We start from the raw sequence: 72,089 nt of genomic DNA, 5'->3' as shown, positions 1-72,089 counted from the left end.
CCAACAATAGATTATAGTCGAGCTTTCTATCTATGACTTCTATGTCCATCGTTAACGTTTTCCCACTCAAAGTGATAGGGTAGCTAGCTAGGTAACCTTTTGGGATGAAAGTGTGGCCATCGAAAGCTTTAAGGGAATTCAACGGCGGGAATAATCATTTCTTGACTACAGGGATGGCACCGGAAGGGTATACTAGTCAACAAAGGATGGAACTAGTATTGCGTGTGACATATTTTTCAGTTATTGCAGGACATTTGTATAAGATGGGTGCTGATGAAATATTGCGAAGATATGTGCCAGATTTTGAGAGGGATAGCATTCTCACTAAAGCTCATGGAGGGGCTGCAACAGGTCATTATGCAATAAAAGCGACTACACAAAAGATTTTGTGCACAGGTTTATGGTGGCCAACGATGCACAAGGATTCCAAGTCATATTGAAAGGCGTGCGATGCATGTCAGAGAACATGTAGACCATTGCGAAGGGATGAATTTCTATTACATCCTCAAGTATCTTTGCAACCATTTGAGAAATGGGTGATTGATTTCGTTTGGCCAATTCATCCCCCAAGAAAGAAAACTGGTGCACGCTATATCATCACCACGACGGACTATCTAATGAGATGGGTAGAAGCATAGTCAATTAAGGATTGCACAAAGGCTACCGCAATTTTTTTTTTGTTCGAATATGTCTTAACTAGGTTCGGCTGCACGAAAGTATTGATGAGTGACAAGGGTACGCATTTTCTAAATGAGATGATCAACACCTTAACTAAAGAATTCCATGTCTACCATCAGAAGAGTACACCGTATCACCCATAGGCCAATGGAACTATTCAAGCCTTCAACAAGATTTCGGAGAATGCGATGAAAAAGATCTGCAACGCGCAGAGAAGTGACTAGGATGTGTGCGTACCTGCTGTACTATGGGCTTATAGGACTACTTGCAAGAAGCGGATAGGGAAAATGCCATTCAGATTGGTATGTCAAAGCTGTAATGTCAATGGAGTATATTGTGCCTATTCTATGCTTAGTAGCTCTCATAGGTATCGTAGATCGCGATTTCAAAATCAGCCTCTTCGAGGGGGCAACCTCCTTTACATTATACAAATGAATAATTCATGGATGATACAAATGACAAAACCTCCTTTCTATATATAGGAGTCTAAGGGGTCATAATATAATCAAATCCGACATAACAATAATAATATAAGGGCACCAAAATAACAATAGTGGGCTTCTATGGGGCATAATAATAAAAATATGGGGACAATAGGGGCACAACAATAACAATAAGGGCTACAATGACAATAATAATGAGGGTATCACTAGTATTATAGGGACCTAACATGCCACTTTCCTTCAAAAAAGTGTTGTCCTCAATGCTTGAGTAGTTATGGATGCTTCTGTATAAAATTCTCACCCTCCCATGTGGAATCTTTAGCGGGTAAGTTCTTCCACTTGATGAGATACTCTGAAATTGATCGATTTCGTAGCTATCGAGTTCTTGTTTCTATGACTGCTTCAGGTTCCAATATGATTTTCCTTCCTCGTCAAGTTCTGGCAATATTGTTTGAACTAGGAGTTTGTCACCTATAACCTTCTTTTAGCATGAAACATGGAAAACTGGGTGCACTCGGGAAGTTGCAAGAAGCTCCAATTTGTATGCCATAGTACCAATCCTTTGCAAAACCTTGTGCGAACCATAATAATTTGGTGATAATTTATTATCCTTCTGAGCTTGCTTGAAGGACAATTGTTTATTTGGTTGTAGCCGTAGGAATACCCAATCACCTACATCAAAACTTCTTTGGTTGTGATGTTGATCTGCCTCTTGTTTCATTCTATTATGCGCCAATGTGAGCTTGTCCTTTAAGAGTTGGAGAACTTGTTGTTGATGCTCAATGTGATCTTCCACTGCTTGAACGTTAGAATTTTCTCTTAAATATGATGTGATGGACGGTGGATTATATCCATAAAGTGCCATAAATGGGTTCATTTTTGCTGCAGTATGGAAGGAAGTGTTATACCACCATTCAGCTAGAGGCAACCATTTAACCCATTGTGTCTATTTATCAGATACAAAGCAATGAAGATATCCTTCCAAACATTTTTTTACTATCTCTGTTTTCCCATCAGATTGAGGATGATAAGATGAGCTATGAGCTAATTGAGTACCAAGACAAGGAAATAATTCTATCCAAAAATTTTGACTGAAAATGGGATCTCTGTCACTTACAATAATATTTGGGTTTCCGTGTAGCTTTTGAATTGTTTCCATAAATTCAATAGAAACTGTATTGGATTTAAATGGATGTAATAATGCACAAAAGTGTGTGTGCTTGGTAAGTTTGTCAATTACCACCATAATGACACTCTTTCCTTCGGACTTGGGTAAGCCTGTGATAAATCCATTGAAACCTCCTGTCAATGTTGGCTTGGAATGGATAAAGGTCATAATAGACCCAGGGTCTTAATTGTTTCAACTTTATTTTGTTGGAAAACCAAACATTCTACCAAAAACTTTTGAATATCTGATTTAAGGCCATCCCAAAAAAATTACTTCTTAACCCTGTGGTAATTTTTTTAAAATCCCGACTACCCTCCTAAGGGAGAGATGTGCAATTCCATAAGAATATTTTGTTTGAGTTCGGAATTCTTACATAGGTATAAGCAATCTTTGTACCATAATGAATAATTTTTCTAGCTAAATGTATCATATGTAATGGGATCTTGTTGTAACTTTTGAATGAGTGCCCACACTTCTTCATCATTCTTCCATTCATCCCTTGCTTCATTTATCCAATCTGGTTGGATAATAGAAATGCTACAAAACAATTCTTCCACATACTCATCCTTTCTTGAGAGTACATCTACCACAACATTTTGGTAAAGAGGCACTCAAAAACCATGAAAAACAAAACAGGTCAACCATAAAAAGGAAAGCAAAGCAAACCAATCCGAAGGTTGGGTTATAAATAAAACTGTAAACAATTTCTTGTTCCACAAAGTCAGAACAACCAAGAACTTCTACAAGAAGCCTTGAACCCAAACCCCTAACTGAAACTCTACTAAAAAATAAAGCCCTAGGTTGACTAGGTTTTTCAAGAGGGAGAATATTAGAAACTGAAAACTTGCATGATAGCAGAGCTTTACTGACAGTGAATGACCATAAAATAGAAAAAAACACCCGAAAACAATCTTAACTGGCTCCAATATTTTGAAAAAATTATTCAAAATAAGGTATACGTGACTGTGCAAAGACAAAGCAGCATGTATATATGACTGAAGCAAAGGAAAATCACGTATACGAGTTTCTTTGAAGAAACTGGCGTGTATACGCTACTGTATCCTCTGAAATGCATGTATATAAAGCTCAATAAAAAAAATCGAAAAATCCAGGCCTGATCCAAAAGATCAGACTTGATGCCCAGGAATCAAACCGGTCATAGACACTGTAAAAGAAAGAAATCAATCAAACAGGCCTTGATCAAGAAGAAGCAACCCAATCTAGGAAAAACAAGAATGCTTTCCCTAGGAAAGTCGCTAATTGTGTTTCGGGTAGAATCACCCTAGGGTCTTGGGTTGAGAACACCAACATAGTGGAGGGCATACAACATAAAGAGACACACAAACAAGTAGTCCTAATACTTAAACAGTTAAGGTTGGTACAAAAGGTCTTACCCATAGGTCCTATGTTTGAGGTCATTCCTGTAGGGTTCAAACCCTCTGCTTCTTCCTTGCGCTTTAAGCCCTACAATTCATATCAAGGTTAGATCATATAAGCATGTAAGAAAATAAGCATTAACATGAGATTTTATAAGCAAATCATGACATAAAGTAATGCATAAAGACCATAATCATCACGGACAGGACAACGCCTCTTTATTAATGTAAGCTAAAGAAAATATGGAATAACTGCAACCTGAGTTGTCCGCTGGCTCCAAGAGAAACCATCCTTCAGATTTGTCCTGCCCAGGCCTCAGCAATCCTCCTCAATAAGTATACACAAGGATGTCATGAAGGGATGATGAACATCTCAAGAAGGAAACAGGGGTTTCCTATGACTTGGGAGTGCAGAAGGCACAGGGATATATTCAAACTTGATCAAGGATGTAATCAACTATAATATCAATATCTAATCCTTTCTCTTCCTTTAGGCCTTCCCATGGAGATGTATTTATACTTCTCCAAATTAGTTTTTTCAGTTGGGAAACAATTGGCCCACGGGATATAGTAGGTGGGTATTCGGTCAAATCCGTAAACCCCACCTAAATTAAGGGAGATTATATATAATTTTAATGTTTTAATACATATACATGGGTTGGGTATAGGCTAACCCATGTGTACACGTGCTTTTGATAGGGCATAATCGCGTATGGAATTTAAAACATTGTTTTTAGAAAATGGACCAAGTCTGGTAGGGAAGGGTTGCCCTAGGCCATATCATAGAGCATCAAATCTACCAAGGGTGGTAAATGGTGCTACAAAACTAGTTGGCACATCTTACCAGGGAGATCCCCTGACATGTTGGCAGGTCCAGCACTGTCAATATAGTGATAAACCCTGACTCAATAAACCAATCTGACCCATACATGAGAAATCCAAAACTTTGGCAGCATCTAAACATCGGTAGCAACATATGAACATTACATGGATTTATGAAACCATTACGTCTCAACAACACCTCATCCTCTCTCACTCTCAACAATACATTGCTTTAGAATCATAACAGATACAAGAAATCATGTGCACATGATAATCACATATCATCACACTCTTGACCCTCGCAACAACCCAACAAGACAATATTATCAAGCTCTCACACCAAGAAAGTCACCACACAGAAGCATATTATTCTCATTCATGCAACACATACTCTCCTTATGACAGCAACAACATACATACTCTCAATACAAAACTGCCTGCTTTACTTTTCCTATGTACTTTTGATGCCATTATATGAATTCGACTTAATATTCGTAGAGGCCATTGCTAGAGATGATACAAAACCCTACAAAAATGTTCATGAAAAAGAAACAAACATGAACCTTCCCTGAGTATGTTAGGATTTCCCGTGTGGAAGATATGTCAAGTAAACAACATGCTTTGCTACTTTACCCTAACAAAACTTCAGAGATTTATTACAACTCTAATACAATCACTAGCCCATGTTGATATATGCAGAACCCGAGACTCATTAATTAGAAGGCTTTTCTACTTGTGTATACAATAAGAGTGTTGGCTTTGACGACGTAGACATATCCAGTGACTAATCTAGGCCAACATAATTCTTTGTCATGTGCGCTCTAACCTCTACCATACACTCTCCAAACACACTTTACATGCGCTTAACCTCTAGCAATGATCTCACTGCCATCACACCATCTTTAATCACTCATTCTACAACATCAAAAAACACATTCTCTATCCATGTGCATTCTACAGGTAATTTTTTAAATTTCCAACCCTCTAATTGATACATAACACCATTATTTAAAATTGATTTTCCCAAAGGATCAATTTGGACCCCATCAACGATTAATTAACAGACCAGATCCACCATTACCAAATAGTTAATGCATGCATGCCATCCATAATGATTTGGTGACCAGATCTAGTCAATGCGTGACTAAATCAACATAACCAAATCGATCCACTATATGAAGGACTAAATCAAACATTGAACATGTTTCCCTCTTTAACTAGATCCATGCACATCCAACAACCAACACTCTCATGAATAGTTCGATATTAAGGCAATCCACTCTCTTTTGGTGAAAACTCAACCATAACACCCAGATTAAACCAAATATTCATGGCATAACAACTAGATAATTAACATGTTCACATTCTAACTAGATTAGATAGATAATGCACTCCACTACATTGTTGCACCAACTTGAAACCAGATCTAGTCAAGCTAACAAGAACTAATTGCCATTTTGAACAAGATCAAGTGCCAAAAATACCAAATCAAACTTTTATTATTTTTCATCATGCCCTTAAGGATCAAATTGATTCATTGAAGGATTTTCAAAACATGAAAATAATATATGAAACATGAATCCCTCCCAATTTCCTTTGATCACTCTAGTTCAGATAAGAAATGAAAGACATCACAAATGTAAAGTTAAATGCCCATCACATCTTCCTCTTTCTTGTATGACTAGATTGTTCCTCAATAGAAATCAACCCATAGGTGGATTCTTTATGCGCTGAAAAAATGTTCGTTGGATATGAATAAAACAAACTATGTACATATTTGAACTAATTCAATGCATTCAAGCACCAACCTGAATGCCCACTCCCTCCAAACCTTGGCATAGTAAATTTTTAAACCAATTTCTCAACAATAACATTCAAAACCAATCCATGGACTTGTTCAATCCATATACATTCTATGTTCTTTTTGTCTTCAAATCTCTAACCATTCCTTACATTGATTGCATTGCAGGTACAACATACTAGCATGGCACTATACCTATATTTTATCCCACAAGTGCTCAAAACACACAGAATAAATCAACAACTTATTAATCTAGTTTCATTACACCTAATTGGAGGATTTGGACCATATCCATTTATTGAAACACTTTTAAATTAGATCATGGCTTTGCACACTTGCTCACAAGGTCATAAAGGAGCATTCAAATAGAGATTGGGGCTTCACTTCAAGTATCAATTTAAGCCACATAAAAAATAATGATTACATCAATAATAGAGCCATCAGAGCACCTTTTGAGGACATGATAAAATGACATTAAAACCAAGACAAAAAATTTACATTGAGACAATAAAATGATAAGAAAAACTTCCTTTTCTTTGAGGATCCCCTTGAACTCATGCACTTTATTTTACATGATCCCCCTAAGACCTAATTGGCTTCAAATATTCATTAAGGTCTCTTGGTGCTCCTTCCTCTCTCAAACCCTAATATGTTGTTTTTTGTTCTAAGGACTACTCTCCTAGACTTTCTTTTTAATCTTCTTTGATTAAGCTTCTCTTTTTTACTGGTTCACACAGCGAAATTAGGCATATTGCAATCTTTGGTTAGATGGCCAAGATTGTCTCATGCAAAACATTTTATGTGACCAAGGAATGGTGGAAAAGTTTCAGATCTTTAGTTGATATACATTTTATTCTTTTTCTTCTTTGCATTAGTCCCGTGTTCAACAACCTTGTGCCTAAAAAAAATTCATAAGTAATAAGTGACCATAAGAGGAATTTTTATACTTGGTGGTTGATGATGATCTTCCTTAATTTCTAGGTTGAGAAGGTTTCCTTTTCTACTCCAACTTCAACTGCCTATTCGACTGATATAAATTGATCATTCTTTGTTTATGATCAACTACTATATGTCAAAAACTATGGCAACTGAGGCACTTTATATCCTCCGATGATGAAGTGAAAGATCTTCTAATTGATAATTATTTTCTTAACTCTCTTCTTGGATATTGATGTAATTGTTACCCCCCTTTCTTGCTAGAGTCATTTTATTTGAAAGTCCTTTTGGATGTCGCCTTATATCTAGATTCTACTTCCATCTGATTGTTCTTCTTCTCTAAATTGTTTCTCATAGAAACAACCTCAACTTCTAATCTTTCACATTTCTTTAAACTACTTTCTCATTCCTTCTTCAATCCTCCTTCCTTGTTCTATCCGAGTTTTCAAACTAATAATTTCTTCTTTAAAAGCTTACTCTCTTTCTTCAAGTATTTGAAGAAGCTTTTTTAGATCTCTATTTTTGCAGAGAGCTTTTCTATTTCAGTTAATGCAAAGCTAAGTTGAGCTTGATATCTAGCCTATCTCTCTTCTTGAAAATCTACCACTTTGATGCTGGGAGAGAAAATGTCATTTGGATTATCACTTTCCTTTTAAGGGGCCTTTTTCTTCTTCTTCCTTATCTCCACCATTAGTAATGGTTTCTCCTTCATGCAGGGCCTGCAACCTTACCCAATTCGCCTTTGCAGACTTGAGATCCACGACTTTCTCAAGATCCGGATTATGAAGATTGTCATAAATTGTAAACTTAGCTTGGGCATTCCATTGTTGGACTTGTTTTGTAGGGGGTTCTTCGTCATAACCATTCATCACTGCATTCCATACTTTAGATCCAGGTGTAGGTAATTGGGATTTCACCTTCTCTCTCCATTCTTGAAAATTTGCTAGACTAAGCAACAGAGTACTTTGATAACCCATGATTTTCCCATATCCACCTTCCAGCGATTAAGCCGCAATAGAAGGCACCTGCTATGACATTGATTGTTAGAATCAAATCACTACTGATAGTGGGGGTTGGGGGTGGGGGGGGGGGGGGGGGGGGGGGTGGGGGGGCGGCGCGGGGGGCTGAGGCGGTGAATCGGTAGTGATAACAAATATAATAAATTAAAATATTTTTGTCAAATAATTAGTCAAACATTACACAAAATATCATCAATAATTTTTATCATGTAAACCACACTAAACAATCAACATAGACATCATATCAAGCATACACATAAGACACAAAGATTTATGGTGGAAACCCTCAAGGGGGAAAAAACCACCTTGTTATTGTTGTGCTACCTCTCTTTCTTTTATTATCAATTAATTTGTTTTACAAATGCTAGCCCCAACTAGCTAAGAGCCACTACTCCTCTACAATAGTTTGTTTTACAAATCTTTCTAGAAGTTAATTGAAATTTTGTCTAAAAAATGAAGAATATAAATGAATTTTAGGAAAAGTGAGAATGGCGGTGTCTTGACTTGATTGGGAGCAACCTCGTAAATTGGAATTTTGTGGCATTTATACATTAAAAAATATCCGTAAATTTTACGGATTTGGAAAAAGGAAGGAAGAGGGGGGACCTCACGACTTGACCCGAGGAAAGAGGAAACGTTAAACTAGAAAATCTTTCGGAACTTCACTAGTAATTCAATCCCCACTCCTATGGAAAAACGAGTGACTGACAGTAAAACCTGGCATTCGATTTCGATTGTACTGGTTTTATATCTTTTTCAAAGTTTTCGTATGTAAATTTTTATTTTTTTTAATTACAGCACAAACAGGAAAATCCAGATATTATTGAAATTTTGTTTAGTTCATAGATATTCAATCCCCATTCTTACGGTAAAAACAGTGAAAGCAGTACGGCAAAAACAGTGAAAGCAGTAAAATCTAGGGATATTCTTAATATTTTAATTGTACTATTTTCTTTATTATTAGATAAAATGTTCTCAAATTTTGGGGTTTGAAATTTTTTAAAGTTTTGGTATGTATTTTTGTTTTTAATAACTAAAGAGTATTTGTATTGTATATGATTTGCAACAAATATATCTGATATTATAAAATTAATTTATTAAAAAAATTTAAGTGTTTTTTTTCAATAGAAATATATGATTTTTTTAGGAAGATATAACTAAGCAACAAAAAGAGGGGTTTTGTATGTGAATACCTCACAAAATTGCTCCACCAAAATATAAATTTTACAATATTTTACCCTACTAATTGATTTTTTTTTTTACTAAGAAAAAATCATGATGATATATTAATAGATAAATTATATGACAGTAAAGTCAACCTTCTACAGATTGATTATGATCATCCCAAATCACTTGATAAGGAGGATATGGTGTGTTCTGTTCACCACCCGAAGCCCAGGATAAAAAAAGATCAATATAGTTAAGAGACATTTTCAACATATCTTATACATCTAAAGAAGCTATATCATCAAAACATATATAGTCATGACTGTATGCCACATTCTCTCAATGTGCAGCAGGAAATAGATTATAGACATATATACCAAAATTACAAAAAAAAGTGTGAACACGAAGATAGTCTTTTAACCCGGAAATGGAAAGTCGTCCATATCAAAAATGTATTGTTCCCAAGTGATCTCCAAATACCATTTGCCAATCGTTCCCAGTAAGTTTTTGTTTTTAATAACTAAAGAGTATTTGTATTGTATATGGTTTGCAATAAATATATCTTTGTTTTTAATAACTAAAGAGTATTTGTATTGTATATGGTTTGTAATAAATATATTTGGTAAAATTAAATTAATTTATTAAAAAATCGTAAATCTCTCCGCTCAGTGATAGGTCGCTCAGTGAAGGACCCTATCGACCCTATGGACATGAAGGGTGTCTATATCATTCCTTGTTCATGTGGGACCCCCTACATTGGTGAGACTGGATGCTCTATTAATCAAAGGATTAATGAGCACGCAGCGGACCTAAAACACAGGAGAACCAAATTTTCCACATTAGCAGAGCATGTGGAGAAGACCAAACATCATGTTTGTATTGAGGAGGCCAATGTTATTGCTAGAGTTGCGCAGTTCCATCACCGGAAATTTAGGGAAGCTTTTGAGATTGAAAGAAGGCCTAGCAATCTCAATAGAGACGATAGATGGAAGATCAGTAGTTGCTGGATTCCTGCCCTCTCTTCCTAATCGTTTCTTCCCTTCCCCTCCCCCGTCTCTATTAATAATTTGTTCTTGAAAATTTTTCCCTTGTTACCCTTAGCCTGCTTTCTTGAGCCTTCCTTTTATCCTCTTAAAAATATCTTCCTTGAATTTTTATTTTTTTTAGTCCTTTTCATAACTATCTAAATAGATTAAATTATCTAACATTTAATATTTATACAACTTTACCAATAGATTCATGTTAATGAGTTACCCTCCCTTTAATAATAATACTATTATAATAATAATACATTAAATCCTTACTATCACTAATTTTCCTAGAACTATTAGTTACCCTAACCATTAATAATTAGAATAATACTATAACTAGAATATAATAATAACTAATATTATTATTGGTTAATATTACTAATAATATATATTAAATATTAATATTAATATTACCTTTTCTTAACTAATCCAAATGATCTAGTATATATAATATAACAATAATTAATATTATATTAGTTATTACTAAATCCTTACTATTTACTAATATCCCTAGAACTGGTAATACTTATTCCCATTAAATGACCTCAATATTAAATTTATACTAATTAGTTACACATGCCATCATTAATAAGATTAATAATATAACATCATTATAAGAATAATATAACATTAATTATTATTAGTTAATATCTAATATTTTCGATTAATAACTATGGTTAACTAATTAATGAAATATCTTAAAATAATTCTTACAATTACTAATATCCTTAGATCTATTAATATTGGAATAATAATTTAACTAATAATATATTAATAATCAATATTATTCTAATTAATATTAAATCCTTACACACTAATCTATTAGTGTTTTACTAATTAATTTATATTAAATAGTTGCCCTAGCCATTAAGAGTAAGAATAATTCTACTATGTTAATATAATATTAAGATTATTCTAATAATACAAGTTAACAATTTTATCACATTCCCTGGATTTTTGACTCATAATTGGTTAATTTTTAACTTAAAATAAAAATTAAAATAAGATTTTTTTTAACATAATAATATTATTTTAATTAAATAGTCAAATATAGCCATTTCTGGGTCAATTATAGCCGTTTGCCCTGTCCAGACTAATATAGCCGTTTTTCAGTCAAACCTAGCCGTTGGAAAGTCTGCTCTCCCTATTTAAGATGTAGCCATGATTTGATTCTTCAACTTGTCCTGATGATGAACCACACTCGTTGTCGAAACGCGTCGACAAATGTACTATCATGTGATTTACGCCAAAATATTTTTTCTCATAAACTTGATATGGATCACAGAAGCCTCAATTCAATTATTAAAAAATTTCATGTGTTTTCTCTTTTTCCAATAGAAATATTATGATATTTTTGAAGAAGATATAACTAAGCAACAAAAAGAGGGGTTTTGTATGTGAATACCTCACAAAATTGCTGCACCAAAATACAAATTTTACGACACTTTACCCTACTAATTGATTATGAAAGCTTTCATGACACCTTGATTGCATGCATATGTTCCCTCAATGTTGCCACGAAGCCACTTAGGCACCCCAATTTCCCATTTTTATATTTTATTGTATCAACCAATTTAACTCATTTTTTTTAATAGACTTCATCCACCATTAGTAAATTATAGCATGCCTCATTTAGTCATTGGCCTTTAATTCACTTATCTTCAATTTACACCCCTCATTAGCGTACTTGTTTGCTTTGTTGAAGTCTCTTAGGACATGAAACTGTTGTTGAAGTCTCTTAGCACATGGGAATATGCTTTGGATGGGATATTTTTGCAATTTTCCTGATTCTTTTCATGATGTTTTCCATAGATTTCTCTTTTGGGAGGAATCATTTTGACTAGATGATGTAGGATTTGGAGAGAATCTCCCATAACCATAAGTGTGTCCACCCAATTCTCTTTACCTAACAAAATTCCATGGTAAAGACCATATATCTTTGATTAATTATTTGTTTATGACTACCTAAACACTTTATCCTCCTTGGGGTCATAGAGTACTCATACCCCTCTTGCAACCCTTGGGTTCCGTTTGGATGCCCCATAAAAATAGAGAACCCATCCTTGTTGCAAGCTCTTCCATGATCTTAATTCTACCTCTATCAATCTTAACTTCCCTATTTTATCTATTTCAAGCTTGCTCCATCCTATGTTTTGGGAAAAGTTCTCCAAAACTATAAACTTTCTAAGCCAATCCCATTCCATTTGGTCTAAGGTTTGTTGAGAAGAGTTCTAGCCTATCTTTTGAGCTCCAAACTCAACACACAATGTGATTGCTTTCATCAATGTGCTATGAGGAGGAGTATTCATGTTATTAAAGATTGCATTATTCGTTGTTAACCATACTTTCCAACATATAAATGTTGAGAGAGCTACCCAATAATTTTTGAAGATATGTTTCTTCAAAAAGCTTCTAGAATAAGTTTTGGTCTACAAAAAGAATAATTCTTGAAAATTAGAGTGTCATTCCACTCTACTAAAGGGTGGGGCAATTGCTTCCATCCAAAGCCCTCTAGGCCTAAATCTTGAAAAAAAGTAGGGCTTAATTATTTTGGAATCAACAAAGGAAGAGTTAATTTCAGGCCCTATGCAATTATTCTAAAAGTGTAAACCACCATTCTGAAAAAAATTAAGTCTTATTACCTCCGAAAACTAATGTTTGAAGTGGGTGAAAAAACTCTATGGCCTTGGAGCTTTGTTTGAGTTGAAAGGAGAATACTTGTTGATAGATTTCCTCTTCAGTGGGACCTTTTATCAAAGCAAGGTTATCCTCCTAAGATAAAGATTCCAAAATTTGTTCCAACATTGATAATTATGCTTCAAAGCTACATAACGCTTTGGTGTTGTACAAATCACTAAAGTGATGGACCTCCTCCTCCTTGAGTTGATCAAAGTCTAAGATTTTAGTTTCTCTTTTTGTTATCTCTTTGATGTTATTTTTCCAAACAAAGTTATTTACTTGGTTATGAAAATATTTTGTATTTATATATCCTTCCTTTAACTAAATACTCTGGGACTTACCGTTTTATGTTAATTAGCAAATTCTTCCCTTTCTTCCTTAGGAAGTTCATTTGTCATAGGCCCATCGTCTATATTGGATTGTATAATTTCCATTCTCTTTTCATGTGCTTGTATCTCTCATTCTCTCTCTATCTATTGTTCTTGAGCTTGATTTTTTAATGTGATTTTTAATCACTCCATCTTTTGTTCCCAAGTCATCACTCAGTTTCCCATGATCCATTCACTCCAGAGTTTCTTTACCAGATCGCTGAAACCTATTTTGTGTTCCCATATTAGGTGATAACATGAGGGAAGGGGCCCAAAATCAATATTTTCATTGATTTCAAGAAAAAATGATATGTGATCTGAAATATTTCAAGGAAGGATTAAAAAACAGACCAATATATTTTGAGACAAGAGTGAGTGTGCTATTAAGAATCTATATAAATGAGTAGCAATATAACACAATCCATATTTTTTTTTCTCTAAGTAAATTTGTTGGAGGAAGGTTTTATGTCCAAAAAATTTAATTTTTGGATGAGATCTTCCAAATTTCTTGAAGCTAATCTCTAACTTGAGATCCCCTTTTATTTTCCCACCGATGTAAAGTTGTATTAAAATCTCCTCCAAATATGTAATCAAAGAAAAAAATGGAATCTCCAAGAGCCAACAAAGCATCCCAACTTTCTTGTTTTTCTTGAAAATGTATTGACATATAGATATTAACAAAAGAGCATACCTTATTTGAGGGGATATGAAATTGAAAAAGATGGCCCCATCATGGTGTTTTTAGTGGGGAAGAATTCTTCCTCCTCTATAGAAGACTCCACGATCTGTTGTGCTGACATCAAATCTTCTTCTAATGATGTTATATTTTCATCAATTCTTTTTGTATCTAGATCTGATACCGATTGTTAATTTTTCTCTTACAAGGAGGGGTTATTTTGTGGAATTTTCTCTTCATTCACCATATTTAATGCCTCATACCTGCTAGTATTCTTGTTCTTCTCGCCACCCCTATTTTAAATTGGTGGGTGTGGCAGCCCGCCACCCCTATTTTAATATAATTTTTGGTTTTTATAACTCATTTTTTTTTTTCAATTTTGTCAAAAATAAGGGTAATTAGAAAAATTAAATATCCTACAAATTCACCTGTCCCAGTGGCCAGATTTCATGCATCAGATCTCGGTGAATTTGTCACCTCGTTAAACTTGGCCATTTGGCTAAGTTTGACCAAAACTTTGACCAGCAATAACTTGACCATATGAACTCGGATTCGAGTGTCGTTCACACTGTTGGAATCAGAACGACAAGCACTACCATCTGGTCCTAGTTTGGGAGCATTCTGGACACTTTTATTTTTGATCTATTATGAGCATTCTGAGTGTTTTTGGAGCCACCTGGATCAAATATCAAAGCACCCATTTCATAGCTCACCAATGTTCTTCTCCTGGATTTTCCATGAACCTACTGACAACTCCAACTGCATGTGAAATGTCAGGCCTTGTAAATACTATCGCATACATTAAGTTTCCTACCAGGTTTGCATATGGTACATGAGACATATATTTCTTTTCTTCATCAGTTCTAGGACTCAAAACCGAATAAAGCTTAAAATGGGAAGCTAATGGAATATTAACAGGTTTCACATTATTCATACCAAACTTTTCAAGTACTCTCTCCACATACTTCTACTATGATAACCAGAGCTTTCCATTTTTTTGTCTCTATGTATCTCCATGCCCAAGATATGTTTTGTCGCTCCAAGATCCTTCATATCAAACGTCCTAGAGAGCTGAGCCTTTAACACATTGATCTATTTCATTCTTTTTCTTGCAATAAGCAAATCATCAACATACAAGATCAAGATATCGAGTATGTCATTGAAACTTTTGAAGTATACACAATGATTATACTCACTTCTAGTAAAGTTCTAGCTCACCATGAAGGAGTCAAACTTCTTGTACCACTGACTAGGAGACTGCCTCAAGCCATACAATGATTTTCTGAGCTCAAAAACTAATCTTCTGCTATGACCTTGTACAAAACCTTCTGGTTGTTCCATATAAATCTCTTCATCCAAATCACCATGTAGAAAAGTTGTTTTAACATCTAACTATTCTAACTCAAGGTCAAGTAATGCAGTTAGTACCAAGACAATGCTTAATAGAAACAAGTTTTACGACTAGTGAAAAAATCTCATGAAAATCAATACCTTCAACCTGAGAATACCCTTTTGCAACCAGTGTCGCCTTATACCTTTTGGTACTTCCATCACATTTCGCTTCGATTTGAAGACCCATTTACATCTGACACCACTTCTCCCTTTAGGAAGTTCTACAATATCCCAGGTTTTGTTCTTGGCTAAGGAATCCATTTCTTCGTCCTTAACCTTTTTCCATTTTTCACTATTTGCATCATCCACTGCTTCCTGATAACAAGAAGGTTCCCCATCTTCAGTAATCAATGCAATAGATGAAGCATAATCTTCATACCTTTTTGGTGTTCTTATTTCCCTTGTAGACCTTCTTAGAGTGACTGGTTGTTGAACTAGTTCTTGAAATTCTACAATTTCCTTTGCATCTTCTTCACCTTTCTCTTCAAAAGTCTCTACTTCCTTTTGACTTTCTGGAAAGGGTTTATCCTCCAAATGAATTTTTTGATTCAGTGATACCTATTCCTATTCAACTTTTTCAACATCTAATTTTATAAGAGAAGATTCAACAAATGTTACATCTCTACTAATAACTATGTTCCACGAAGAAGGATCCCACAACCTGTATCCTTTCACCGCATAGTCATACCCAACAAAGACATAACATTTTTATTTTGGATCTAACTTTAAACGTTGATTCTTTGGAACAAGAGCATAGGCATCACAACCAAAAATCCTTAAATTTGAATAATCACAAGACTGACCCGACCATACTTCTTCAGGAATTTTACAATTAACAGCAACTGAAGGTGATATGTTTACTAATAACAAGCAATAAATACTGCTTCTGGCCACAACTCCTTTTGTAGGTTAACATTACTGATCATGCTTTTGGATCTTTCCATAAGATTCTAATTCATACATTCAGCAACGCCATTTTGTTTAGTATAAATAATAGTTTTATGTCTAACAATCCCTTCATCTTTACAGTATTGTTCAAATTCTAAGGAAGTAAATTCATCGCCATTGTCAGTTCTTAAACATTTAATTGATTTTCCTATCTTCTTTTCCACCATAGCTTTAAATTGTTTAAAACATTAAATAAATCAACTTTTATTTTCAACATATAGACCCAAACTTTCTGGGAGAAATCATCGCTAAATGTTAAGAATTATAATGCACCTCCATAAGATACAGTAGGAGATGGTTCCCAAAGATCAAAATGAATATAGTCCAAAATTTCTTTACTATTATGACTTCCAGTTTCAAATTTATTTACATTGTTTACCATATACACAATGTTTACAAAAATCCAACCTCAAGGATTTCAAATCAGGAAGAAAGTTGTGATTCATCAGTACCTGAAGACCCTTCTCACTCATGTGACCCAGTCGTTGATGCCATAGGCGAGTACCTTCTTATGTCTTCTTAGATACAGTCGTTTCCTCATTGACCTGAGTACTTCCTTTGAGTCTGTAAGGTTTCTGATCTTCTTTTCCTTCATAACAACCAGAGTGCCTTTTGAAACTTTTAGCACTCCATTTTGACTTGTAAACTTATTACCTTCCGAGTCCAACACTCCCAAAGAAATCAAAATTTTCCTCAACTCAGTACATTTCTAACATTAGTTAATGTTCTAATTGTATCATCATACATTTTAATTTTGATATTTCCCATCCCAACAGCCTTACAAGATACAATATTACCCATAAACACATAACTACCATTCACAACTTCATATGAAGTGAACCAATTTCTGTGCGGACTCATGTGATGAGAAGCACCAGAATCTAACAACCAATTTTCATAATTCTGAGAGACATTGCAAACAGGTAAAGCTTCAACTGTCATACCCAATTCAGCAGATAAAACTTCATCAATCATACTTGACTCAACTTGATTTGCTTCTTTCTTTGAGTTTTTAGAGTTCTTTTGTTTCCAACAGACTTTCTTGAGGTGTCCTACTTTGTTGCAGTACCAGCATTTAGCTTTACACTTTTTGCCCTTTGATTTTGATTTGGAAGAACTCTTTTCTTTCTCCCCTCTTTTCTTTGACCGACCTCTGGCTACCATGGCTTCTGGTGTAGAAGTTTCAATGTTGGAATTTCTCTGTACTTCTTCAAATAATAGAGCTCACACAACTGAATCAAATTCCAAGAATTTGGTTGTTCTTAAACTGATAGAAGTTACAAAGTGATACCAAGACTCGGGCAAGGAACAAAATTAGGTAATAGAGTTGTCTTTTTCCTTAAATTTAACTTCCATATTTGATAACTGGAAAATAAGTGTATTAACAACATTTAAGTGTTCAACAATTTTAGTACCCTCCTTCATCTGAAGGCTATACAATTTCCTCTTCAAATAAATTAAGTTGGTTAATGATTTGGTCATATACAATGTTTCCAGTTTCCCCATAAACCTGTTGTTGAGGTTTCTTCAACAATGTTGAAGAGAACTTCATCTGCCAGGTACAACCTGATGATGCTGAGAGCTCGGGCATCCAAGTCCTCCCAATCCAAAGTTGTCATGCCAACAAGTTTCTTTTTAACCCCATCTAATGCTTTGTGCAACCCTTGTTGCACCAGCAAATCCCTAACTTTCAGTTTCCATAATGAAAAATTGTTTTTTCCAGTGAACTTCTCCACCTCAAACTTAGCATTCGTCATTTTTTCCATTTCTTCCTACAAATCCTCCTACTAGGGTTTCCTTCTTTCAAAAAAAAATTTCTTTCCTTCTTTCATCTAGGGTTTAAAAAAAAAAATTGGTTTCTAGTCAAAGCAGGGTCAGACCCCATCAACATCAAGCCGTATCGATATCCACATCACCAAAAGATGGAAATTGAGAGACTAATCCAAGACCTTTTAAAGTGTGGGATCATCTCGAAAAGTAAAAGTATGTATGTTGCTCCATTGGTATTGGTAAGGAAGGAGGATGGTTCATTCAGGTTATGCATTGACTATAGAGGATTAAACAAAATAATAATTAAAAACAAATTCCCAATTCCCTTTATCAATGAAATGTTGGATGAAGTACATGGCACAAAATACTTCTTAAAATTGGACTTAAGGTCAGGCTATTACCAAATCAGAATCAAGTTGGAAGACATACCAAAAATGACATTCTGAAAACACGAAGGTCACTATGAATTTAAAGTAATGCCATTTGGGTTAACCAATGCACCAGCAACGTTCCAAGCCACTATGAACTAATTGTTTCGTCCATATCTTAGGAAGTTTGTATTAGTATTCTTTGATGATATTTTAATTTACAGTAAAACTTGGAAGGAGCACTTACAACATTTGGATAAAGTTCTTACACTATTGAAAGAGCATCAGTTCTGTTATCACACTAAAATTTCCCTAGGGTTGTCATGAAATAAATAATAGAGGTAACCACAAACCTACTTTTGAGATCAGGATCTAGCCTTCTTAATGCTCAAAAAGGGCTCTCTCTTTATGATTTAACATTGTTGAGTCAATTGATTTTAGGCTAGTTATTTAAGGCTTGGTTGGTTTTTGATTTGATTTGGTGGTGGAATCACTGATTCAGATGGATAGATAAGTGTCTTTTTACCATTGGGCCATGGAGTCCAAATGTCAAGAAAACAGGATTGAATCAAAGTTCTAAAGATAGTGTTCACAGGGCAAGGTAGCTGAGTAAATTCAAATCTTTTAGGCTAGATGGTGAAGTGGTTTTTCAATCGGGGTTAAGGGGCAATCAAGGATTCCTCAAACCAGATAATGAAGGAAATGAAAGAGTTCAATTGAAACTAGGGAGAAATGAAGAATTCCCTACTCTGGATATCAGAAGAAAACATAAAAATGAATAACTGTTCAAGGCAGAGTGTACTTAAACAAATTCTGAAGTAAAATTCCAGTTATTTCATTCAAATTTGAAAAAACATGTATGTTTGTGAAATACTTAAGAAAACAACAATTTGACAAATGAAAGATACTTCATTGAAGTGGCCCAACACATGAATCCTGTAATGCAATGCCTTTATTACTCAGTCTAGTCTGATGACTTGAAATTTTTTACAATAAACCCTCAAGTTTTCAGATCAATGTAACTATAGAAATGTTCAACAATCCACACCTCTATACTTCGAATTATGAAGTATTTATACAAAAAATAGTTAGAAAATATCCTAAACTATTTTAGGAATTATTCAAGGAAAATAAATATCTTCATGCAAGAAGATAGAGACACCTAGGAAATTAAAAGGCTAGTTGTCCCTTCTTTTACTGATTTGTTGTTTGTTGTTTTGATCTTTTGTTGCTTTCTCTCTTTGGCTATTGCTCTATGGTGACTATCCTTTTACTCTTGGCTTTTGACTGATACTCTTTCATCTGATACTCTTTGACTTAGCTGATCTGTTGTTTTACTTTGACTGCTTTGTATTCACTGTTTACCTTGATTTTTACAGTAAATCGTTTAACTTTTCCCAAGTCTCTATATCTGGTAACTTAATATTTACCATTCTTCTGTAGACTTCATCAGCTTCTGTGTATTTTGCAAAGGTGGGCTTGTTTACAAAAAGATGTTTTACCTCATGCTGGAGGTAAAAGAGGTTCTCAAAAGCCTGGTAAAGGAATTTTCCTGTAGGCATCCCTTTCATGGAGGAACTGTTGGCTTGTTCCTTTGCCACTTCTCTGATTCTCTTATCATAGTCTTCATGTGGCATTAACCTGTCATTAATTACCAGTGGATTAGGTAGACCTTTCTACCTCAAAGCATCAAATTTCACCATGAACCTTCCTATTGCCAGCTCCATTGTTTGGCACTTGTCCTCAAGTTGTGTCATCAGGTTCCTCTTGGTGATTACCTTTTTAACCTCTAGTATGGTCCCAGTTCTGTCAGCTATTCCAAGTTCCTGCAATTCATATTTATTCTTTGAGTTAAGGAACTGGATTATTCTTGAGGCTTCTTCTGGCATATTTCCAAGTTCGGCCCTAAATATTTGAATTGCCTCACCAGCCTCTTTGACCAAGTCATTTTGTTCAAATATTACCTGTAAAGATGGCCAAATATCATTGACTGAGTCAATGATATTGGCCCATAAAAGATGTTTTGCTTGGGCTAGTGGCTCTTTTAGTGTTAATTCTTTCTCCAGCTTCCTATCTTTTCATTCAACCTGTTTGTCTTCGGAACTTCATTCTTATGCATAACTTGAGCCAATTTCTTCTCATCCTCTAGACTTTTCATTTGTTCCTTAAGTCTATTTATTTCAGTGGTCTGGATGGACATATCCTCCATGGCTTTGACCAGTTTAGCTGCTTCATCACTAGGATGAGCTGCTGTTGTTGTTGAACCTGTTGCTGATGTAGTTGCTGATGTAGTTGGAAGTGTTGTAGCTAGTGGAGCTGTTGGGGCCAATGAAGCTTCCAAAGTGGAAGGAACTGTTGTAGTAACTGTAGGAATAATAGTAGTAGTAGCTGTCTCAATGTTGGCCTATTTCAGTTGTATTAAATTGTCCAATTCATTCTCCATTTCTTTCAATTGAGAATTCAGTTGAAGAATGAGGTCCATCATTTCATCTTTCTGGCTTTGGCTTTCTAGAACCTCCTTGGTCTGTGGATGTTCAGAAGGAGGCAACTTCAGTTGCTTCTTCAGTGCAACAATGTCTTCATTTTTCTTCTTGTACACTCACTTGAAGGAACATAAAGGTGACCCAGGTAGCATAATAATGGATCTTGGAGGTGGAAATTTGGAACTTTTTTTCCATCCACTAGCATCTAGTAAAAGGTGGAAAACTTTGGATCGTTCTTGTACAGTTGTGGCCATCGAGACATCTCATGGAGAGAAATAGTTAGTTCCGCAACTGGGGGCCAAATTAGGCAATATACAACATGATTGGTGTTTCCCTTATTTACTTAATGTTCAAGTGGAATTTTTGCAGATATCTTGACCACTTTTGATGGAAATCATTCTACAACTTTCCTTGTGTTTGTATAAACTGAAAAGTTCGATGATCTGTGTCGATGATCGTATCCTTCCCTAGAATTTAATGTTTCCATTGTTGGCAAGCCTGCATGATAGAATACATATCTTTATCATAGGTGGGGTACTTCTAAATTGTATCGAAAAGTGTCTCACTCTGATAGGCCATCAAATTTCCTTATTGGGTGAGAACTTCACCAATAACATAGTCAGTGGCGTCTGTCTCGATTTCAAATGGTTGTTGCAGGTTTCGCAATGTGAGTATAGGTGTAGAGCATAGGCAATGCTTTAGCTCAAAAAACGCCTTATGTTGGGACTTAGACGAGGAAAATTTTTCTTTTTCTCCACCCTTAGTAACCTGACTCAAAGGCCTAGTGAGATGGGAGAATCCCAACATGAACCTCCGATAAAAATTGGCAATGCCCAAAAAGATGCAAAGCATTATTAGAGTGCCCAGGGTTGGCCAATCTTGAATGACTTGGATCTTAGCCAGATCCACATGCATGCCTTTCTCATCTATGATTTAACCTAGATATTGAACCTAGCTCATGGAAAAGGTGCATTTCTCTAGGTTGGCACATAGTTTGTGTTGTCACAGGGTTTGAAGGACATGTCGAATGTGTTACAAATGCTCTTCGCAACTCTATTTGAAGATAAGAATGTCATCTAGATATACAACCACAAACGAGTTGGTGAAGGCCCGTAATATGTCATCCATCAGCCTCATAAAATTTGCAGGAGCATTTGTCAATCCGAAAGGCATGACCAACCATTCAAAAAGGCCCTCCTTGAATTTGAAGGTGGTATTCCATACATTTGTGGGCTTTATTAGAAATTGGTGATAGCCAAACTTCTTATTGATCTTGCTGAAATACTTGGCCCGCTTGAGCTAGTCAAGAAGGTCATTAATCTGTGGGATTGGATACATGTTCCTAGTAGTGATTTTGTTCAGTGCTTGATAATCAATGCAGAGCCTCTAGGTACCATCCTTCTTCTATATAAGTAAAATCAAGCTCCTACAAGTTAAAGAACTTGGTCGGATGTTCCCTTTTAGTAGCAACTCTTGGATATACAGCTTGATCTCTTCATTTTATAGAATGGAGCGGTGGTATATTTTCCCATTGGGTAGAGGTGATCAAGGGATCTGATCGATTGAATGCTTGACCTGACATAGTAAGGGCACCCCTCTGGGTAAGGAGAAGATGTCCCTGTATTCTTCCATGAACTTATCCACTTTCTTCTACTGCATGGATAAACTTTTCCCGGGGCCATGGATGTGGCCACGATTTTCTCAGTCTCGGAGATGATTTTACTACATTTCTTAGCAAAGATCAAAGAGATGGCAATAGGTAGGTTTTCCTCTGGTATCCTGTATAACGTATTTCCCAAACTAATAGTAATAGTGCAAGGCCTAGACTCATACACAACATGACACTTCCACAAGTATGGTTGGCCTACTAATACATCACAAACTTCAAGAGGAGCAACATCACAAAGTATCTCATTTGTGAAGGGCTTGATGTTGTAGGGAACGCGACATTGTTGGCTGACACGAAGATCTCGTCCTTGGTGAAGCCACCCGTTGGTGTACGGTTGTGGGTGTGGTGTGGTCGGTAGGCCCAACAGCTTCACGAACTCAGTCGAAATGAGGATATTTTGGATGCTGCTATCGACAATGAACTATAGTGGAGAACCCTTCACCCACATTTGTGAGTGGAAGAGACGCTCCCTCTCCTCTAGATATTCAAGCTCAATCTTTTGGATCTTGGTGGTGGCAATGGTGGCACTAGGTTCTACATCAATAATCTTCTTCCCCTTGTCACTCCCCTTGTTAGGTTCTATATCATAATCAAAACATGCATCAGACTTTGAAGCTTTTAGCTTGACCACCAAGAATTGTTTGGCGCGACACTCATTTGCATTGTGAGTGGGGTTCTTGTGGAACTCAAACCACTTTCATGTGTCCTTTTTTGTCTTTGTAGTACCAATATTTGTTTGCATCTTTGATGGGTTGTCCTGGGTCGCTCCACCTTGGATTTTTCCTTTGTTCTATGGTTTGGGGGCCTCTTGTCCTACTTCTGATTCAGAGATCCAAAGTCGCGCTTCTTTTGTTTAAATTTTTGTTTAATATTAGCAGCATATTGGTATGTTACACCAAGCGAGAAGATTTCCAAGAACTCCATTTATTCTTGAATGTATTTATGCAAACAACCACAGTACTTGAGCACCAAATGTCGCTCAGATTCTTTGATACCCAAATTTTTGCATAGAGTATGGAAAACATTTGTGGGCTCATGCACATCTTGGTCCCTTTGCTATCGTAGTGTGGTCCATTGTATGTACTTGTCCTCATAGCTCCCCATAGGGTAATATTGCTCCTTGGAAGCGTCTCAGAAAGAGTTCTAAGAGGGGGGGGCTATAAACAGAAAGGGTTCATTGGCCCTTTTCTCATAGTAAGTTTCCCACCAATCCTTGACATAGGGGGTAGCCTTAAGAAATGCAAAATTAATCTTCTCCCCATTGGAGAAACTATGGACTGAAAAATAACCTTCTAACAGATTCAACTATTTATCTACAACATTTGCATCTATTTGACCTTTGAATATAGGGATATCAAATTTCACTTGTACCTTGAAGGGGGTGGCACCTACGAAGTGACTGTTGGATGAAGATGCGTCGTCAGTGGGCATCCACCGAAGAATCTGGGCAAAATTGTCCATCATCTTGTTCCATTGCCGCCTAAGGGATTCTTCGAGTAGAAGTTTGATAGGATCTCCTACTCCCTTGTCCTTATTTTCTTCCACCATGGGAGGTCATCCATGTTAGTGGGGATGAGCTTTTAAAGGCTCAACCAATTCAAGTCCCAACTCCTTATACCCTGGCCTCGTTGGGGACATGCATAGAAAAACAAAGAAAGAGAAAACTACTCTGATACCACTGATCCAAATTTTTGAAGGAACGAAATGAAATATAGATATAAACAGAAACACAGAGATACAACAAAAATAGAACTTCAATTCCTTAATAACAAATTACTAAAAATTGTTTACATGAAAAATGGAAATAAACTAGCTCAGACGATGGTAATTTATCTCTGAGAAGATATGTGGTGATTACATGCCTTCTTAACATTTTTACAATGAGTCTGAAAGGCCTATTTATTATTGAGAAATAATGAAAAACCCTAAACATCCAAAAACTTAATGCCAGGAGATGAATCGCCAAAAGTCTGTGGGCCTCGTTGGGGTAAATTGGTACATCAACTTCCTAGGGTCGTAACTTTGGCATATGATCTCTGTTTTATGTGTACGATACCTTGTTAGAAATAATTATCTGAGGAATACAAATTTCGACTACAAACCCCTATAACAGGCTACAGGTTTTCCCATTTTAAAAAAAAATGTTGTTTAGGACCTCAAAATGGCTTTGGAAGTTCAGAGCCTAAAAAACTGCCAATAATAGTAAATTGTGCTACAATTAAGGAAACTGAAAGAAATAATGGTGGGGGTCCAAGTGGAATAGGTGGGTGGCCACCACCATCCACTTAGATTAAAACTCCAACACTGGCATATCATATTTATCTAAATTTCTCCCTCATCAAGATAAACTAAATCAAATCATTAATTACACACTATTTCCCTTGATGACCACATCAAATAAGCCCTCACACCAAATACCATGGGAAAAACCCTTTGTAATTTCCCGTGGTTTTATTTTCTCAATAATTTTCACCCAAATCTATAACATATCCTCAATACAACATTATCACACTAGAATATAGAGTCCTAGTCATCCACAACAATAGAAACACACCTGCAATCATGATACACCCCAAAAAATATATGAATATTGACATCAATGGCAACTAAACAACTTTGTTATCAACAAAAAAAATTAGTAACATCACTTTATTTATTTATTAAATATTTTAATCATTTTTAAATGAATAATAAAAAATAATTTATTATTAAAAGAAAATTTTAAAAGCCATTAAAAAAATAATTTATTAAAATTTATATCAAAACATATCTGATGCATTTCACTTAATCTTTTTAAAAATTGGTGAGATTCTTTATATAAGAAAAGTAACAATTAAAATATCAGCTTCTTGCTTAATCTCTCACATGTTATATAAACCATAACTTACAGAAGAATAAAATGAATGATAATTTAGATGTTTTTTTTCTGCGCGAAAATCCATGCAGATCAACCTAAAGGGATATACCCGTCAGCCAAACTAGCAAGGCCTAACCCCAAGGTTGTCGAGGAGATTAATGATAATTCACATGTCATACATAACTTGCATAAATATAAAATGAATGAGAAATTTGGTTAAACAAATGTAAGTTTCGTCGTTACATGTTTATGTTGTGAACGTGGTCAATGTTATACCTCTATATATATATATATATATATATATATATATATATATAGAGATATATAGATATAGATATATATATATATATATATATATATATATATATATATATATATATATATATATATATATATATATATATATATATATATATATATATATATAATGTGTTACATAAAATATTATGGTTCTTTTTTAATTCTTTAATTTAATCGTATTTATGTTAGAAGCATTTTAATGTATTTAATAATTTTAATGGTAAAAGATGAACTTGAATTTATGTTAATTAAATAAGAGAATTCTTCGATTACTAATTTTACTAATTAAAAATAAATAAATATTTTTTAATATAATAGTTAAATATTATTATTATTATTATGAGATACATGGTAAACTTTTACCATATATCTCAATACACTTATCTGACCCGGGAAATCCAAAACTTTGGTGCCATCTAAACTTTGATAGCAACATATGAACATTACATGGCTTTATGATACCATTAATCCTTAGCAACACATCTAGTCTCTCACTCTCAACAATACATGGCTTTAGCATCATAGTGGATATAAGACATCATGTGCACGTGATAATCACATCTCCTTGCACTCTTGATCCTTGCAACAACTCAAAATGGAAATACTATCAAACTCTCACACCAAACAACTCAGCACACAACAACATACTATTCTAATTCATGCAACATATACTCTCCTTGTGACAATAGAAACATACATACTCTCAATACAAAATTGCATGCTTTACGTTTCCTATGTATTGTTGATGCCAATCTATGAAACTAGCTTGATCTTTGTAGAGGTCATTGCAGGAGGTGATGAAAACCCCTACAAAAATGGTTGTGAAAAAAAAGACGAACACAAAACCTACCCTAAGTATGTTGGGACTTTTTGTGTGGAATCTATGTTGAGTAAAGACCATTATCTGCTAATTTAACCTAAAAAAAATTAGAGAGTTCTTACAACTCCAATACAATCACCATCCTGTGTTGATATATGTAGAACCCGAGGCTAATTAATTAGAAGGGTTTTCTACTTGTGTATATAGTGACAATGTTGGCTTCGACGATGTATAGCTATCGAGTGGCTGATCCAGGCCAACAAAACTCTTTGTCATGTGCACTCTAACCTCTTTCATATACTCTCCAAACACACTTTACATGTGCACAACCTCTAGCAATGATCTCACTACCATTGCACCATATTTAGTCACACATTATGCAACATCAAAAAGCACATTCTCTGTCCATGTGCATTCTATAGGTAATACTTTTAGTTTCCAACCCTCTAACCGATACATAACACCATTGTTTAAAATTGATTTTCTCAAAGGATCAATTTAAACCCCATCAACGACTAATTATCACACTCGGTCAACCATTACTAAAAATTTAATGTGTTCATGACATTCATAATGATTTGGTGATCAAATCCAATGAATGTGTGACTAAATCAACAAGGCCTAATCGATCCACTATATGAAGGACCAAATCAAACATTGAAAGTTTTTCACTCCTTGACTAGATCAAGACTAGATCCATGTGCATCCAACAACCAACACTATCATGACCATATCGATATTAAGGTGTTCCACTCTCTTTTGGTGACAACTCAACCATAACATCTAGATCAAAACAAATATTCATGGAATAACAACTAGATAATTAACATGTTCAATTCTGATAAGATTAAATAGATAATACACTCCACTACATTGTTGCACCAACTTGAAATTGGATCTAGTCAAGATAACATAAACTAATCACCATTTTGAACAAGATCGAGTGTCGAAAATACCAATTCAAACTTTTATTATTTTCCACTATGCCCTTGAAGACCAGATCGATTCGTTGGATGATTTTCACAACATGACAATACTATATCAAACATGAATCCCTCGCAATTACCTTTGATCTCTCTAGGTTAGATAAGAAATGAAATACATAACAAATGTCAAGTTAACTTCCCATCACATCTTCCTTATTTCTATATGACCAAATTTCTCCTCAATAGAAATTGGCCAATAGGTGAAATCTTTTAGAGTTGAAAAAATGTTTGTTGGATCTAGATAAGAAAAACTATGTACATCTTTGAACCAATTCAATGAATTTAAGAATCCAACATCAATGCACACTCCCTATAAACCTTGGCATAGTAAATTTTGAAATGAATTGCTCAACAATAACATTCAAAACCAATCCATGGACTTGTTAAATGCATACACATTCCGTGTCATTTTTTTCTTCAAATAGCTAATCATTGCTTACTCTAATTGTAATGTAGGTACAACACACTAGCATGGAACTCTACCTCTCTGTCATCACACAATTTCTCAAAATTCACATATTAAATCAACAACATATTAATCTAGCTCCATTACACCTAGCTGGAGGATTTGGACTAGATCCATTTATTGAAACGCTTTTAAATCAGATCATGTCTCTGCACACTTTCTCACAGGGTCAGAAAGGAGCATTGAAACAATGATTGAGGCTTCACTTCAAGTATCAAGGAGCCCCCCTTGAACTCATGCACTTTCTGTACCAAATTGGCTTAAATTATTTATTGAGGTCTCTTGGTGCTCCTTCCTCTTCCAAACCCTAATATTTTACTTTCTTGTATGAGAATCTCTTCTAGAGTTTCTTTTTTATCTTCTTTCATTAAGCTTCTCTTTTTTATTAGATCACAGAAATAAATTGGGAAACTTGCAATATTTGGCCATATGGCCAAGATTGTCACATGTAAAACATCTTATGTGACCAAGAAATGGTGGAAAAGGCTTAGATATTTTTTTGATCTTCATTCTATTCTTTTTCTTATTTGCATAGGTCATGCATTCAACAACCTTGTGCCAAAAAACACTGCATAAGTAATAATAACCATTAAAGGAATTTTTATACCTAATGACTAATGATGATATTCCTTGATTGCTAGGTTGAGAAATCTTTTTTTTTACTCCAACTTCGACTTTCTATTCTGCTGATAAAAATTGATTATTCTATTTTTATGATCAGCTACTATATGTCCAAAAATTTAGCAAGTGAGGAACTTGATATCCTCCGATGATGAAGTGAAAGATCTTCTAGTTGAGAATTATTTTCTTGACTCTCTTCTTGGTTGTTGATTCAATTTTTGGCCTCATTTCTTGTTGGAGTCGTTTTCCTTGGAAGTCCTTTTGAATGTTTCCTTAGAACTAGATTCTCCTTCCCTATGATTGTCTTCTTCTGTAAATCGTTTCTCATTGAAAACACCTCAGTTTCTAATCTTTCACATTCATTTTCCTTTTATTTAAATTGTGTGCTCATTCCTTCTTCAATCCTCCTTCCTTCTTTTATTTAGGTTTTCAAACTAATAATTCATTCCTTAAAATATTTCTACATTTCTTCAAGTATTTATAGAATATTTTTCAAATCTCTATTTTTCGCTAAGAGTTTTTCTATTTCAGCTAATACATAGCTAAGTTTAGCTTTATCTCTAACTAATCTCTCGTCTTAAAAATCTACCACTTTGATGTTCGGAGAGCATATCTCATATTGATGATAAATTTCCTTGTGAGGGGCCTTTTTCTTCTTCTTCCTTTTCTTTTTCTTTTCTCCACCATTGCTATTGGTGTCTCCTTCATACAAGGCTTACAACCTTTCCCAAATCTCCTTTACAGACTTGAGATCCATGACTTTCTCAAGATCCAAATTATGAAGATTGTTATAAATTGCAAACTTGGCTCGGGAAATCCATTGTTGAACTTGTTTTGTAGGGGTTTCTCCTTCATATCCATTCATCACTGCATTCCCGACTTTAGATCCAAGTGCAGATAACTGGAATTTCACCTTCTCTCTCCATTCTTGAATTTTTTTGGACTAAGCATCAAAGCACTTTGATAACCCATGATTCACCAAGATCCACCTTTCAGCAATTAAGTTGCAACAGAAAACACCAACTCTAATACCAATTGTTAGAATCAGATCACTACTGAGAGGAGGGGGTGAATGGGCAGTGATATAAAATATACAAATCTAAAATATTTTCGCAAATTATTAATCAAACATTACACAACATATTGTCAGTAGATTTGATCATATAAACCACATTAAACAATCAACATAGACATCATATCAGGCATACACATAGGAAAAAACGATATCTAGTGGAATGTTGGAAACTAGATCACTACTAAGTTAGGGTGGGGGGGGGGGGGATTGGGCGGGGGTGGGGGTGGGGGTGAATCAGTAGTGTGGCACTTTTAAAAATTTTCACCAATTATTAATATTTTTACCATTCATGTACTGAAATAAAAAACCATAGATCAGGTCATCGATTTAAAAATGAAACCATAAAAATAATCAACACATAGGACACATGTGTTTCTGGTGGAAAACCCTTCCCTAGGAAAAAAGCCACCTTGTTTCTGCTACGTTGCTTAATTCTTTTCTTAAGTGTTGAAAAAATTATGCATGGATAAGCTCACTCCTATCAGCCGGAAGACTCAACTTCTTTCACAGTATGCTAGCACTATCAAATAGGAAATTGTTTCTCTCTCGGATATTTAGACTACCATACGCTGAAGGCTCCCACGATCAGTTGATCCTCACTTGGTTACTCCTGAACTACCAAAACGACTCTACAGACTTTGATATGTTGGTTACCACCATGACCAATGAGCCTCGCCTAGCTTCAGCCGAACTATCCAACCACCATTGGATGGATAAATCTCTTCCATATATAGAATCCTCCAATCATTGTATACTTAAAGCCTCCATGCCTTCATTTCCTTCACGAGAGCCTCGTTTCATATATTTTCAAACTAGAGTATGAAAACTTGCTCAACATGAGCACTGCAGAAACCGAGCATCAAAGCTCAATCAAATATCAAATTTGTAGCTCTAGTTTCCATCAAAAACTCCACACAAGCTGGAAAAAATCCTTCTCAAACTCTACCCAAATCCTCACTGCATCTTCTCACTCAATCCACAAAATCATGGCTGAAACATACTTCATCTCACTACTACTACAACTGCAAACTGCTTAATAAATTTTGCACTAGACAATAAATGGAGCTTGTAGGCTCTTCTCCAATCTCTCACTCACTCCACACAACAACTAGACAATCAACCATACTAACAATAAGCTATCTTCAATAATAAGATGAACCCAAGTGCTCAACTCAATAATTACTCAGAACAACTGGGCTTCACAACTCTGTTCATAAGCTATATTAGATCCAAATTCATCTCATTGACTCAATCAACCACTAACTCGACTATACTTTTTTATCTTTTCAATTTTAATCAACTTCTGGAGGTCCCATGAACGTTTCCAACCATAAACCAAAAAGTTCTGATCAAGGATGTCGCCAAAACACAAAAATTAGCTCAATAATGCGAGGAATGTGGAGAAATTCTTGTGCAAATCCCTGGTCACTCCCTTAGCGTTGTCCTCTAAGCGACTGGAGCTATAAATGCTCCCTTGAGCCTATCCTGCAAGTGATTGGAGCCTAAAACCTCTCCCGTAGGCCTTTGTGCATGCAACTAGGGCTAAAGCTCAGTAAAATCATCAACCTCTCAGCTCTGAACCACTGCCACATGTTCCATCATCCTCTCTAGCACATGAAAACTCCTCCAAGCCTCTACAACATGTCTGCAACTAATGAAATAGGCTAAGAACAACTTAGGTACATGCTAGACCTATTTTTCAAACTTTAGCACCAAGACCAACACCTCCAACTCCTCAAGTAGCAACCACAACATCTCTAACACCTCCAATACCTGTAGTAGCATCTCCATCACCTGTAGCAATATCCCCAAATCCTGCAACAACGACATCAAGGAATACAATTGCCTCCATCACTGGTAGAAGCACCTCCAACACAACCAACCACATCTCACACATGTAGCAACATATGCAATGTCTCCAAGACATGTAGAGATATATGCAACATCTAGAGAAGTAATACAACCATCTACAATAGCAACATATCCAAGCTACAACACAACATCAACACCCATAGCTGCAATCTAATCCTCCTACAACAGCAACATCTCCAACCAACTCGACATGTCTAGAATCCATCTCCTCAAAAACACAACATCATCTCCACTAGGTCTAGTCATAAGTATGTTGACATCAATTCTGACTAACAAGACCATCACCAAAGCATCCAACACTAAGCACTCATCATACATGCATAGGACCAGCAACACCAAGAGTTTATTAACATCAATTCCAACACTACAATGCCAACAAACTCCCCCTTTGGCATTGATACAACCTCAATACAACATGTGAGGCTAACCTCTAACCATCCAAATCTCTCCCCCTTTGACATCAATGGTAAAGGGCCATATTAACACTGAAGATCAATTTCAATAATGTGTTGAAAGAGAGGAAGACTCCCCCTGCCATACACAACACCATACTGATACAACATAAGAAGTATCATTTTGAAGATAATCATGTAAAAACAAGGAAATTGCCTACCAAACCACTAGCCAATGCAATGCCATCAATGAAGACTAAAACATGATCCCCCTAAGCATGTAATGGATTTGCAATCAACACTCTGCCTGCTGAAGAAACACATATGTTGACTGCAATAAGCCTACTTTCCAAGTGCAAGAGACTACTCCTCATGGACCATGACTCTAACTAACTTTGGACATGATATGCAATACATTACAACATAATGCTTCAGCGAGCATATACATAGTTGTGATAAGTATATGGAACATACATATGACTCCTCTATGCCTATCACCAATCATTATTCTATGGACCCAAGTTTATATCATGCACCCAATATGTGAGGCTACATCAAAGATATACAACATGAAACAAGACTTGGACTCCACTTGACCCATACATAGCTAATGAAAAATAATACTAGACACAATGGGTCTTTCCATGAGAAATAAGACCAAGATGATACAATAATAATACATGGCTTTTACATCTACACACAATGTGCTCTCATCAATACATGCCCAAAACATGAAATATCATGAGTACATGGGAAAATGAGCAATGAATATGTTCTCCATATAGCAACAGTAATAAAATGTAATGCATGGCAAGTGCATCAAATCATCCATCTAATACATATCAGCAGCATGTATGATTCATCTAGAAATGAAAATATAAGCAATAATATGCATAATCTAGATGAACTATCTCTAACATATCATTTTATCTCCATGGCAGCGACATATGCATGACAACATATGACATAAAGATCAACTATATTGTGCCAAACATATGATATTTTCTACTATATGGCAGCAACATCAAAATATCTTCCCTACACCAAATCAATGTCAAATATATATGCACTACATAGGAACACAATGGAAACACTCTGCCGATCTATTAGGAAGCATGAATGTTCCCCCTAGATGTGTGATCCCCCATCACACCTAGACAATGCACATAATAATGCCTTCCATAACACCATTAGCATCAATAAAATCAAAACAGATAACTACTCCAAAAACTATCAACGAATTTGCATGACAACTCCAACTAAAACAAATTGGAATATAAAAAGAGCTAAAACTGGAAATAACACTTCAAACCACAAGGACTTCCACTGAAGACATGCATCTCTAGAAATGCAGATTTGTCTTCTCATACTCTTCCCCATATGGCTGCATAATTAATAATTTGCATACAACTCATAATGCACCCATATGCTCTCCCTGAGACCATGCATGCCTCAATTTTTTGTGGGAGACCCTTGCTACTCTTTTCTCCTCCCAACTTTCATTTGTTGATCCATCTTCTTCTTATGTGGTTGCATTTGTACATTCTCCTCTCTTTGAATGGATCTCTTAAAACACATGGGAAATTTGCAATCCTTGGCCTTATGGCCAACATTGTAACACACAAAACATCTAATGTGACCAAGGAATTGAGGAATAACTGGATATCTTCTGCTTATTTGATTTTTATTTCTTGCATGTGCCCTATAGTCAATAGCCCCATGGCCAAAAATCATTACATGAGAAACAATAACCATAAAAGGGACTATTATACCTGAAAGATGGATATTTCCTTTGCATGCACGCTTGATGTGGCTTCTGCTTTGGTTGCTCCTTTTGATGAGAGAGATTGATCTCTCCATTGATGCAACTTGCTACTATGTTTCCATGAATTCCACAACTATAACACTTCCTAATTATATTCTTCTTCTTTGATCTTCGTCTCTTATTTTGTTGCTTCCTGCATGACATATGAATCTCAATATTTTTGTTGTAAATAGGTGCTCCAAGAATTTCAGATTTGCTTGTAGATGCTTGCACACTAGTTTTGAACCTCTCCAATTCTTATCTTGCGGAAATTTCTTCACCCTTCAATTTCTGACATTTATCCTTCAATTCCTTGTCTTCAGCCACGAGCTTTTGAATCTCAACTTCTGGTGCTTTCACCTTGGATTTCTCATCATTTTTGTAACCGATGTTTGATATATCACTACAAGCACTAGTGCTTTGATATTCTTCTTGTGAGGAGGACTGATTTGTTACTGTGATAAATGTTGAATCCTTTTCATTTTTCTCCATTTTTGAAAAATGCAATTTTCCTCCAAGATACAAGTTCTACAACTTATCCAACATATCTTTGGCAGTCTCATAATGCTTCACACGCATGCTATTAGATTTGAAATACCATTCAAACTAATATTTTTATCTAAATCATTAGATTTATATTTAACACCATATTCAAGTGATATCAAAATATCTTCATCAATAGACAAAAAATATGAATCCAAATTTACTCGTCAAGTTGCAAATTTACCTTCATGAAGTACTGGAATACCTTATTGGTCCATTTTGGTAAATTTGCAAAATTTCTACCAAAATCTCCAAGATCCACTCTCCAGCGATCAAGTTGCAATTGAGAGCCCCCGCTCTGATCCCAATTGTTGGAGACTAGATTACTACTAAGAGGGACAGGGGGGTGAATCAGTAGTGTGGCACTTTTGAACTTTTTCACCAATTATTAATCTTTTCACCATGCATGTACTGAAACAAAAAACCATAGATTAGAGAATCAAAATAAACATGCAACCACAAAAATAATAAACACAAAGGACACGTGTTTCTGGTGGAAAACCCTTCTAGGGAGAAAACCACCCCACTATTGTTGCGTTGTTCAATTCTTTTATCAAGCGCTGAACAAATTATACATGGATAAGCTCTCTCCTATTAGTCGGAAGACTCAACATATTTCAATTATGTTGACACTATCAGACATGAAATTCTTTCTCTCTCGAATCTTTGGACTACCATCCACTGAAGACTCCCACGATCAGTCGATCCTTGCCTGGTTACTCCTGAACTAACAACATGACTCTATAAACTCTGATCTACTGGTCACCACCATGACCAATGAGCCTCACCCAATTTCTATCAAACTATCCAACCACCATTGGATTGATAAATATCTTCCATCTATTGAATCCGAAAATCATTGTATAGGTAAAGCCTCCATGCCTTCACTTCCTCCATGCGAGCCTCGTTTCATATATTTTTAGACTGGACTCTATAAACTTGCTCAAAATGAGCACTATAGGAACTTAGCATCAAAGTTCAATCAAATATCAAATTTGAAACTCTAGCTTCCATCAAAAACTTCACACAAAAACTCCACACCAGTTGGAAAACAATCTCCTCAAAATCTACTCAAATCCTCACTACATTTTCTAACTCAATCCACAAAATCATGGCTGAAACATACTTCATCTCATTACTACTACAAATGCAAACTGCTTAATAAATTTTGCACTAGACAATAGATGCATCTTGCAAGCTTTTCTCTAAGCTCTCACTTACTGCACACAACAACTAGACAATCAACCATACTAACAATGGGTTATCTCCAATATGTAGATGAACCCAAGTGCTCAGCTCAATAATTACTTAGAACTATTGGGCTTCACAACTCTGTTCATAAGTTAGATTAGATTCAGATTCAACTCATTGACTCAATCAACCACTAACTCCACTAGCCTTTTTGATCTTTTTAACTTTAATCAACTTTTGAAGGTCCCACAAATTTTTCTAATGATAAACCAAAAAAATTTAATCAAGGATGTCGCCAAAACTCCAAAATTAGCTCAACAATCCGAGGAATGCGGAGCAATTCTCGTGAAAATCCCTGATCACTCCCTTATCATTATCCTCTAAGCGACGGGAACTATAACTGCTCCCTTGAGCCTGTCCTACAAGCGACTGGAGCCTAAAACCACTCCCATAGGCCTCTGCGTATGCGACTAGGGCTAAAGATCAATAAAATCATCAACCTCTTAGCTCTGAACTTCCGCCACTTATTCCATCATCTTCTCCAACACCTTTACACTCGTCCAAGCCTCTGCAACAAGTCTACAACTGATGAAATAGGCTAAGAACAAGTTAGGGACATGCTAGACCTATTTTGCCAACTTTAGCACCAAGACCAACACCTCCAGCTCCTAAAGAAACAACCACAACATCTCTAGCTCCTCCAATGCTTGTAGCAACATCTCCATCACCTATAACAACATCCCCAACTCCTGCAACAACAACATCAAGGAATACAATTGCCTCCATCACTAGTAGAAGCACCTCCAATACAAGCAACCACATCTCACACTTGTAGCAGCATATGCAATGTCTCCAAGACATTTAGAGACATATGCAACATCTATAGAAGCACTCCAACCACTTGCAACAATAGCATCTCCAAGCTGCAACACAACATCAACACCCATAGCAACAATCCAATCCTCCTGCAATAGCAACATCTCCAACCAACTCAACATGTCTAGAATCCATCTCCTCAACAACCATAACATCATCTCCATTAGGTCTAGTCATAGGTATGTTGACATCAATGCAAACTAACAAGACCATCGCCAAAAAATCCAACACTAAGCACTCAACACACATGCATATGACCAGTAGCACCAAGAGTTTGTTGACATCAATGCCAAAACTACAATGCCAACATGGAAACCCTCAAGGGGAAGAAAACCACGCTATTGTTGTTGCACTACTTATCTTTCTTTTATTATCAATTAATTTCTTTTATAAATGCTAACCCCAACTAGCTAGGAGCCACTACTCCTCTGCAATAGTTTGTTGGCACCACCATCTAGGAAGCCCCAACCCACTGTCAACTATTTGTTGGCCACTACCAGCAAGGAGTCACTACTCCTATCTTGGCAAGCCACCACTTGTTGGAGGTCCCAACCTCCTCAAATTATCAAGGCCATGATTTCATTCATTTTCATACTGGACCCCAAAGAAAACAAACAAACTTTGCAATACATAAATAAAACAACTCACTCTACAACATATAAATAAACCAGCTCTCTTTGCAACGCAATCTCAACCTCTCTAACTAGTGCTCACTGCTACATATATTCAAACAACTTCATTATGCATTGTAGCTCAACTAAACTCCAACACTAACATATCATATTTATGGTAATTTATCCCTCATCAAGATAGTCTAAATCAAATATCTAATTACACACCATTTCTCTTGATGACCACATTAAATAAGCTCTCACACCAAATGCCATGGGAAAAACTCTTAGTAATTGCCTCACAAGAATCTTCACCTAGATTTATACATATCCTCAATACAACATCATCACACTGGAATACATAATTCTATCCATTTCCAACAATAGCAACAAACCTGCAATCATGATATACCCCAAAACACATCTGAAAGTGGACATCAATACCAACCAAACAACATTATTGTCAACAAAAATGATAATAACATCACTTTATTTATTTATTCAATATTTTAATTATTTTTAAATGAATAAATAGAAATATTTTAGTATTAGAAAAATAATTTAAAAATCATATAAAAAAATTAAAATTATTAAAATTTATATCACAACATATCTTATGCTTTTCACTTAATTTTTTTCAAAATTAGTGAAATTCTTTATACAAATAATATAACTTACATTCCAACTTTGCTAATTGCAATTAAAATATCTCCGTCCTCTGTGATCTTTCATATGTTATATAAACCATAACTCTTGCAAATATATAAAATAAATGAGATCTTTCATAGATTATATAAGCCATAACTCGTGCAAATATATAAAATGAATGTGTTGCAATTAAAATATCTCCTTCCTGTGTGATCTTTCATATGTTACATAAACCATAACTCTGGCAAATATATAAAATGAATGAGAAATTTTGTTAAACAAATATAAGTATCAACTTTACCTGTTTATGTTTATGTTGTGAACTTGGTTAATGCTTAGCTATTATGTTCATTGATATATATATATATATATATATATATATATATATATTTTTTTTTTTTTTTTTTTTTTTCTCGGTAAATCTAATCTATTTTATTATGTACAGAAGAAAAACATTACAGGCATATATTCAAATTGCCCAAGGCCAACTGTAGCTCTTTGGAGCAAGATTTCTCAACACCAGACCCGCCCTCGCAGGGGCTGCTTGACCAGACTAAACTATCCTCACAGTACATTAAAATATGACAGCGAATCTTTACCATGCACAAAAACATCCCGCGCAGGGGCACCGGAGCAGAGTAGTACAACCCTCGCAGGGGCAACAAAAGAGTTATAGACACAGCCAGAGCCGACATAGACATAACGTAAACTAGAGAGACATGACCATAGCAGACATAGACAGAAACATAAACCAGAGAGACATAGACATAGATATGAGACCGGAACAGGACCTGCACAGTTGTGGAAGACGACAGATTGAAACAGTGGAGGTTAATCCTCTGGCTTCTCCTCGACAATTCTGCACCATCCATACTTCTCTTGCTCTTCTGTAGTGGGGAAGGAGTCCCAGTCTTCAGCAGTGTTCTCCTTGGAGGTCGACGCCCGCTGAGCCTAAGGGCGAGAGGAAGCTTGCACAGGAGCCCCCGCCAGTCTTTCCTCGTCACCTTCCATGCTTTCGTCTGGGACCTCCTCCTGATTGCACACACCACCTTCACCATCCTGAGTTTACTCGATGAATAAGACCGAAATGTGAGCATTGATGCGTGGTTTATTCTTCGAGCTGCCAAAAGTAAATATGGCAGAGCCAAACGCAGGAAGAGGGTCTGGTTCGGAGCTTGGACTGCTTGCATCCATGAACTGGCTCGCCTGGAGGGGGTTGGCCTCTGCCCTTTTGTGGCAATTATAGCGGCAACATTGGAATTGGGGCTCTATAGCCGGAGGACGAGAAGACCCTCCCTGAGCAGAGCCACGTCAACTGAGCAGTCTTTGCCGGGGTCTAACCATGTTTGCAGGTGAACCAGCGGCTTGAAGCAGAATTGCAATTGAAGACTTTCCCCACTGAATACGGCCCCCAACTGAATTGGCGCTGCTCTCAGCAGACCTGGGACAGCACTCAATAGAGCAAAAGCGGCTACCAACAGAGTTTCCACCTTGAAAACTGGCCTTGACAGCAAGAGCCGTGGCCTGTAAAACAATACCACACGCAGGAGCCTGAACCCTGTTACCACAACACTGAGCTTGACCCTGCTCCATTCCTTCCACCACCTTAATAACCTCAACATTCCCTCGATACTTGTTCACCATAACTGCAGATTGCAGTAGCACCAATGAACCAGGACATTGCATTGAATTCCCATCACCCTCACCTGAGCGTTTAAACATCGGCGGCGAGAGACGCATTAGCTTTTAAGCGTGAGGTTAAGGCTCCACATGGCTGGCATGTGGCTCCTCCCTGCCACCCGTACTATCACCCGCATCCGGGACATCAGTATCACCTTGGACCAGGTTATCACATTCCTGAGCCTGGACAGTGTTTGGAATAATGTTGGTATTTCCAGTGAGAAGGGTGTTCTCGTTGTCCACTCCTATATTGGCGAGAAGGTCAGCAACCTTGTTGCCTTCCCTTTTTATATGAGTAAAAGAGATAGCTCTGTTGCTGCGTAGCAATTGTTCAATAGCCTCCAGTCTTGCTTCTAGCCTCCAGCTAGTGGCGATTTTCCTTGCTTGGGTTCCATTCTGAATGCGCTTGGCCATGTTAATGAGAATTTGGGAGTCTCCTTCCACGACCAATGGTTGGAGGTTGAGATTCCATGCAAGAATGAGCCCTTGCCATAGGCCTTCTAGCTCAGCTGAGTTATTAGTATCCCATCCTATATTGCCAAAGTATATCTGTATGGGAGAGCCTTCGTGATTTCTTAGAATGCCTCCGAAACCAGCCATACCAGGGTTGCCTTTGGAAGCACCATCGAAGTTGAGCTTGTAGGAATGCTTTGGAGGGGGGGTCCATTTACCTTTGTTGCTATTGCCACTTTTGGCAGAGCCTTTCTTATGAAGTTCCTTAGGAAGATGCAGTTGCCAGTTGTCCAAGATACTTTTCTCATTGTTTAGAGAGGGAAGATCCTCCTGTGCCCATGATCTTAGCAATATCGTTTCATTGAGATTTCCACAGAACCTCCTCCATACGTCCTCGATCGGGGAGCATTGGTTTTTGAATATTCGTTTGTTTCTTTCCTTCCATATGCTCCAGAGGATTAGACCAGGGATAATGTTCCAAAGACAATTGAGGAGCTCACTTTTGTAAGGTTTCTGAGGCCATTGTCTTATAGAGTTGGTAATGTCGTTCTCCAATCTGCATTTTCTTTGACATCTGAAGCTTGCCTTTTCCCATAGCTGATTGGCTAAGGGGCAGGAGTCCAGGAGGTGTTGAAGAGTTTCCTCATTACAATTGCAATTGTAGCAAATGGACGGACCATGAAAGTTTCTTCTTCTTAATTTATCCCAGGTGAGTATTCTTTTATGTCCTACTAACCATAAGAAGTGAGAGACTTTGGGCCAGGAGTTGAGCTCCCATATTTTGCGCCATATTGGGTCAGACGGGATGTTAATATTACTTACTATTTTGTACGCCTCTGAGGGGGTGTAGGTGCCTTTTGGTTGATATCCCCAACGAAGAATGTCATTTCCTTCATTCTGTCTGATATTTCTTTTCCGCAGCTCCTGCTCCAGCTGCTCTGCGTCTTGAAGGTTTGTGTTATGGATTAATTGGTAACCCTGTTTCCATTTCCTGAAGCCGTTCTCCGTGTTCGGCAACCAGAACTGTTGGATCTTTTCTTGCTGCTGCTCCTGCCTGTTGAATTCTGGAACTGGGTGCAGAATACTGTTGAGTTTTGGCATCTGATTCCATGCATCCGTCCAGAATCTTGCCGTATTGCCATCCCTCACTTCCCAGAAGCTGTGCGTTTGAATTAGGTGGAAGTGCTGTTTGGCTGCATTCCATATTAGCGAGCCTTTGACATTGGGAGTGAACCTGATGAGTTCCTCCTGAGGTCTGTTGTTGGCGTATTTAGCTGTCCAAAGCTTGACCCAGGGCTTATCTGGACTGGTTACCCATTGCCACCAGATCTTGGCGCTCATGATGGAATTGCTATGCTCTGGGTCTCTCAGTCCAATGCCCCCTTTATCTTTGGGAGTACAGACGGTGGTCCATTTTACTAGAGCCCATTTACGGTTAGTTGCCGAACCTCCCCATAGGAAGCCACGCTGAAGATTCCTTATTCGTTTTAACACCCACTTTGGCGCTGCTAGGATTGAGAACAGGTATAGAGGCATTGCCTGAAGGACCGACTTGATGAGGACCACCCGACTGGCTAGATTTAGAGTTCTATAGGTCCAGAGGTTAAGGCGTGAGTCAAGTTTTTCCAGGAGAGCTTGCCAAGAAGAGTGCTTAATGGCGGAGGCTGTGAGGGGAGCCCCAAGGTACTTGGACAGGAGGGTGGCAGAGGGAAAACCCAAGATGCGAGTCACCGCGGTCTTGACTGAGGGAGGGGTGTGAAAGAAAAAGATTTGCGATTTAGTGCAATTGACATTAGTGCCTGAAGCTTCAGAAAAATCAGAGAGCAGGGATTTGAAGCAGGAGGCTTCCTGGACAGAGGGGTAGCCGAATAGCATGGTGTCGTCAACAAACTGCTGATGGGAGTTAGCAGGGGTGTTGTGAACAGAAAGGCCTTTGAGCTTATGAGAGTGGAGGGCATTTTTTATGTGACGCCCTAGTCCCTCAGCCATAAGAACAAAGAGGAAGGGAGATAGGGGGTCACCTTGCCTGATTCCTCGGGAGGGTTTGAAGGGGCGGGAGGGAATACCGTTCACTAGAATGGAGAAGTGAGTGGAAGTGATTAAACTCATGATCCATCGAACCCACATGGAGCAAAATCCAAAGGCTATTAGCATTTGCTGAATGTAAGTCCAGCTGAGTTTATCAAAAGCCTTAGAGAGATCCAGTTTAAGAATCATACCTGCCTGCTTGGTTTGCTTGAGAGAGTGTATTATCTCGTGCGTGAGGAGAATTCCGTCCATAATCTGTCACCCTTCCACATACCCTGACTGTTCCGGCGAGATAAGCAGGGGCAAGAGGGGCTTTAGCCGATTCACAATTACTTTGGATATGACTTTGTATATGACATTGCAAAGAGCAATCGGCCTATACTTGTCAGGTGTTATGGAGTCTTCCTCTTTAGGGATGAGAGCAATGAAGGTTGAGTTTAGAGAGGGAAGCAGCCAATGGAGAGCTCTTGATTCTTCTACAATTTGCCAGACCTCTTGCTTTATTAGCTCCCAGAAGGTGTGAAAGAACGTTGTGGTAAATCCATCCGGGCCAGGGGCTTTTCCTTCCTTGAGCTGGGCCATAGCTTCATCCACTTCCTGAGATAGAATGGGGCGAAGGAGAAGTTCATTGTGCTCCTCCGTGATGATTTTTGGCACATTTTTGGTGATTTTCTCAATAGCCGGACGCCTGTCTCCTTCAGGCTCTCGATGGACCTGATTGAAGTGATTGAGGAATTCCTCCTCAATTTCCTCATGCTTTTCTATTCTAGCCCCTCCTTGTTTTTGGATGTAAGGGATGCTGTTGTGCATTCTTCGCTGAATAGTGGTTCTGTGGAAGAATTTGGTATTTCGCTCTCCTTCCTTCAACCATCTGATTCTGGATTTTTGCTTCCAATATATTTCCTCCTGTTTCCTCCTTTCCTCCAGTTGGCTTTGGATGCGTCATTCCTTTTCCAGAGTTTCTTCAGTGTGCCCACTTGTGATTATCCTTTGTTGTAGTTCCTCTAGTTCCCTGTTTAAATCCTGTTGCGCCATGAATATGTTGCCGAAGGTCTCTCTGTTCCACTGCTTTAATTGACTTTTTAAGAACTTAAGCTTCTGTTGGAACTGATACATCTTGGATCCTTCTGGTGGGATGAAGGATGTCCAAGTTGTTTTGACAAAGTCTTTAAACGAGGGATGCGAGAGCCAGAATGCTTCGAAGCGGAAGGGTCTTCTGGTATGGTTGCCTGGTCTTTGCCACTGGAGGGCTATCGGCCAGTGGTCCGATCCAATGTGGGAAAGAATAACTGCTGAAAAATCTCCTCCAAGGTGAACCGCATTGTCTGATATGAGGAAGCGGTCCAGTTTGGAGGCAATTTGATGCTTGCCTGCTCTGCGATTGCTCCATGTGAAAGTTCCATTGCAGAAAGGCATATCTATGAGGGAAGTATTCTGAATGAAATCCTTGAAGTGGGAGTTTTCTTGTTCCATTCTATTTCTACCCCCAATCTTCTCCTCTAGCTTGGTGATCATGTTAAAATCCCCTCCTATTATCCAGAGCGGGTGCCTCCTATTGTTGTTCAGGGCTTCTATAGTATCAAGAAGAGCAATTTTGCTTCCTGTGTCCTGCGGGAAGTAAACATTTGAGAGGTTTCCATGGATGTTCGTACCTAGGATGTGGAACTCAGCCTGGATGAGGTGGTGAGAGGCGTGAAAATCTGAAAGAGCAATCGCTTGTGTACTCCAAGCTATTGCCAGCCCTCCTGAAGCTCCAGAGGCATCTACCGCAACCGATCGACAACCTGGCCAAGCCTTGGAGAGAATACTGCCTAACGTAGAGCTATTACATTTGGTTTCTTGGAGAAAGCACATTTGCGGTTTTTCCATTTTAATCATGTTTTTTAACATTCTGAGTTTTCCTGGGCTGTTGAGCCCTCTTACATTCCATGATACCAGCTTCATGATTTAACTATTGAGAGAGGGTTTGTAGTACTTCGTCAACTTAGCATACCTGCCCGAGTCTACCAGGATTTTCCCAATCTCGATCGTTCGCTGGAGATCCGTTTTTCTTCCTCTCTTCTTGGTGTCTTTTGGGGGTAAGCTACCGTCCCATCGGCTTCCTGGCTGAATGCCTAGTTGATGCTGATGAAAAGCTCTGGAAATGACCACTTCCAGCTTATTGAGCTGATACTCTGATATACTATCATATGCTTTCTTTTTGCATGCCATTTCCAGTTCTAGAATGTCTAATCCATTCAGATCTATGCTCTCTGGTTCTTCTTCCATTTGTTGCACTTGATTGCTCCCCTCCATATTGATTTCTGAGTTTTGTGGGGGGTCTGACTTTCCATCAACTTCCATGTCCTTGCATTTCCCTTCCGTTTCTTTCTGTCCATCAATAAGGGTGATTGGATTGATGATGGGAGGTTTAGATTTGGATGAGGAGGCTGATGGAGGAGGGGGGGAGGATGAGGACGGAGGGGCTTGGGTGGCTTCAGGGATCGAGGGAGGCTCATCAGAGGTACTCGCGAGAATTTCAAAGCTGTTCTTTGTGGCTGGGCCATGGTTGAGGTTTTGCTGGGGCTTATTCCCATTAGAGGGTTTCTTGTGCGCACGTCGTCTGCTTGGGGCTTTAGTGAAACCGTCCTGGGTTTGGGCATCTGAGGGATCAGGATTAGTAGTTTTGGCATTCAGCGGACAGTCCCGGAAGAGATGCCCAAGAGCATGGCATTTTCTGCAGCGAAAGGGGACATGCTCATAGTCCAGAGGTTGAACCCATTCTTCATCACGGTGAGAGAGTGTTACCGATTCTGGCAAAGCTTCATTCAGTCGGATAAAGACACATATGCGGGCATACGAGGTATATTTGCGCATTTTTGTTTCTTCTGCTGCCCTAATGTATTCTCCTATTCCATTTCCTATGCCTTTGAGAATGTCCTCGTCCCAATATTCATCTGGAAGTGAGTACATTCGAATCCAAACTGGCGCCCATGTGAGATCTTCCTTATCCGGGTTAAATTTAGGTATCCATTCCCTCAGATACAGACCCGCTGAGTTGAAAAAGTAGGGCCCTGCTCCCAGAATTCTGTATTTGTCCTCAAGACAGAAGAAGATCGTCGTAAAGAAGCCTTTCGGCCCTAGCTGCAGGGTTACATCTCCTTTGGGTTTCCATTTCGCTGCTATCCATCCATTTAGGGCTCTTTCCGTCGGCCAGAACCCTATGAACTTCCCAATGAGGGCATGATCCCGCATGTACTCTATTTGCTGATCAATCTTGTGTCCCGGCAGCTCTATCCTAGGCCTTTCTTTGGCTATGGGCTTGCATGTGGTTGAAGAAACTTTCGGGGCTTCCTTAGGTTTCTCCCCATTGTCTTGTTCGGCGCTGGCTTTGTCCTTTCGCCCTTCTTTCGCCTTATTCCCGTGCTGATACCTCTTTTCTTGATTCATTACCTCCCTGTCGATAGATCCAAAAATGAAATCCTGTTCAGGATCGTGCCGCTTGGTGTTTGCACTAGGGGAGGGCTCTGACGCCCTCCCCTGAGGAGATTCCATTGTCCTTCTTTAGTTCCCTGCAACGCTGCTGCGCTATAGGTTTCCTGGTCCGGCTCTTGAGTGTGTCCAGTGGGTTGCCGTCTGCACTGTTAACACCCAGGTTGTTCCCTTTGACTCCCAAGGGAATACGGTCGGGGTAACCACTAACCAAGCTTTGGATTACAGTTTCTAGCCAAACTGTAATCAGAGAGGGCTCTCTCTTTAAGTTTTATCTCTGTTTTGTGAGGATTTTAGACTAGTTATGAGTTCAGGGTTTGGTTTATATTTGGGTTGAGTGATGTCTTTCAGTACCTAAGGTGGAAATCTTCAGATAGTTTTAGTCCATTGGGCAATGGAGTCTGTGGCTACAGGTTGTTTGAAATATTGAGTGGGATTGTTGAAACTACAGGGCCATTTAAATATTTCATGAAACAAACTTGAAATTGTGATGATGAAGTGTGTTTAACCAGTGAAAAGCAATTAAGAATTTTCCACTAAGCTGGGGTGTGAGAAAGAGATATATTGCACAGGAGCAGATTTGAATTCCTGAACAATAACCAATGTGAAAGATATAGTCTGGAGGTGCAGCAATTAAGAATTACACCCTTATAACTATAACTGAAGAAAACATTTATAACAACATAGATTGAGTTAAGGGTATTCTATGAATAACTCCTAGAAGTATTCTTTTTCTTTGCTATTAAACTGTGAAACATAGAACATGAATGGATTATGAAGAAATAATAAAAACACATAAATAAGAGTTTAAAGGAAACTTATTGTGCCATGAAATACGCAGGAATCCTGTAGCATTCAGCAAACACACTACAACGCCTCAGACAACACAGAATTGAAATTCCATCAGCTTTTGTATTAATACTCTGAAAATTTACAGCATAAGATCTCTAGAAGAGAAAATAAACCACCACCACCCTGCAAGCTTATGCGAGGGGGAATATATACAATCGGTTACACAAAATATCTGAACTGCTGAGTCACTTGAGAAATAAATACGTTCACCAACTTTACAGAATAGCAGATAAGGAAGTTATTACTGCTCTAAATACAAAATGAATGCTCTTTAATACTGTCAGAAGTTTTTTTTGACTTTTGGAGGCCACTGAGTCGGTTGAACGTTCTATTATTAATGTTGAATGATGTGTCTTTATGGCTTTTTCATCCTGTAGATTTCTCGGTCCTGTTATCTGTAATTGTCAGTGCTGCTTTAGTGGCCGAATAGGTTTGCTGAGTTGGCTCAGCTCATTCTTCTCCAAAATACTAAATGCATCAAATTTTCCTGTACATGATAACTTATGTTTTTTGATGAATAAATTTGCTGAATGTTTCTTGTCTACAGTATCAATTGTATCATTTTGGTCCACCATTCCTGTGTGGGCAATTGATGTCTCAAAATTGCATCTAAGGTCTCATCTGCCTCTGTATATTTGTAGAAGTTTGGAGGCACTTCAAACAAATGTTTGATCTCATTCATAATAAAAAATAAGTTCTCTACTCTGTCATAGAGACTTTGCCCAGTTGCTGGCCCTGTTTCTTCTGAGGTACTGGGTCTTACAGTGATCTGATTTGTAGCAAATGTGTTGACCCTCTTAGCATAGTTCTCATGTGAAAGTAGCCTCCCTGCACTGTTCAGTAATCCAGGAAGACCTCTGCCTTGTAGTGCTGCAAACTTGTCCATGAACTTGTTTACTTCTGTCTGCATGTCCTGGCTTCTTCTTTCCAGTGTTTGTACTAGGCTTCTCAATGTAAGGACCCTCTTTATCAGCAAGATGGTTTCAGTTCTGTTGGGAATTCCCATTGCTGCCAGCTGAGGACCTGTACGGTTATTGAGCACGTTAATCATTCTATTGGCTACCTCAGGCATATTGCCTAGAGATGCCCTTGCTCTCTGGGCTTCCTTGTGTGCTTTTCCTATGAGCTCCATTTGCTCATGAATGGTCTCTATATACTGCCATTGATCAGTGATTTATTGGCCAATGTTGGCCCATAAAACTGTCTTGAGCTCAGCCACCACTTTGTCAAGGGTGAGCTCTTTCTCCAACTCCTTTATCTTCTCTTTGAGAGCCTTCACTTCTCTTCCTTTTTCAGCTATGCTTTGCTTTGATTTGTCATATTTTTCATTCAACTTAGCTAAATTCTCCCTGGCTGCATTTAACTCTGCCATTTGGGCTTCTAAGGCCTGAATTTCATTCTTCAGCTTCTGCATGTCAAGGCTTGGAGCCTGCTCTGTTGTTGGTGCTGGTGCTGATGTGGATGGCGCTATTTGAGCTGTCTGCTCTGTAGGAGGAGCAGTAGTTTGAGGAGGTTCCTCAAGGTCGATTATTTCTGGAGGGGACTGAGATGTTTGGCCTCCTCCCTTTTGTTGTAGGGCTGCGTGCAGTGCAGCCTCTGACTCTCCCAATTTCTCCTCTGTCTGGATCAGCTGTTTGTATAATGAAATCAGCATAGCTGATGCATCCTGGTCATGTCTTAGCTGGGCAACCTCTTCTGTTTGAGGATGAAGAGTTGCTGGGATCTTAATCATTTTCCTCAACGCTGCCATATCTGCATCCCTTAGTTTCAACAGCGCTTGTATAGCTTTGGTGTCCTTGGGATCATGGCCAAGCTCTATAATGATATCCTCCAATGCTTTGATTCGGTTGTCCTTTGCCTGGGAGGATGCTTTCTCCAACTCAAGTTCGGCAGCTGTGTTGTTTAGGCTATTTTCCAGCCTGTAATTCACCAATGTTTTGTTTGCCAGGGTGGCATATACCATCTCACCCGTTTGCTTGTGCAATTCTATTTGATCCATTGGGTGGATGTCTTTTGCAAGGACCTCAAGGTTGGTCCTTATGTAGTCAGCTGCAGACTGTGGCTGCAGCATGGTTGGCATGAAGTGGCTCATTATCATTTTGCCCTCTTGCACATCGTATGCAGACATCAACCTCTGCTGGTTTGTAGGAGCCATCTTCAACAAGTGATTGTAGAGCTGCATCTTGAGTGGCTCATTCCTCTTTTTGATATCAATAAATTGTTTTTTGATGCCTGCTTCAGCTCCCCTTTGCTGGCTTGAGGAGCTGACTTCTCCTCCAACTGTTCTTTCTTGTTCCTGCTAAAAGGAACTTGCAGATGCTTCCATGCTTGGTGGGCCCATGCCCAAAGATTGCCCTATAGGCATTTCTTCTTCTGAAAGGGGATTTAGTCTTTGTCTTTTCTCCCCTTGAGTTGTGGATGTGGTGAGGGGAGTCTCCTGCTCTCTGTCCCTCTTTCGGTTTCTTTCTTCATTTTGTGGTGTTTGGAGGACCGAGGCCTCCATTGTTGTTTCCTGCCTAGGAGGCAGAGTTTCTTGAGCCTTCTTCCCAGTGGATATTGGAGCCTCTGATGTTTGCTCTTGCTGCGCTGGTTGCTCTTGCTGTACTTCTTGCTGTTGCTGCTCCTCTATAGGAGGTGCCTGTTCTTGCTCCATCTGTTTCTCTTTGCCTTTGCTGGAAGCCTGATAAGTAGCTTTGGCTGCTTGCTGATGTGCTGTAGAAGATGAGGCAGCTGCTCCAAGTTGCCTTTGGTATGAAGAGGAAACCTGTCCACAAGTTTCCAAGTCAGCCTCTTTTTCAATATTCTTTGCCTCTCTTTGTATCATTTTCTCTCTAGTAATTGCCTCTTCTAGGGTGCCCTCTTTCCAACTCAATAAGTTGGCATACTTCTCAATGTGAGGCAATCTGATGTGAGCATAGCCACCCAATTTATGTTTTACCCTCCTGAGAGAGATGAAATGATTAGGGTCATAAGGCACCCAGCGGAAACTGGTTTCTAATCGGAGGGTTTCTAGGATTCTATCTGCTTCCTTCCATCCCTCCTCCCTTTGGTTGTAAAGAAATGGGCCTAGCTGGTTCCTGACCTTCAGTTGCACCTTCTTGTTTTTACTGTGGAAATGGACCTGGTCTGCATTTCCAAACTGTCTGAAATACTCCAAAGAAAATAGTCTCATAGGGACATATCTTGGCAGCCTGTAAGGGTTCAACTGACAGCCATAAATTCTGATCACTGTGTGGTGTTGGTAAAAGTACCAATCACCAATGCTGTAGGTCTTAGAGAGATGGAGTATTCTTTGCATTTCATCAGTCAATCTTGGAGGAGGGACACCAAATAACAAGGTCATAGCTGGATGAATGAAAAGGTCTATGAATTCACAGTAATTGTATGGTGAATAGGAGGTATGATGAAAAACTGAAGTCCAAAACACTACAGACCTTGGATTTCCCTGGGCATCAAGTTTCTTGAGAGGAATAGGGAAACTGTCAGGTTGATAAAATAAGAACAGATGATATATGTATGAGGTGTATCTAAACACCCTTTCCCTTTCTAGATTCATCAGTTGCTCATGAATCTTATTTGCAATGTATTCAGCATAGTCATAGTGCACAGCAAGAGGCTTTCCAGGAGAAAATATGGACAGCATGGCCATGATGGTGTCATCAACATCCTCAATTCCCTTGTACCCCAGGACATAACTGATCAAGTCTACAAGCATTTTGCCCAAGTCATTGAGATATGGATTTCCAATAGGAGGCGTTCTCATAGCTTCAGAGCTTGGCTGAGCAAATAACTGATTAATTTTGATGACCTGGGCGCTGGACAACTTGCCCCCCTTCTTTAGTAAGTCCATCATGGAGAGAGGAGTCAATGGTCTTGCAGAATGAAAGTTCAGCATTTGATTTATGGCCTCAGGGGTGATATGGAACAGGACTGCACCTGAGGTATTGAGGACAACTCTTTGACATGGATCATAGTTCTCATGGCATCTATGGATCAAGTCTGAAAGGACATTGACTTGAGGGAGGTTGTAAATGGGCAAATTGGAATCCCAAATCCCTAAGATATCAACTCCACTGAGGTGTTGAGCCTTTAACTCATTTAGCATATGAAGGTTAAATTTGGAACCCATTGAGAATGTCTCTCTCATCTGATAATCTCTATCCCCTAGGGCCTTCCATTCTAACTCTCTTTGTGGGGCATTCAGAGGTTGAATATTCAGGGCTACTGGTGTTTCCATGGTTAAGTAGTACTATGACTTGTACTAGAACTAGTTTCAATGGGCAGAACAGCACAGAGGGGTACTTTTGCAACAATGAGGCAAATTGCAAGGAAAAATGAGGTAAACTGTGGTGAGAATAGTTTAAAGTGCTCCAAAGATAGTTAATTGAGCATATGCAGGGACTAGTACCACTGTTTTCCTGGTGAATTTGCGCAGCTCAGGTTTTAAGTCCACGAATGCGCGGACTGACTGTGGGCTTTGTGAAAACTTGGCTAAACGAGGCTCTGCAGGTGAATTTCGACTTAACAATTGAAAATGAAGGCTGGCCACTGGGGATTTGCTAGTAAATGCAAGCTTCCTCACTCTTTTTAACTTAATTTCGGATATTTATGGACACAACCGAGCGCGGAGGGAATGATTTGGATAAATAACTGGTGAATTTGTGCAATGGTCACATATGCAGATGGGTTGAAGGTGCCAACGGTCTTCGGGTCGATTTCTGCAGGTTGGCGACGGATGATCGTAATTTGCATGCAGAGGTGAGCAACAGTCTTTTTGGAAAAAGTGACAAAAAAACACGAATTTTGGCTAAAATATGGACTTTTTGGGATATTGGCGCTTTTTTTTGGATGACGTCATCAGGTGGGGTAAGGGTCGGGTGACGTCAGCATGACGTCATCGAGTGACGTGGCGGCCTGTGAGTGGTCCACGGGGATTGCATAGGTGGCGGATGTGTCGGAGCGCTGGCGGGCGGGGGTGTTGACAGGGCGCCGAGTCGAACTGACGTGGGCATGACGTAGTAATGACGTGGGCATGGCGGTAAAGCACAAGCGGTAAGTGGTTTTTCTCGGACCGCTCTGGATACAGTCATGGTATTTGTCAGAGGGCGACCCGAGAAAATATGGGGGTGACGCGTGGCAGAGGCCTGACGTCACCCTCTGACAGTTTCTCGAGCGGTAAAGTGTGGTCATCGGGGTCGACCCGATATGAATGTGGGCCGTCAGATGGAAAAACCCAGATCCGACGGTCGACGGATCGCTAAGGCGCCAGGACAATACGGCAGCAGTGTGGGAATATTTTAATATTTTCTTTGAAATGTGTGCCCGGCGGGGACTTAGGATTTGGGCGAATTATATGGGGTTTTCAATGTATTTTTTATGAAATGCGCATTGCGCCAAACTTTGGGTAAAGCAGAAGAATGGGTTTTTTGGTGCATTTTGCAAATAACGCAGGTTAGGGGTAATAGTGGGTTTTTCTACAAGGTCTTTTTGCAAATGAAGTGGGTAAATGGTTTCAAAGGTTTCTGAAGGGAAAAGAGGGGTAGAGCTTAGGTTGTTAAACTGACCAGAGGTCAATTTAATCCCTGACTTTGGACATAAGGCTATAATGCCAGGGGGAGGGAATATTTATACATTGCTTGGGGTTTATACACCATAGTGTTTATAATAGTAAGGGAAAAGGGGAGCATAGGGGATTTAGATAATAAGAAGTTTAGGAGTTAATATGAGTGGAGGAAGGGGTGAGAAGGGAAAACACTAAGTTTTATATGGAATTAACTTAGTTTAGGAAGTAGATCAAAATGAAAAGATTTTTAGACAAGAAATGTGGCTTTTAAAGAAACAAGAACCAACATAAGACCTTGAATTCTTTCATGAACACAACTGGTGTAGGGATGTCAGCAATGAATGTAAAGGGGGGGAATCAGGAAGTTAGACATGCTTCTTTGTATTGCTGCCAAATGATGGAGAAGAGGACCTTCTCTATCCACTGATGTTTCCTTTATGTTAGACCAGCAAAATTAAAGGAATGACATTTCTGCAACCCCATCTACCTACCCATTCTATTGCCTAGCATTTTTTGTTACTCCAAGGAGGGTGCACTTAGACTTGCAGACCCTCATGTGCCTTTTCTTTTCCTTTGGCTTTCTCTTTTGATTTTCTATCTAGAACTACCCTTATTGCTTCCAAGGTCCCAGATTAAGCAGTTGGGAACCTTAATTCTCTACCTAACTACTGGTCTGCAAAGATTTAACAGTTTGGACAGACTTTTTCCTCTATTCTACAACAAGAAATTGAAACATGGCATGATCCAGATTAGGCTGTTGGACCATCCATCCAAAATTGCGTCAACATCAAGCTATGTACACATATTGCCTTGTCTTGAAAATATGGGATCTTTGCATCACCAAAGCAGAGCATATTTGGAACTTTCTTTGCCAATCATGAAATATGAAACCTATTGGTATAGGTATCTAACAGTGGCTCCACATGGGGATGGTTTTTCCATTTGAAAAACCAAGAACAGCAGGTCAGAATGCCTTGGCCCTTGACTTCTTTTACCAAAACTTGGAATATTCCTCTCTGAAATCTCAAAATTTTGCTCTTCCCATCTTGGTAGATCTCTGAACTTATTTGCCTTTTGCTGATAACTTACAAAACTTGGGAAACTGCATTTTTACATGTTAACAGAAAGTAATATATACACCTGAATATGTACAAGGAAGAACTCAGTTACAGACATGGATAGTAGTCAAAATAGTGCTTTAACATCCTGCCATTCACAGGACCTTCATCCAGATCAGCTTCATCAAGACTTTTAAGAAAGTAAGTATTGTTTCCTTGCACTGCTTGAATAGCAAATGGTCCTCTCCAAAGGGAATCAAATTTTCCATGTTTTCCTTTATCTTCCCTTCTTGAATCCCACTTGAGGACTTTGTCACCAATGTTGAAATCCTCAGCCTTAGTCCTTCTGTCAAAAGCTTTCTTTAACTTTTCTTGTAAAACTTGAACTCTGCTGTCAACTTGGTCCCTAGTTTGCTGCAAACATATTATTTGATTGATCCTTCTTTGCATGTCATTGGGCTCAGCTTGACTTTCTTGAAGTAGTTTCATAACAGGAACCCCTAGTGATGAAGGAAATCTGGCCTCTAATCCATAGACTAACTCATATGGGCTGACCCCAATTGATCTCTTGGTTGTTAGTCTATCTGCCCATAAGGCATTGACCAGCTTCTTATGCCAATTCTTCTTATTTTCTTCCAACACCTTCTTTATGATGTTTACAAGGCTTTTATTTGATGATTTAGCTAGGCCATTTCCTTGGGGATAGTATGCAGTAGAATGGCCCTAGGTAATGTGGAATTTGTGGCAGAAGTTCACCATCTTCTTGGATCTAAAGGCAGCAGCATTTTCTGTTATGATTTTATCAGGACAGCCAAATCTAGAAAGGATGTTGGTTTCAAGGAACTGAATGATAGTGGAATCATTGGCTTGTCTACATGGAACAGCTTCAATCCATTTAGTAAAGTAGTCCGTTGCTGTTAGAATCCATCTATGTTGGCCTGAAGATGAGGGATGAATTTCCCCAATGAAATCCAAGCCCCATTGTTGAAATGGTCTCTCTATTGCAATAGGCCTCAAAGGAAGTGGCAGTAACTTTCCCTTTCCCTCAAACAATTGGCATTTATGACATGAAGTGGTAAATTTTTTAACATCAAAGAAGACAGTGGGCCAATAGTAACCAGCCCTCAGTATCTTATCCACAGTGGACTTCCAATACAAGTGTCCACCACAATCACCTGCATGAAATTCTTTCATGACATTGTTAGTCTCATTCTCAATCAAGCAGTTTAACAATATACCCTCATGGTTTTTCCAAAGCAAATTGCCATCCATAACACAAAATCTTGAAGCTTTCATTTTTAGGAACCTACATTTAGTTCTGGACAATCCTGGGGGAGCACACAAGTTTCGTAACACATAACATATATCAGCATACCAAGGGGATTGTTCTAAGGCTACATTGATCTTTGGAGTCGCCAGCTCTGGTTCATTGTCCAGCTGGTTTATGTCTAAGGCTTGGAAGTTTGCTTCTATCATTAATTTGGCCAAACCTTGCCCTTTTATCAGTTTTGTAGGTTTTATTTCAATATCAAATTCCAAAATTTTGGCAATCCATTTTCCTCTTCTGCCCTCTAAGTTTTCTTGAGTGAGTGTGTCTTTCACAATGGGACTTGGCACATAAGCTATAACATGGGAGTATAGGATATAAATCCTAAAGTCCTTAATGGCCTTGACCAAAGCATAAGCTTGCTTCTCCATGATCTGATACTTCAGAGGTGCATCTCTAAGAGCTCTACTAAAGAAAGCAATGGGTTTTTCATTTCCTTGGTCATCTTTCTGTAATAAAACAACAGCAATGGTATGCTAGGAGGCAAAAGAGAAAATGATAAATTCTCTATCAAATTGAGGATTTGTTAAGACTGGGGTTTGGGTAAGGGCCAATTTTATACCTTCAAAAGCTTGATTTGCCTCTACTGTCCATTTCACTTTCGAATCCTTTTTTAGCATGTTATTTAGTAATCTGATCAATTCTGCTAAGTTTGGGATAAACCTCCTTAAGAAGTTGATCTTTCCCAAGAAGGCTTGTAATTCTTTGATGTTTCTTGGGTGGGGCATTTATAAGATAACTTGTATCTTGTCTGGGTCAATTCTAATGCCATCCTTTGAAATGATATGCCCTAACAGCTTACCTTCTTCCAAACCAAATAGAGACTTCTTGGGATTCAAGGAAATGCCATATTTCCTACATGTCAAGAATATCTGTCTTAAGTGCTTTAAGTGTTCTTGGTCAGATTTTGAGAAAGGTGTGAGGTCATCTAAATAAATGACAAGGAAGTCATGAATCTCTTTGGCAAAAGCAATATCCATTGCTCTTTGAAATGTAGCCCCTGCATTTTTCAATCCAAAAGGCATTTTTACATATTTGAAAGTTCCCCATGGGGTTGTGAATGCGGTTTTGTCTTGATCATCAGGGTGTACTAGGATCTGATTAAAGCCTGAGAATCCATCAAGTAATGAGATCCTTGAAGCCCCTACCACTCTTTGGAGAATCTGATCCATTTTAGGTAAGGGATAATTGTCTTTGAGGGATACTTGGTTTAGATTTCTAAGATCAACACAAAGTCTTATCTCACCAGTTTTTTTTCTTGTGGGCACCGAGTTGGAAATCCAGTCTGAGAACCTGATTGGGGCTATGATATCAGCTTTAAACATTTTTTGTAGCTCTTTTTCAATTGAAGGGAGAAGTATAGGATTAATCCTTCTTAGTTTCTACTTGAATGGCTTTTGATTAGGCTTGAGAGGAATGGTGTGTTGGATAACGGAGGTGTCATAGGATTTTAAATCCTCATAACTCCATGAAAAGACATCTTGGAATTCTTTGAAGAGGTCAATGTATTTAGGCTTCTGATCAGGAGGTAATGATGTAGACAATTTTATTATCTTGGGCTTCTCAATAGTTCCAATGTTGCATTCTTCAATGGCAGCATTAAGGGGCTGCATTTTTGGTTTTCTAGGGACATCATTTGAGTCAAAAATGTCCTCCAATGGAGTTAGGCCTATTGGAAGAAAATTGTCTTTCAGCTCTATGATTTCAACTTCTGTACCAGCTACTTCTTCACAACTGATTTGTTGAATTTCTTGTATGTTATCTTTGTTAAAAATTGTTGGATGTAGCATTTGGTTAGCTGTTTTGGGTGATATTGCCTTGTGGTTCTGTTCATTCAGTGTTTGTAACTCACTTGCAGCCTCAGTATCAATGTTTAGTCCTGAAAATTCTTGCTGCAAAGTCAAGAAATTATTTATTTGTGTATCATCTTCAAACACTTGCCAGTCCTTGACATTGTTTGGGACAGAAGGTCTGTGTTTTATCTCGGCTGTAAAACAATGCTTGGGTTCAAAAGGTAGTTTACAGGTGCTTGCAAATGTGGCCAAACTATGAGCATGAAGATTATGGGTTCTAGAAATTTTGGTAATTTGAAATTCAGTGAAGGAATTTAGTATTTCAGCAGCAGCAGACCTATAAGATCTCAATATTTTTTCATTAGTGACGAAATTCCCCTTTACTTGTTGGATAATTAGGTCTGAATCTCCCATGATTGAAACTTTTGTGGCTTGTAAGGATTTTACTAGTTTAAGGCCTAGTAAAAGAGCTTCATATTCTGCCATATTGTTGGTGCACCTAAAGTTTAGCCTATAGGCTCGGCCCTCTGCATGATTGCTTAGTTCATTATGTATCCAAACCCCTGCTCCTGCCCCTAATTTGTTGACTGACCCATCAAATTCAAGAAACCATAGGATCTCTTGTTTTAGGGGAGACTTAATAGCTTCTCTGTAACCTGGAATTGTGAGTTGAAGTTCTGGTTTTTCATCTGGTTTGTCTTCTAGGACAGTTTTGTTTATTGATTGCTCAACCATTATTTCTAGAGCAGCAGTTTGTTCATTAATGTCCTGATCTTGTTTGAGTGTCTTGGTTTCATCATCATTTGTAGGACCTGTATTATCATTGAAGAGAATATATGAGTCTATGTCAGAATGGACAGCATATATGGGAAAATTTTGAGGTTTTTCTTCACTGCTGACCATGTATTTCATGAGTGTTTCTCTGTATAGTCTTTTTGGTTGCCCAAAGACAGAGATGGTGGCATATGACATGTCTAACTGCAGGGAACCTTGAAGTTTAGCCCCCCATGATCTTGATAACAACATTCCATACTTGGGTGGGATATCAGCAACTACAACATCCATCAAGATTGTCTTATTGGGGTATTGGACAAGTGACACACAAAGATCTTTTATCAGGCCTAAACACTTAACTTGGCTGGAGTCAAATGAGAATAGGTCCTTATACGGTCTTGTAATATCTAGATTTAATCTTTCCATGACTGATTTGGGCATCAGGTTGTGAGAGGCACCTGAGTCAAACATTGCATTGTGTAATATCTTATCATGAACATGCAGGCTGACATAAAAAGGTAAGATTCCTGTAACTGCTGTCTTTCCATCAACTTCTAGGCCGAAAAGTAGTTCAGGAGTATCATTCAATACATTAACATCATCTTTGTTATTAGTAAGTTGAAGGGATCTCTTGATTTGTTGTTTATAAATGTTATGTTTGGCCAACTCTGAGAGAGGAATGGCTATCTTCAATTTTCCAATTTCAGCTTCTAGGTCAAAAGGTCTTTCAGATTGGGTCTTAGTGTTTTGGTTAACAGCCCTTTCCTTTTCAATGGAATCCTTAGTGCCCTCCTCCTGATTCTCCTTTTGATCTTGAGGCTTGTCCTTTTTACTTGTCTTTTGAGAAATGTTGCTTGGCTTATGTTGGAAGGGTGTTGTATCCACTGGCTGTTGATTTGAGGGAGATGCTTCAGTTATTTCCTCAACTGTTACCTCATTTGTAATTGGACCAGTTTTGTCACTTGGCTCTGTGACAATAGCTTTCTTAGGCTGTGGGATGTCCTTTGTTTTGTCAGGCTGTGTCACATTTATTGTTCTACTCCTCAATCTGTATTGCTTATGAACTTCAAAAACAGCTGTATCATAGCCTTGTTTGAAATCAAATGACTCACCTGATTTGGTTTGGAATTGCTTGATGTCATCATCCTTATGATCTTCCTATGTTAAAAAGACTTGATTTTCACCATCCAAACCCATTAAATTAATGTGAGGGTCTTCATTGGGTTCACTAGATGTAGAAGCCTCAGCATAATTCTCTTGGAAAGGGGGTTTGATATGTTGGTCAGGCTCAGTGCTTCCAACATTGGGATTTTGATTCTTTCTAAAGTTTTGGTTTCTTACATTGCTTGTTTGCCATTCCCATGATAACTTTCTTTCTATGGTTTCCACTCTGTCCCAAAGTCTATCCATACCTTTGATAATTGCATCTAACTTCTGCTCGAATGCTGAGGGTTCTTCCTTAAAGGTAGTTCTTCTTTCGGTTCTTGCCCTATTTCTCTTGGCAATCAAATTTGCCTCTACACTTACTGCTATGTCTTGCATGTCTGCCAAAGTTGCAGGGGCTCTTTCTCTTAATTGATATGCCATATCAGCATCAAATCCATCGGGGAACTTAATTAATGCTAAATCAGGTGGTGGTCTGAGGTTTTGAGGAATGGCGCTATAGACAGAATTGAATCTACTGCAATAGTCCGAGACAGTTTCTTGTGGACCTCTCTTTATGGTGTCATATTCAGATAAAATGTGTAGAGGGTCCTTTTTCTTTTCCCATCTGTTTAGGAAGGACTGATAAAGGGCACCTGAATTAGCTATAGAATTTGCAGCCAGTGCCCTGAACCATGTTCTCACTTCACCTGTCAGACTTTGTACAAAAATTTTCATTCTCACATCATCATCATCTATCTCATAGTTTTCGAAGTAGTCTTGCATTTTCTTAGTATGCTGTAAGGCAGTGTATGTACTGGTTCCATCAAAATAAGTTATTTTTCCTTGGTAATCCTGAGGCATGGCCCCAGGATTGTTAGGAAGCTGAAGGGGTGCATAACGATTCGCCATATTTGGTGGGATAAGTGGGACAACTGGAATAACAGGAACAACGATAGCAGTTTGTGTGTTAGGTGTTGCCAATATATTTTGTGAAGTGGATGAAGAAGAGGGGGAGGAATGAGTTGTATGGAGGTGAATAGTAGGTTTAGAAGGGGTGGGGATAAAACTATGTTGAACTGCCTCAGGGCTAGATTCAGGAGATTGCTCCCATTCCTCTTGGCTTTTTTGAGTTTTGTGGATCAAATTGGGGTTATGGAAAACAGGAGGAGGATTTGGGTCAGGATTTGACCTGGTGTGCCTAGTTTTCCTTTTAGGAGCCAGCTTCTGAATTTCTTCTTGGTATTTTGTAGAATATTCTTAGAACTTTTTCAAGGGACTGCTCAGGCTTTCAGAACCACTGTCTAGAGACAGACAACAGTTGAAAAATATGCTTTGTTCCCCAGTGGAGTCGCCAATTATGTTAACACCCAGGTTGTTCCCTTTCACTCCCAAGGGAATACGGCCGGGGTAACCACTAACCAAGCTTTGGATTACAGTTTCTAGCCAAACTGTAATCAGAGAGGGCTCTCTCTTTAAGTTTTATCTCTATTTTGTGAGGACTTTAGACTAGTTATGAGTTCAGGGTTTGGTTTATATTTGGGTTGAGTGATGTCTTTCAGTACCTAAGGTGGAAATCTTCAGATAGTTTTAGTCCATTGGGCAATGGAGTCTATGGCTACAGGTTGTTTGAAATATTGAGTGGGATTGTTGAAACTGCAGGGCCATTTAAATATTTCATGAAACAAACTTGAAATTGTGATGATGAAGTGTGTTTAACCAGTGAAAAGCAATTAAGAATTTTCCACTAAGCCGGGGGTGTGAGAAAGAGATATATTGCATAGGAGCAGATTTGAATTCTTGAACAATAACCAATGTGAAAGATGTAGTCTGGAGGTGCAGCAATTAAGAATTACACCCTTATAACTATAACTGAAGAAAACATTTATAACAACATAGATTGAGTTCAGGGTATTCTATGAATAAATCCTGGAACTATTCTTTTTCTTTGCTATTAAACTGTGAAACATAGAACATGAATGGATTATGAAGAAATAATAAAAACACATAAAGAAGATTTTAAAGGAAACTTATTGTGCCATGAAATACGCAGGAATCCTGTAGCATTCAGCAAACACACTACAACGCCTCAGACAACACAGAACTTTGGAAATTCCATCAGCTTTTGTATTAATACTCTGAAAATTTACAGCATAAGATCTCTAGAAGAGAAAATCAACCACCACCACCCTGCAAGCTTATGCGAGGGGGAATATATACAATCAGTTACACAAAATATCTGAACTGCTGAGTCACTTGAGAAATAAATACGTTCACCAACTTTATAGAATAGCAGATAAGGAAGTTATTACTGCTCTAAATACAAAATGAATGCTCTTTAATACTGTTAGAAGTTTTTTTTGACCTTTGGAGGCCACTGAGTCGGTTGAACGTTCTGTTATTAATGCTGAATGATGTGTCTTTATGGCTTTGTCATCCTGTAGATTTCTCGGCCCTGTCATCTGTAACTGTCAGTGCTGCTTTAGTGGCCGAATAGGTTTGCTGAGTTGGCTCAGCTCATTCTTCTCCAAAATACTGAATGCATCAAATTTTCCTGTACATGATAACTTATGTTTTTTGATGAAAAAATTTGCTGAATGGTTCTTGTCTACAGTATCAATTGTATCATTTTGGTCCACCATTCCTGTGTGGGCAATTGATGTCTCAAAATTGCATCTAAGGTCTCATCTACCTCTGTATATTTGTAGAAGTTTGGAGGCACTTCAAACAAATGTTTGATCTCATTCATAATAAAAAATAAGTTCTCTACTCTGTCATAGAGACTTTGCCCAGTTGCTGGCCCTGTTTCTTCTGAGGTACTGGGTCTTACAGTGATCTGATTTGTAGCAAATGTGTTGACCCTCTTAGCATAGTTCTCATGTGAAAGTAGCCTCCCTGCGCTGTTTAGTAAGCCAGGAAGACCTCTGCCTTGTAGTGCTGCAAACTTGTCCATGAACTTGTTTACTTCTGTCTGCATGTCCTGGCTTCTTCTTTCCAGTGTTTGTACTAGGCTTCTCAATGTAAGGACCCTCTTTATCAGCAAGATGGTTTCAGTTCTGTTGGGAATTCCCATTGCTGCCAGCTGAGGACCTGTACGGTTATTGAGCACGTTAATCATTCTATTGGCTACCTCAAGCATATTGCCTAGAGATGCCCTTGCTCTCTGGGCTTCCTTGTGTGCTTTTCCTATGAGCTCCATTTGCTCATGAATGGTCTCTATATACTGCCATTGATCAGTGATTTATTGGCCAATGTTGGCCCATAAAACTGTCTTGAGCTCAACCACCACTTTTTCAAGGGTGAGCTCTTTCTCCAGCTCCTTTATCTTCTCTTTGAGAGCCTTCACTTCTCTTCCTTTTTCAGCTATGCTTTGCTTTGATTTGTCATATTTTTCATTCAACTTAGCTAAATTCTCCCTGGCTGCATTTAACTCTGCCATTTGGGCTTCTAAGGCCTGAATTTCATTCTTCAGCTTCTGCATGTCAAGGCTTGGAGCCTGCTCTGTTGTTGGTGCTGGTGCTGATGTGGATGGCGCTGTTTGAGCTGTCTGCTCTGTAGGAGTAGCAGTAGTTTGAGGAGGTTCCTCAAGGTCGATTATTTCTGGAGGGGGCTGAGATGTTTGGCCTCCTCCCTTTTGTTGTAGGGCTGCCTGCAGTGCAGCCTCTGACTCTCCCAATTTCTCCTCTGTCTGGATCAGCTATTTGTATAATGAAATCAGCATAGCTGATGCATCCTAGTCATGTCTTAGCTGGGCAACCTCTTCTGTTTGAGGATGAAGAGTTGCTGGGATCTTAATCATTTTCCTCAACGCTGCCATATCTGCATCCCTTAGTTTCAACAGCGCTTGTATAGCTTTGGTGTCCTTGGGATCATGCCCAAGCTCTATAATGATATCCTCCAATGCTTTGATTCGGTTGTCCTTTGCCTGGGAGGATGCTTTCTCCAACTCAAGTTGGGCAGCTGTGTTGTTTAGGCTATTTTCCGGCCTGTAATTCACCAATGTTTTGTCTGCCAGGGTGGCATATACCATCTCACCCGTTTGCTTGTGCAATTCTATTTGATCCATTGGGTGGATGTCTTTTGCAAGGACCTCAAGGTTGGTCCTTATGTAGTCAGCTGTAGACTGTGGCTGCAGCATGGTTGGCATGAAGTGGCTCATTATCATTTTGCCCTCTTGCACATCGTATGCAGACATCAACCTCTGCTGGTTTGTAGGAGCCATCTTCAACAAGTGATTGTAGAGCTGCATCTTGAGTGGCTCATTCCTCTTTTTGATATCAATAAATTGTTTTTTGATGCCTGCTTCAGCTCCCCTTTGCTGGCTTGAGGAGTTGACTTCTCCTCCAACTGTTCTTTCTTGTTCCTGCTGAAAGGAACTTGCAGATGCTTCCATGCTTGGTGGGCCCATGCCCAAAGATTGCCCTATAGGCATTTCTTCTTCTGAAAGGGGATTTAGTCTTTGTCTTTTCTCACCTTGAGTTGTGGATGTGGTGAGGGGAGTCTCCTGCTCTCTGTCCCTCTTTCGGTTTCTTTCTTCATTTTGTGGTGTTTGGAGGACCGAGGCCTCCACTGTTGTTTCCTGCCGAGGAGGCAGAGTTTCTTGAGCCTGCTGCCCAGTGGATATTGGGGCCTCTGATGTTTGCTCTTGCTGCGCTGGTTGCTCTTGCTGTTCTTTCTGCTGTACTTATTGTTGTTGCTGCTCCTCTATAGGAGGTGCCTGTTCTTGCTCCATCTATTTCTCTTTGCCTTTGCTGGAAGCCTGATAAGTAGCTTTGGTTGCTTGCTGATGTGCTGTAGAAGATGAGGCAGCTGCTCCAAGTTGCCTTTGGTATGAAGAGGAAACCTGCCCACAAGTTTCCAAGTTAGCCTCTTTTTCAATATTCTTTGCCTCTCTTTGTATCATTTTCTCTCTAGTAATTGCCTCTTCTAGGGTGCCCTCTTTCCAACTCAATAAGTTCGCATACTTCTCAATGTGAGGCAATCTGACGTGAGCATAGCCACCCAATTTATGTTTTACCCTCCTGAGAGAGATGAAATGATTAGGGTCATAAGGCACCCAGCGGAAACTGGTTTCTAATCGGAGGGTTTCTAGGATTCTATCTGCTTCCTTCCATCCCTCCTCCCTTTGGTTGTAAAGAAATGGGCCTAGCTGGTTCCTGACCTTCAGTTGCACCTTCTTGTTTTTACTGTGGAAATGGACCTGGTCTGCATTTCCAAACTGTCTGAAATACTCCAAGGCAAATAGTCTCATAGGGACATATCTTGGCAGCCTGTAAGGGTTCAACTCACAGCCATAAATTCTGATTACTGTGTGGTGTTGGTAAAAGTACCAATCACCAATGCTGTAGGTCTTAGAGAGATGGAGTATTCTTTGCATTTCATCAGTCAATCTTGGAGGAGGGACACCAAATAACAAGGTCATAGCTGGATGAATGAAAAGGTCTATGAATTCATAGTAAGTGTATGGTGAATAGGAGGTATGATGAAAAACTGAAGTCCAAAACACTACAGACCTTGGATTTCACTGGGCATCAAGTTTCTTGAGAGGAATAGGGAAACTGTCAGGTTGATAAAATAAGAACAGATGATATATGTATGAGGTGTATCTAAACACACTTTCCCTTAATAGATTCATCAGTTGCTCATGAATCTTATTTGCAATGTATTCAACATAGTCATAGTGCACAGCAGGAGGCTTTCCAGGAGAAGATATGGACAGCATGGCCATGATGGTGTCATCAACATCCTCAATTCCCTTGTACCCCAGGACATAATTGATCAAGTCTACAAGCATTTTGCCCAAGTCATTGAGATATGGATTTCCAATAGGAGGCGTTCTCATAGCTTCAGAGCTTGGCTGAACAAATAACTGATTAATTTTGATGACCTGGGCGCTGGACAGCTTGCCCCCCTTCTTTAGTAAGTCCATCATGGAGAGAGGAGTCAATGGTCTTGCAGAATGAAAGTTCAGCATTTGATTTATGGCCTCAGGGGTGATATGGAACAGGACTGCACCTGAGGTATTGAGGACAGCTCTTTGACATGGATCATAGTTCTCACGGCATCTATGGATCAAGTTTGGAAGGACATTGACTTGAGGGAGGTTGTAAATGGGCAAATTGGAATCCCAAATCCCTAAGATATCAGCTCCACTGAGGTGTTGAGCCTTTAACTCATTTAGCATATGAAGGTTAAATTTGGAACCCATTGAGAATGTCTCTATCATCTGATAATCTCTATCCCCCAGGGCCTTCCATTCTAACTCTCTTTGTGGGGCATTCAGAGGTTGAATATTCAGGGCTACTGGTGTTTCCATGGTTAAGTAGTACTATGACTTGTACTAGAACTGGTTTCAGTGGGCAGAACAGCACAGAGGGGTACTTTTGCAACAGTGAGGCAAATTGCAAGGAAAAATGAGGTAAACTGTGGTGAGAATAGTTTAAAGTGCTCCAAAGAGAGTTAATTGAGCATATGCAGGGACTAGTACCACTGTTTTCCTGGTGAATTTGCGCAGCTCAGGTTTTAAGTCCACGAATGCGCGGACTGACTGTGGGCTTTGTGAAAACTTGGCTAAACGAGGCTCTGCAGGTGAATTTCGACTTAACAATTGAAAATGAAGGCTGGCCACCGGGGATTTTCTAGTAAATGCAAGCTTCCTCACTCTTTTTAACTTAATTTCGAATATTTATGGACACAACTGAGCGCGGAGGGAATGATTTGGATAAATACCTGGTGAATTTGTGCAATGGTCACATATGCAGGTGGGTTGAAGGCGCCAACGGTCTTCGGGTCGATTTCTGCAGGTTGGCGACGGATGATCATAATTTGCATGCAGAGGTGAGCAACAGTCTTTTTGGCAAAAGTGACAAAAAAACATGAATTTTGGCTAAAATATGGACTTTTTGGGATATTGGCGCTTTTTTTTTATGACATCAGCATGACGTCATCAGGTGGGGTCAGGGTCGGGTGACGTCAACATGATGTCATCGAGTGACGTGGTGGCCTGTGAGTGGTCCACGGGGATTGCATAGGTGGTGGACGTGTCGGAGCGCTGGCGGGCGGGGTGCTGACAGGGCACCGAGTCGAACTGACGTGGGCATGACGTAGTAATGACGTGGGCATGGCGGTAAAGCACAAGCGGTAAGTGGTTTTTCTCGGACCGCTCTGGATACGGTCATGGTATTTGTCAGAGGGCGACCCGAGAAAATATGGGGGTGACGCGTGGCAGAGGCCTGACGTCACCCTCTGATAGTTTCTCGGGTGGTAAAGTGCGGTCATCGGGGCCGACCCGATATGAATGTGGGCCGTCAGATGGAAAAACCCAGATCCGACGGTCGACGAATCGCTAAGGCGCCAGGACAATACGGCAGCAGTGCGGGAATATTTTAATATTTTCTTTGAAATGTGTGCCCGTCGGGGACTTAGGATTTTGGCGAATTATATGGGTTTTTCAATGTATTTTTTATGAAAATGCGCATTGCGCCAAACTTTGGGTAAAGCGGAAGAATGGGTTTTTTGGTGCATTTTGCAAATAACGCGGGTTAGGGGTAATAGTGGGTTTTTCTACAAGGTCTTTTTGCAAATGAAGTGGGTAAATGGTTTCAAAGGTTTCTAAAGGGAAAAAAGGGGTAGGGCTTAGGTTGTTAAACTGACCAGAGGTCAATTTAATCCCTGACTTTGGACATAAGGCTATAATGCCAGGGGGAGGGAATATTTATACATTGCTTGGGGTTTATACACCATAGTGTTTATAATAGTAAGGGAAAAGGGGAGCATAGGGGATTTAGATAATAAGAAGTTTAGGAGTTAATATGAGTGGAGGAAGGGGTGAGAAGGGAAAACACTAAGTTTTATATGGAATTAACTTAGTTTAGGAAGTAGATCAAAATGAAAAGATTTTTAGACAAGAAATGTGGCTTTTAAAGAAACAAGAACCAACATAAGACCTTGAATTCTTTCATGAACACAACTGGTGTAGGGATGTCAGCAATGAATGTAAAGGGGGGGAATCAGGAAGTTAGACATGCTTCTTTGTATTGCTGCCAAATGATGGAGAAGAGGACCTTCTCTATCCACTGATGTTTCCTTTATGTTAGACCAGCAAAATTAAAGGAATGACATTTCTGCAACCCCATCTACCTACCCATTCTATTGCCTAGCATTTTTTGTTACTCCAAGGAGGGTGCACTTGGACTTGTAGACCCTCATGTGCCTTTTCTTTTCCTTTGGCTTTCTCTTTTGATTTTCTATCTAGAACTACCCTTATTGCTTCCAAGGTCCCAGATTAAGCAGTTGGGAACCTTAATTCTCTACCTAACTACTGGTCTGCCAAGATTTAACAATTTGGACAGACTTTTTCCTCTATTCTACAACAAGAAATTGAAACATGGCATGATCCAGATTAGGCTGTTGGACCATCCATCCAAAATTGAGTCAACATCAAGCTATGTACACATATTGCCTTGTCTTGAAAATATGGGATCTTTGCATCACCAAAGTAGAGCATATTTGGAACTTTCTTTGCCAATCATGAAATATGAAACCTATTGGTATAGGTATCTAACATGCGCCGCCACAGAGTTTCTCAGAACCCTAATCGCATCCGTTTAGTTTCAGGTTGTACCGGTTTTCCAACAAGATTACATAATTCATATATATATATTTTACGTAAAAAGTAATTTAATAATTTTGAAAACAGAATTGATTTTATGTTAATTTCTAATTATCAAGTTTATATATATATATATATGAAATCTATTAAATTTTTATATCAAAATGATATATATTGATAAAAATAACAATGAAGCAGTGAATATATTTATCATTGCAAATTATTTTTATTTATGGTTTTTTAATCTTCCTAGATATATTTATATTATAGTAAGATTTCATGTTTTAGTAGTGGGAAGAAAGTTTACTATTTTTGTCAGTAACTTGGAATGTTCAGAAATACTAGTGTTCGTATATGGCATATTAAAACATTATGATAATGATACAAGCATAGAAAAGCTAGACTTAGCTTGTTTGCAAAATGAGATGTGAAGAACCATTAGATAATGTAATATTTATGTTATTTGATTGGAAATTAATTGAACACTATAAAAAATGATTAAGAGTTATAAACAAAATTAAGATTAATATGGAAATGCAATCATACATTTATCACACTAAAAATTATAGCGTGAGAAGATAGTATATCATAAATATCATTTGGAGATTACATGACAATTTAATTCACCACATAATAGAGCCAACACCCATTACTTGGTTCTTATGTAGGGAATCGATACATTCCATAGAAGAGTTGTGGTTTGTTAGGTGGTAGACCCAACACCCAATGTCTAGCTTTGTTGCAAAAGATAAATACACCTATTATTCCCCATATTCCAATCCCAAATCTGATCCCCAATGCCATTAATGACATCTTTTCATCTAGATGCTTGAGCCATCCCACTTTAATAGGGGCACTGCTATTATTATTGTCAACTTCTGCCACTGGGTTTTCTTTTTCATTGCATGAATCTAAAGGACACCCATATAAGCACTTATTCCCTTTAAATGATGTTGCACTATATGTGGAAAATTGTGTTCCTCCGGGGATTGGCCCACAAAGGCTATTAGATGAAACATCAAAAACAACCAAATTGTATAGTTTAGAGAGCTATTCAGGTATCTATCCACTCAAATTATTCTTGCTCAAGTCTAACTGCTCCAAAGTAGATATGTTACTAAGAGATGTAGGTATTAGCCTTACAACTGGTTGCTAGATAAATTTAGGAATCACATGGCTGTCAAAGTTCCTATGCTTGCAGGTATTTGTCATACAAGATTATTGTTGGACAAATCAAGTATTGTGTTTGTAGGTGAGAGGCATGTCAGAGTATACTCACATCCTTTCATGTGAAGTGTGATTTCTTCTTCAAAGGAAATATAGTTTGAAGACTTTACAAATCCTTGAAGCCTTTCAAAATGTAATGGCATTCTTTCACTAAATTTATTGTTGGATAAATCCAATGCATACAAATAGGTGAAATTTGTTACCCATTTAGGGATGCCACCATGAAAATTATTATAACCAAAGTTTAAAATTTTCAATAATGAAAAAGATTCCAAGTAGTGAGGAAGTTTCCCTCTCAAATTGTTTTTCCTCAAATCTAAATAATGAATACCAGTACAATTAGCCAAAAACATTGGCAAAGTCCCAGAAATTTTATTAGTGTGAGAAGAGAAAATATTTAAAGAGGCACAACTGCCATTAAGTTCAGGTATTGATCCTTCTAATTTGTTCTTTGATAAATCTAAAATTATAGGGGAATCAGGACTAATAATATTGGGCATAGTGCCAAAAATATTATTATTATATAAATCTAGTAGTTGTAAATCCTTTATGTGGCTTATACTAGGCAGGAGAGATCTAGTCAAATTGTTATTTGATAAAGCAAGAGAGTGAAGATTTCTTAATTGACCTATGTTACGTGGGAGAGATCCAGTCAAATTGTTATTTGATAAAACAAGATCTTGAATATTGCTTAATTGACCTATGTTACGCGGGAGAGATCCAATTAATTGGTTGTTTGATAAGTCGAGATAGTTCAATTCCGTATTGGTAATACTAGGGGGGATTAATGCTACCTCTAAGGTTGTTAGTGGCTAGGCTAAAAGAATATAGGTGAGTACAATTGAATAGGGTGGGAGGAATGTGGCCACTGAGAGAGTTGTTGGATAAATCAATAAATGATATGCTTTTCATCAAACCCATAACTGAAGGGATTGGACCACTCAATTTGTTTCCTCTACCCCTCAAGTCATAAAGTGAAGTGCAGTTGCCAATTGAAGATGGAATGCTTCCACTTATACTATTGTCACAAAACCAGAGTGTTTCCAACCTAACCAGGGGACAGATCTCTGATGGTATTGGACCACTCAAATTGTTGGCGTGAATATACAATTCTTTAAGTGAAGTGCAGTTGCCCAAAGAAGTTGGGATGCTTCCACTCAGAGCATTGGAGTACATATCGAGATGTTTTGGTGGCATTGGACCCCTCAAATGGTTGAATCCAATATTCAACTTTTGCAGCAAACACGCTCCACACACTCAAAATCTAACAGAAAGACTAAAATGCATGCAGTGAAAACTAACTTAATGCAAACTATAATGATGGTGCAATATTCTATGGATGCTCATGTAAGAAAATGTGTTCCTTCACAAGATCAATAGGCCAACTTGGCTATAAGGAGGGCACAAATTCAACGACAAACTTCCCTTGAAACCAATCGAAAAAGTTCATAATTGCTCAAAAAAAATGAAGAAACCAAAAGCAAAAATTGAAAAGAAAAACAAAGGCAAGAACAATGTTTTTGTCTTTTTGTTTTTTAAAGAACCCAAAGAATTTTTTGAGAACACAAAGACTACTAAAATTCCAAGACCAAAACCAAGCATAAAGAGTCCCAAAATTTACAAGTTATGCACATCATTGATATAATAAAACTTGAAATCACAAAGGACTACATACTTGCATAGATTTATCTAAACAACAGTATAAAGGACTTTAGAAAACCAAAAGAACGTCAAGAAATAATTTCAAGATTGCCAAAGAGGCACTCAAAAACCATGAAAAACAAAATAGGTCAACCACAAAAAGGAAAGCAAAGCAAAACAATCCAAAAGTTTGGTTATAAATAAAACTGCAAACAATTGCTTGTTCTGCAAAGTCAGAAAAACCAAGAACTTCTACAAGAAGCCTTGAACCCAAGCCCCAAACTGAAACTTTACTCAAAAATAAAGCCCTAGGTTGACTGGCTTTTCAACAGGGAGAAGATTAGAAACTAAAAACTTGCATGAAAGCAGAGCTTTACTGACAGTGAATGACCAGAAAATAGAAAAAACACCAAGCAACAATCTTAACTGGGTCCAATATTTTGAAAAATTTATTCAAAATAAGGTATATGCAACTGTGCAAAGACAAAGCAGCATGTATACACGGCTGAAACAAAGGAAAATCGCGTATGCGTGAGTTTATTTGAAGAAATTGGTGTGTATACACTATTGTATCCTCTAAAATGCGTGAATATAAAGCTCAATAAAGAAAAACAAAAATCCAGGCCTGATCCAAAAGATTAGACTTGATGCCCAGGAATCAAATAGCTCACAGACATTGTAAAAGCAAGAAATCAATCAAACGGGCCTTGATCAATAAGAAACAACCCAATCTAGGAAAAACAAGAATGCTTTCCCCAACAAAGTCACGAATTATGTTTCAGGTAGAATCACCCTAGGGTCTTGGGTTGAGAACCCTAACGTAGTGGAGGGCATACAACATAAAGAGACACACAAACAAGTAGTCCTAATACTTAAACAATTAAGGTTGGTACAGAAGGTCTTACCCATAGGTCCTATATTTGAGGTCGTTCCCGTAGGGTTCAGACCCTCTGATTCTTCCTTGTGCTTTAAGATTTGCAATTCATTCAAGGCAAAGCATATACACCAAAAATAAATGAAATCATGTTCATGATATCAAGGTTAGATCATATAAGCATGTAAGAAAATGAGCATTAACATGAGATTTTATAAGCAAATCATGACATAAATTAGTGCATAAAGACCATAATAATCACGAACGGGACAACGCCTCTTTATTATTGTAAGCTAAAGAAAATATGGAAGAACTATAACTTGAGTCGTCCGCCAGCTCCAAGAGAAACTGTCCTCTGGATCCATCTTGCTTAGGCCTCAACAATCCTCCTCAATAAGTATACACAAGGATGTCATGAAGGGATGATGAACATCTCAAGAAGGAAACATGGGTTTCCTATGACTTGGGAGTGCAGAAGGCATAGGGATATCTTCAGACTTGATTAGGGATGTAATAAACTATAATATCAATATCTAATCCTTTCTCCTCCTTAGGCCTTCCCATGGAAATGTATTTATACTTCTCAAAATTAGTTTTTTCAGTTGGGAAACAGTTGGCCCACGGGCTATAGTAGGTGGGTATCCAATCAAACCCGTAAACCCCACTTGAATTAAGGGATATTATATATATTTTTAATGTTTTAACACATATACATGGGTTGGGTATAGGCTGACCAACGTGTACACATGCTTTCAATAGGGAATAATCACGTATGGGATTTAAAACATTGTTTTTTAGAAAATGGACCAAGTCTGGTAGGGAAGGGTTGCCCTAGGCCATATCATAGAGCATCAAATCTACTAGGGGTGGTAAATGGTGCTATAAAACTAGTTGGGACTTCTTAACGAGGAGATTCTCTGACATGTTGGCAGGTCCAACACCGTCAATATAGTGATAAACCCTGACTCAATAAACCAATCCGACCCATACACTAGAAACTTGAAACTTTGGCGACATCTAAACATCAGTAGAAACATATGAACATTACATGGATTTATGAAACCATTACGTTTCAACAACACCTCATCCTCTCTCACTCTCAAAAATACATGTCTTTAGAATTATAACAGATACAAGAAATCATGTGCACATGATAATCACATATCCTCACACTCTTGACCCTCACAACAACCCAACAAGACAATATTATCAAGCTCTCACACCAAGAAACTCACCACACAGAAGCATACTATTCTCATTAGCAACACATACTCTCCTTATGACAACAACAACATACATACTCTCAATACAAAATTGCCTGCTTTACTTTTTCTATGTACTTTTGATGCCATTATATGAAACCGACTTAATATTCGTAGAGGCCATTGCTAGAGATGATGCAAAACCCTACAAAAGTGTTCATGAAAAAAACAAACATGAACCTTCCCTAAGTATGTTGGGACTTCCCGTGTGGAAGCTATGTCAAGTAGACAACATGATTTGCTATTTTACCCTAACAAAACTTCAGAGATTTATTAAAACTCTAATACAATCACCAGCCCATGCTGATATATGCAAAACCCGAGACTCATTAATTAGAAGGTTTTTCTACTTGTGTATACAGTAAGAGTGTTGGCTTTGACGACGTAGACGTATCGAGTGACTGATCTAGGCCAACACAATTCTTTGTCATGTGTGCTCTAACCTCTACCATACACTCTCCAAACACACTTTACAT

At 38.3% G+C, this 72,089-nt stretch overlaps 1 protein-coding gene across 1 annotated transcript; it reads right to left on the bottom strand.

Moving 5' to 3' along the window:
• Positions 1-42,959: 42,959 nt before the first annotated feature.
• On the bottom strand, positions 42,960-43,886 carry LOC149184590 (uncharacterized). Its single transcript, XM_089415387.1, has one exon. It carries the CDS (start codon positions 43,884-43,886, stop codon positions 42,960-42,962), a length of 927 nt encoding a protein of 308 aa, XP_089271513.1.
• Positions 43,887-72,089: the final 28,203 nt, after the last annotated feature.

This window comes from Pinus tabuliformis, chromosome 3_2 (assembly GCF_031772625.1).
Source record: "Pinus tabuliformis cultivar Carrire ecotype Pingquan chromosome 3_2, CPIR1, whole genome shotgun sequence".
Classification (NCBI taxonomy): domain Eukaryota; kingdom Viridiplantae; phylum Streptophyta; class Pinopsida; order Pinales; family Pinaceae; genus Pinus; species Pinus tabuliformis.
Note: the sequence above shows the minus strand (reverse complement) of the source record. Positions and strands in the feature narration are given on the sequence as shown.

Excerpts from the sequence above, each read along its gene's own strand:
- LOC149184590 (XM_089415387.1), bottom strand. The coding sequence starts at position 43,886 with ATGGAAAAACCGCAAATGTGCTTTCTCCAAGAAACCAAATGTAATAGC.